Raw genomic sequence first — 72,089 nt, 5'->3', positions numbered from 1 at the left:
GCTCCTGTCATTGCCCAGTGGTTTCATGAACAAAGTGGCCATGGTGGCAGGGATGAAGGTTATGCACAGGCCCAGGGACATGGACTTCCCTTACCAAAGTCGGCTTGGCTAAAGCCACTGCTGAGTGCCTCATCTGTCAGCAGCAGAGACCCACACTCAGCTCCCGATATAGCACCACTCCCTGGCATGATCAGCCTGCTACCTGGTGGCAGTTGGTTACATCTGACCACTTCCAGCAAGAAAGGGGCAGCATTTTGTTATAACTGGAATAGAAGTATACTACAGATGTGGGTTTGCTTTCCTTTCATGCAATTCTTCTGACAAAACTACCATCTGTGGACTTACAGAATGCTGTATCCACTGTCATGGTATTTCACACAGCATTGCTTCTGATCAAGGAACCCACTTCACACTAAATGATGGGAATGGACACATGCTAAGGGAATTCCCTGATCTTACTATGTCCCCCATCATCCTGAAGCAGCTGGATTGATAGAACAGCGGAATGGTCCTTTGAAGACTCGATTGTAGCACCAACTAGATGATAATACCTCACAGGGCTGTAGCACTGTTCCCCAAAAAGCTGTGTAGCTCTACATCAGAGACCAGTCTGTGGTGCTGTTTATCCAAAAGCCAGGATTCCAGGGTCTAAGAATCAAGGGGCAGAAATGGAAGTGGCACCATTCACCATTACCCCTAGTTATCCACTAGAAAAAAATTTGCTTATCTACAGGTATTAGTTCCAAAGGTGGAGTGTTATTGTATGATTTTGCAGATTTTAAACAATTAGAATAAGCCAACTCAGATTCAGAATCTAAAATATAGGTTACCAGGAAATGAGGTGGGAATAGTGAATGGGAAGTTAAGGTTTAAAATGTACAGTCAGGGTTCCTATTTGGAACAATGGAAATGTTTTGGTAATGGATGGTAGTGATGATAGCACAACATCATCACCATAATTAGTAGCACTGAAATGTATATCTGAATGTGGTTAAAGGGGAAATGTAAGGTTGTATATATGGTAACACAATAAAAAATTTTTTTTTCATCCATGGAACTACATTACACAGACATGAACTATAGTTAATAGTCAAATTATAAAAATGTATTTTCATCAATTTTAACAAATATTCCACATCAATGCAAGCCATTAATGATAGAGTAGCATATGAGAATCCTGTGCTTCATGTATGATTGTTCTTTAAGCCCACAGTTGTGATTTAATGAAATAAATCACAATAAGAGACAACTACATATCTTATAAAGTGGCTACAATTAAAAAGACTGATCACACAAAGTGTTGATGAGATAATGGACCAGCTGTAAGTCTCATAGGTTGCTGGTGGGAATACAGAAATTATAGAGGCACTGGAAAATAATTAGCCTCTTTATAAACATAAATACATACTTATCATGTGACCCAGTCATTGTACCCTTAAGTATTTCCCCAAGAGCAATGAAGAAAACATATGTTTACATAAAAATTTGTTTGTTTATATTCATATCAACTTTATTCACAATGGTCCTAAATTGGAAACAACCTGAATGTCCATCAAGTGGTGAACCGATAAACTTTGTATATCCATATATCACTCAGCAATAGAAGGAATGAATTTCTGATCCACAAAGCAAAATGGTCATAATGAAAAGCTTTATGCTAAGCGAAAGAAGTCAAACATAAATGACAACACACTGTAGGATTCTAATTATATAAAATCCTATAAGAAGCAAAACTATAGTGATAGAAAACTAATGTGCTAGAAATCTATGGCTTCCAGGACAAGACATTTGGGGAGGAAATTAACTGCAAGGGGCACAAAGAAACTTTTGGAGCTGATGAAAAAATTCCTTATTTTGCTTGTGGTGGTAGTTATACAACATTAGGCATTTTTCAAAATTCATCAAATTATATACTTAAAATTGGCATATTTTATTGGATTTAAGTGACATCTCAAAAAAGTTGAATAAAAAAAGGAAGAAAGTGTTGGATTTAGGACTTCTAAGATCCCTTCAATCCATAAAGTATGAATCTCAGCAGCTTGCCTAACTTTTCCCCTGGAGGGAAACCTTATCTTTATTATACCAGACAGTAAAACATTTGTCCTGACAGTAAACACCTGAGTTCAAAACCCGGCTGACTAGCTGTCCATGGATAAAGTATTCATCTGAGCCTCAGTTTCTTTGTCTATAAAATTAGAATAGCAATCTATGCCTTAGTTATTGGGACTGTCAAGTAAGATAATGGAAAGTGTTTTTAAGCTGGGAGGGACTAGATACTTAGTCCACAATGCATTTTCTAATGATGTTCCATTCTCCTGTATTGTTAGATTTATTGATCTTAAATCCCCACAAGGCTGGCAGCTCCTTAAGAGCAGGCTCCATGTATATCTACTACTTCATATTCTCTACTGTACCTAACACAAAAGGGAGCAGACAGTAGGTATTCAGTTAACCCTTGATGACTGCTTAGTCCTTTGAATAAGTAGGTGCAATTGAACTCATTCCTCAATTTCCCCTTAAAGATTCCAATGCCTCTCTTTTTCTTTGTCTTTTATGATCATCCCTTCGCAAGCACCAAAATGGAAAAAAAAAATGTCCACATTATTATCCCTAGTCTATTTTCCTGAAGAAGGCACTTTGGTTTCTCTTCCAGCATCTAATGGGTGGTCACTTCTCTCTGTGATAGGCCCTTAGAATAGAGTGCTAAGATGGTGTGATACAGGTAAGAAATGTGTCCTATAAATGGTCAGCACCCAGCATGGTGTTCATGTTCAATGGATGATAAAAATGGGATATGAGAATGTAGAAGAAAAAATCGTCCCTTGTGTAATCACCTTATTTTTAATGCTCCAATAGATCAACCTCAGGAAAGAGTTTCTGTGGTTATTTCTAATATGAGTGACAGGGGCGCAGAGTCTAGAGAGATCAAGATTAAATCATCTGCTGTGGATGCAGTGATAATGAAGGTTATGGTGATGAAGATGATGGTTGAGAGTGATACAATCATATCTCACTCAAAAGGTAGTTCTAAAGTCAACATATAAAGTGAATAATGTAAAGGGTCGAAGCTACTCCTGGAAAACATTTTAGGAAAGTGTCGTTGCTGGGTTCCAAAATATTGTCTCAATAAAATTTAGCTAGATTTCCACAACTGAGCATCAAATGAGGTAGGTGGCTTGCAATTAGAGCTCATGGGTTTTTTTAAATTACATTTTTAAACGTTATATTCTTCATGAGATGTTCACATTGAGAGATGCATTTTGGCGCAGAAACCAGATTCCTGTCTCCCATCATCCGCTCCTCACTGAGATTAAAATGACCAGCAAAACTCTTCCCCTCATTTTCCCTCTCCCTCTCTATTTTCCACAATTACTAAGTCCAACTAAGTTAAATACAAATAGGGTGCACGTTGCTCTACCTTTAAAAGGTTCTAATTTCCTTTCTCCACATTCTTAACTTCCCTTTTCCGTTTCTTATTTGGATTGCCTTAATTCTCATGAAAAAATACAGGACACATCTGCAGACAGCTTTTTCACATATAGGATAGATCTAAGATTGATACAAAAGAAGGTCATAATAAGTCTTTTCTCAGTTACATGATTAATGTACTCTGAGGTTTAGGAAAAAGCCAGTAATTGAGAAGGTTTAAGAGGACATTGAGTGAATTCATTGCTGTCAGAGACAATTCACCGTTTTGCTGATGGAGCCAGCAACAACCCTTCTGAAAGCAAGAAATAGCCATAAATCTAAACAGGAAAATATCTGAGTTTTGCTACCGTGTCACATAAAATATCTCTTCTCAGAGCTAGAGATATTTTTCAAAACTAAGTTAGAGCCATGGCTGTGAATACAACCAAGCTTCTACAAGAATGAGTACTAGAGACAACATTTTATGACTCCAAATTTGACCTTTCTTGGAAATTCTAATACCCAGCAAGAACTTATCTTTGAGCTCATAGACATATAATTTGTTTGGTTTTCTTCCAAATTTCCACTAAGCTAAGAGTGTCTCATTGCAGTTAGAGGTAAAGTAGAACACTGTAAACAGGGAAGGAACACAGCAATTGCCCTTGAACAGATGGCCTAACTGGAGGCAGTGGACTAGATTTGTCTTCCAGGTGTGTTTGAGTTGGCCCACACTGAGGCGGCCTAAGCAGAGTATATAAATGTTTGAATTAATTACAATGTTAAAAAATGGTGTTCGCACATTTAAAAAGCCAGATTTCCAGCTTCTCCTTGAAGAAATGGATTATCTGGCAATCCTGGGTAATATCACTGCCAGGCAACAGGAGTAGAGGTTGCCCCCTTTAGACAGAGCAAACACTTTCCAGTGTTGCCACAGTCCCCAGATGCTGTTTCCCAGATGCTGAAGCCAAGTATCAGTTTCTACGTATCAGAGTGGTATTGTTTTCTATAACACTACAGTTGGAAAGAAATCAAAAGTTTTGTACCTATGAGTTTTCCAAAAGTATGGAGGAGGAAAGAGGCAGAGTAAGCCATGATCCACACATTTGGGTGGTTGGCACTTGTGAACATGTGAGTTTGCTTTCGTTGCCTTAAAAGTTCACCTTCTCTGGGAAGCCTACCTATTTTCCTGAGCTGGATCCATCATTTGAAACCCTCCCCACCAGCAGTTTCCTTGAGATGTCAGTGCAACTGAGATTTTAGATGCAATGTTTTAAAAAGTTTTGCACAATCATCCCATAACCAATCATTTTAAAAGAAAAACATTTCCACTGCCTTGGGTAAGTACATAGCCTCTCTTGCTAATGGACCACCCCCAATAACTCAACACAGATGTTGACAGACTACTAAGAGCTCTATACTGACTTCTTATTTGAAAACTCAGGGAAAAAGAAATAGGCACAATTACAACCTCTAATATGCAACCCTCTGAGTAAGGATAGGTTTTCCTGCAATAGAGTAACCATATAATTGGTACAGTAAAATATGATTTACCTTACCTGCCCACCAGAGAAAGTAATTTTTTCCTTATTGAAGGGATCTGACTTTTTCAAAAGAGTAAAGGTAATCACTGCAATATTTCTTGGCAAAAGGAAAAAAAATTAAGGAATCAACATTGCTTTTAGTAAAGCCACAGAGCTAAAATGATTTGATTGTTGCAAGGACATTGTTCAAAAATTAGATGACTCTAAAGCAGCAACAGACTTTCCATATTTAATATGAGTCTGTGGACAAAATTAAATTTTAGGAACAGGATAAGGTCAATACCAGTCAATATGCCAACTTTTTTACATTTATTTTAATCTCATCTCCAAGCATTGTCACCAGATCCCTACCTTCTCTCCATCTCCATAAATAAACTGTGTTGACTCTTGAACCTATGCTTGCTCTCTTGCCTTAATTACCTTCCCTGATAATGAATTCACTTCCTATTTCCATAAAGTAGCCCTTAGGGGCACCTTGCTTTGATCTTTCCCGGCTCTACTCACTCAAGTAGTACTTCTGAGGGACAGTGAAAGTCCTTCCTTCCTTCCTTCCTTCCTTCCTTCCTTCCTTCCTTCCTTCCTTCCTTCCTTCCTTCCTCCCTCCCTCCCTCCCTCCCTCCTTACCTCTTCCCTCCTTTCCTCCTTCCTTTTATACTCATATTTCCCCCACATACACACACCCTGACTAAACTGTTTGGAAAATATGTTTACTCTATTTGGGTTAAGAAGTGAAACATGCATCTATTATATCTTCCAGCCACTCAACTACTAAGTATTTATTCAAGAGAAGAGAAAGCCAAGATTCCTACAAAGACTTGTACATGAACACTTACTGCAGTTTTACTTGTAATCACGAACAACTTGAAACCACCCAAATGTTTATATCAGCAGGTGGATGGACAGTTAAAATGTGGTATAGCCACCCAACAGACTACTGTTCAGCAATAAAGAGTAATGAACTATTGATAAATGCAATAACATAGATGAATCTCGAAATAATTGTGCTGAGTGAAAGAAGCCAGAAAAAAATAGAGAATATACTGTATGATTCCATGTTTTAAAAATAAAATTCTAAAAAATATAAAGTAATCTATGGTGATAAAAGGCAGATCAGGGGTTTCCTGGCAAGGTGGTGATGGTGCATAGATGGAGAGAGGGTGTGATTTCAAATGGGCACAGGGAAACATATGCAGGAGATGGCTTTACAGCACATTTACATCACAACTTAGGTTCTACACTTTAAATGTGTCCAGTTTGTCAATAACACTGTAAACAAACAGAGGAGTACAATAACGATAACTTAAAAATACCATGCCAATACGGAAGGGGAAAAAAGAAAGAAAAAACCTCCAGGGGTTGGGAGTCCCAGGGCCTCGGCCCAGAGTGTGAGCTCTACTACCTACCAGTTCTCTATTGAGGCAGAACCCAACTTTTCTGACTTTTTTTTCTATTAAATGGGGATGATATTTCTTGTCCCACTTCTTTTATGGGATTCTGATGAGTAGCTAATACAGGAACAAATGAGAAACATTCAAAGTCATTACCCACTGAATGAATGGTGGTTGTCCTTGTTGGCACAGACTCGTTATTCCAGGGAGGCAGGAAATCTCCCTGAGGACTGGCTGAGGATGGCTGAAGGGCAGAGAGGAATAAGCACATCTGCAAGGACCAATGGAACCACAGCGAGGAGAGGTGCCTTTGACAGCAGGAGGAAAGATGAAGGGGAAGGAGCTTTCAGGGCAGAAACGAGAACGGAAGACCTGGCCCTCAAGACCTGGAGAGGAGGAAGAACCCAACCACCACAGAGGGCAAAGAATGAATCCAGTGGACAAGGAATCCAGAAGCAAAGGAGGACCGTGGGCTCGGGCTGAGGACAAAAGCACTCTTGGCAACACAACTCCGTTTTCCTCACCGCAGCCAGCCTGATCTTTTTGGAAGTTGGCCACCACCTGCTCTTGGGATGAAGACAAAATCCTTATAGCCATCACCATGTTCTGGCCCCTGCCTGAATCTCCAGCCTCAACACTTAGCACTTTCACCTGGCACTCTGCACCCTGGAGACTCTACAGTGCTATTCCCCCAGTTCAGGCTACTCTGTTCCCTCTAACCCATTAAACCTCTGCTCATCCATCGGATCTCAGATCAACTGTTGCTTCTTCAGAGAATCCTTCCCTGGCCTCCCAAACTAAATCAGAGTCTCCTGCCATGCCCTTTCACAGCATCCAGTCCCATTCCTCTGAAGCACTTATGCCTGCTGCATTTATTCTGTGATTACTTACCAGGGTTTGTCCCACCCACAAACTGGAACCTTCATGAGGGCAGAGAGCATACCTGTTTTCTCTCTGCTGTAGTCCTTGTACTTACCATGGTACATATCATAAACAGGTGCTTTTAAAAGTTGATGAAGGAAGGAATGCACGAAAGTCTTGGGAGAGGCTTTTTGTGAAACTTAAGAAGTAAAGAACCAATGATTTGTAAGTGTGTGAGGCCAATTTAGGAGGCATAATCGGTGATGTGGGCATTTTTATAATCCCCATTTTCTAGCCATGGACACCAAAGTTCAGAGAAGTAAATAACTCGCCTAATATCACACTGCTCTTTAGTGGCAGAACTAGCACATGAGCTCCAAGGCCTGAGCCCTTAGCTAGCCTTATCCTGCTGAACTCTGAGATCCAGGTTCCTTGCTTTTAAAAGGGACGCTGATCTCGAAGGCCTCATCTAGCTTTAAATTCCTCGGATCCCATAATCTCAAGAAAATTAGTTGGCAGTTCCCCCAAAAAGACAGTTCTCATGAGCAGCCTGCGTTAATTCCTCAGACCTCAGAGACCCTGCCGACTTGTTCCTTCAGGAACAACTTGCTATTCCACTTCTAGGCTAGGAACTGAGAAGAATTTCAATCCACTTGATGATGCGGGCTAAAAGGAATGCCCATTTAGCTTACATCAGCAATGCTGACTCTAAATTAATATTTTGACATCAATCTTCATCCACGGAGCTGCTGCTTAGAGCTGTGTCTTCCCTACGTGAGCCTCAGGCAGCCGGCACAACCTCCCTGAGTCTAATGAATTGTTTTGCCAGATGGGAAACTGCTGCTCAGAGAAAGCTTCTCCTTTCAAGAGTGCAACTGTCCTGGTCCCTGCCCCCTGAGTCTCCAGTGAGTATAAAGTCAAAGTGAATTTTTCCCCATAATCAGAAGTGCTTGGACACTGGTCACTCCGTCAATAGAAGCTGAGTTCTAATTTACAGGGGTCTGGATGCCAGTTGGGTCATGCACGCCAGTTGATTTGGCTCTTGTCATGGTGACTGCTGATCGTGATGATCATCTTGGTGTCTATGGGGTAAGGTGGGGGCGTCTAGGAACTACAAATTTTTATTGCCTCCTAAGCATCACACATACCTGTCTCATTGAATTCTCTCAATAATCCATCCAGATAAATATTATCCCCACTTTACTGATGAAAAAACTAAGGCTTAGAGAAGTTAAGTTACCCAAGGTCATACAGGTAAGACTGGAAGGATTGGATTCAAATTTCTTGTTTGTCTGGCCTCCAGTCTGCCTACTGTCTACAGGTTTAAAAACCAGACCCTGGAATAAAGGTCTGACAAACTTTTTGCAAAGAAATAAAATTATGGTTATATCTAGACATACATTTAGTGAACACTTTTACTGAAAGGAATACAATTAAACCAGGCTCTAAAAAGCACGGCCTGTAGACTCGTGCCAGTCCGTGCTCTGTTTGTTGCCAACCTGCTGGGGAAAGCCCAGAAATTGAGAGTAAGCACTTAGAAACTCGGAAAACACGATGACATTGGCATGACATCCAAGCAGGTGATCGTATAATTCACTGTCATTGTATTTTATACCAGTATTGATCCACAATAGATAGGAAATAAAAGCTTTTTAATGGTCCTTCACTTCAGATAGTTTTTGAGAAGCACTGAATTAGATGAAATTGGGCCTGGGGCTGTGGTATCATGAGGGATTGGCTTTCTGCTACTACAGTCAGTACTGTTTCAAACTCCAGGGCGAGGGCACTTGGGGGCTCACTGTGGCCAATAAAATTCCTCCTCCTCCCTGAGTTAGCTGTGTGAACTTCCGCAAACTGCTCAAGCTCCCATGCATGCAAAGAGAGAGAATAATGGCACCAACATCCTGGGATTACTGTGAGAATCAAATGGAATCATCCACATGGAGCACTTAAAATGCTAGGCATAAAGGAAGCGCTCAAACGCAGCTGCTGAATTTAATGTCGCCGTCGTCATTATTATTATTACTGATCTTTTATTGATGCTAGTTCTGACACAAGAATTTATTCCTTTGGGCTAAGCTAGAAACCCTATTTTGAAATGCAAATTACCCCTTAGTGACATAAGTTAGTTAATTTTGTCAGCACAACATATCATTATTAAAGGCATTTTCCAGAGAGAGAGATCATTAAATCAGTGATAACTGGGGAAAGAAAAGATGGAGGATGGGAAAGACCCAAGAGGTCATGGGAGACAGGGGCAGGTGGGAGAGAGAGCATGGGCATGGCCTGTAGAAAATAAATTTGGTAGAGGAGCATCTTGAAATGTAGAATTCTGGAGGCATGACAGCTGGAGATGGGGCTAGGTGGTAGGTTGGGAGAGTTGTCTTGAAGAAGGCAAAGAAGAGAAGACAAATTCAAATCAACAGCATGGAGAATCAGTTAAGAGCTGGACTGCCTGGACTTAAATCTTGTCTTTGCCATTTAATACCTGTGTGACCTTGGGCATGTATCATTATTGTCCTGTGCCTCAGTTTCTCCATTCATAAAATGGAAAATAACAGTATCAAACTCAAAAGGTGCTTGTGAGAGGTTAATGAGATTCATATATATTATAAAATACATGTATATTGTTTATAGCAGTGCCTGGCACATAGTAAAAGCTATAGAGGTATCTGCTAAAATAATTAATATTTATAATATTCATGTTCAAAGTCTGTCCAAATAGACAGGTAGCCAAGGGAGATAGGAAGAGGGAAAGAGGTGACTGCTTGGAGATTATAATTTAACAAGATTTGAGATTTGAAGACGGCAAAATGGCCATTTCATTTTTGCCACTGAGCTCTCCCCACCAAACAAACAAACAAAAATTGTCCATCAGTAACCAGGCATATAAACTGATATCTTACTTGACCTGTATTTAGTATTTGGCACAATTGATCATTCCCTCCTTAATTTGAACTGCAGGATACCACATTCTCTTTGTTTTCCTTCTATTTCACTGGGCTGTCCTTCTCACTCTCATTGCCTTATTCTTCCTCTTCTCGCCAATGTTTAATGTTAGTGTAAAATAGGGATTGAACTTTGGTCCTCTTCTCTTTCTACAGTTACTTCCTTGGTGATTTCATCCAGTCTCATGGGATCTATCTGCCAAAATACTCCAAAATGCATTTCTCCATCTCAGATGTCTCCCCGGAACACTACTCACATTCCAGTTGCCTACTAATCAGCTCTTTTTGGATTTCTACCAGACATCTCAAACCAGACATGTCCCAACTATACTACTCATCTTCCCCCCCAACCTCTTCTCCCCACTCCAGAAAAAACAAAACAATCCAGCTCCAATCACAGCCTTCTCCATCAGGGCAATGCAACTTTCCAGTTGTTCAAGCCAAAAACTGTGGAGTCACTTTCGACTCTTCTCACTCTCTCACAACTTACAGGAAAACCTGTTGGCTCTTCTTTCTAAATATCCAGAATCTAACACTTCTTGTAATTGTCACAGCTACCACCCTATTCTGAGCCACCATTATATCCTGCCTGGATGACTGCAATAACTTCTAACAGGTCTCCCTGTTTTATCCTTTACCTCCTTTAATTAACTGTCAGAATCAGTTCTTTGCTAAAATCGCTCGAGTGGTTGCCTTTAATTCAGAGTAAAAGCCCAAGTTCTTACAATGTCAAGTAAGTGCCTCTGTGATCTGATTCCTACTGCCTCTCTGTCCTCCTCACCTATGACTCTCTCTCTCACTCTATTCATACTGCCCTCCTAGAGGTTCTTCAAGCCTGCCTTAGGACTTTTGCAGGGGCTAGTCTCTCTGCCTATAACTTCCTTTACGCAGATATACACATGGATAATTTCTAGTCTTTGTTCAAACCATAGAGTTACCAGATCATGTACAGAATACCAAGTTAAATTTGAATTCCATATAACCAATTATATGGAACATACAATACATAGGACATGTAATATGTTATATATTCGATATTCAGTATATATTTAATATTCAAGTGTTGATAGCTGTATTAGTCAGGGTTCTCTAGGAAAATAGAATCAACAGGGGATATCTGTTGATAGTAAGAGATTTATCAAAGTCTCTCATGCAGCTGTGGGGATGCACAGGTCCAAGTTCTGCAGACAGGCTGCAACCAGGAGCTGCAGGGTAGAAGTCCAATGAAGATTCTCGACGAGTTCTGGGAGATGTTGGCTGTCCAAAGACGAGCTAGGAAATTCTCTCTCAATTCTGGAATTACTTTCCCCTTTAAGGGATTCAACTGATTGGGTTAAGCATCACTCACTGCTGATGGCAATCTCCCTGATTGATGTAATTATAAACAGTTGTCTATGATTTACCACTGCAGTAAAGTCAATGGTGACTAAAGTCCATAAACGCCCTTGTATTACAATTAGCGCAGTGCTTGCTTAACCAAAGAACTGGGCACAATTATCTAGCCAAGTTGACAATAGCTTAACCATCACAATGTATAAAACTAAAAATTGTCTGGTATTTTTCTAAAATTGAAATTTACCTGAGCATCTTGTATTTTATTTGCTGAAACTGGCAATCCTACTCAAGTATAGACTTTTCAATGAAGTCAACCTAGACATTCCTTTTTTAAAGTTGCAGATCACCCCTCCCACAAACTCTACTTTCTTTTTTTCCCCACGATACATAATAACTTGCTATATATACTTTACCTATCTGTCATATTCACTGTTTATCTTCTGTTTCTCTATCCTGGAATGTAAGCTCCAAGAAGAGAGGGATAGTTTACTGGTATATCCCAAGTACCTCAAACAGTGCTGGCACATAGTAGGTGCTCAGTTAATATTTGTTGAATAGACAACTATCTTAAAGGACTAAGATTTATTGAGTGCTTACATCACCATAGTTATTGTAGTAGGTGCTTAGGATACTCATGAAAACTTTGTATAGAAAATATTATTTCTTTCATAATCAAGGTTCAGAGAAGTTTGTAATGTTTCTAAGGTCACACAGTTTGTAGGTGACACTTCCGGTATATGAATCCAGATTTGCTAAACTTGGCAAGTCATTCTCTTCACATTGTGCCAGGTAAGAATCAGATGGATCTTGTCAAGAGGAAAACATTCATTCATTCATTCATTCATTTATGGGGAGAATATTTAGAAGAGCTATTTTTAGTGTCTGAAGCACATTTAATTAGAGAAAACAATCCTAAAGTGATTGTTCTAGGTTTGCATTAAATGCCATTTTGCAGATATACAGGAAAGAATGCAAGTGACTGCACTCCACAGCTGTGTTCTCTACCCTATATCAAAGCCACCTTGATTCACCTGCCTCTTCTCAGACTCAAAGAACACATTTGTTAAATTGTTCAAAGATGTCTCCAAGGTATAATTTTGTTTTATAGTCACTGTCAACCCAAACCATTTAATGTTAATTTCTTACATCCTACTCCACTGTCAGCTTTCCTAAATCGTCAATATTTATTTCTCAGCTAAATGTGCATTTATTTGCTGACATTTTTATTAAATTAGACTGTAATAAATCTGCCTGAGTTTATATCTTATTTTCCCTCTGTGCCTAAGAATTCAAAGTAAGTTGATGTGTCTATTAACTGGGTGACCAATTGTCCAGAGCAAGTGATGAAGGGTAAGTGCTGTAATGTCACACCATGGGAAGCCAGAGCCTATAAAGCCCTATGTGTTGTTTGGTCTGGGGTTGGTTCAAACAGCTAACAATTCTGATCTTTTGTTGAGGGAGCACCTTCAGACAGAGAAGAAATTTTTCTCCATCCCTGTTAATCATTTAGAACTTAGAAAGGGAAGTAGGATGCCAAAAGAAATTTTGATGAGTGAATGGGGAGCCTGGGAAAAGATTTTAATCCCCTGATCAAGTGTAATAGAATGATTGGCACTAGAGGTTATGAGAGGACGGAGAGGGAAAAAGAGGTAATCTGGGGGCATTTTTGGGACTTGGGAAGTGTCCTGAATAACATTGCAATGACAGATGTAGGCCATTGTATATCTTATCATAACTTACATAAATGTGTGGGAAAGAGTACAAACTACAATGTAAACTCTAATCCATACTTAGTGGCAATGCTCTAAAATGAAGGACACTTTTAATGTGGGAGGGATAGGGAGTGGCACATTAAATTTTTTTAATGTACTTAAAAAAATTTTTTTAAGTACATTAAAAAATATATTTTAAAAAATAGAAAGTAGAAGCCTCAAAAAAATGAACTCAGGCTTGGGTGACAGACAGATCAAGGCTTGAATCCCAGCCTGCTGCCTTTTTCTGTATATAACTTTGGGCCAGTTACTCTCTAAGCCTGAAATGTCTCATCCATAAAATGGGAATAATTGTAATACCAACCACATAGTGTGATTACAAAAATTTAATGACATAATGCACATAAATTCTTTAACATAGTTCTAGAATATTATAAATGTTCAAAATATACTGCATGACAATCATTATTATTTCCTTTCTTTGGTCCAGATTCAGTCACTTCTACATGGTGAAGTCTGGTCCCCACTGCCATTCTGCATAGGAATGTCTTGAGTTGTCTGCATAGGATCTATGATTTAAAATTGTGAGCAAGCCAAAATAAACTTTAAGTGAGTTCTTTCATATTTAGGCCCAAGATATTCTCGGTGCACTTGAGAGAATCCTGGGAAACTTCAGCTACACAGAGTAGCTGTGGACCCAAATTTTAAAGCCAAATGATCTCCCTCAGATACCCCATGATTTTTTCAAAGAGCTGCAACTGCATGGGCATGTTGATCTTGAGACTCAATATGCTAATATATAAAATGGGAACAATAGCATCTTATTGGCTTGCTACCTTTTTTGTAATTGCTTAGTATGTTGGAAAGTGTTGGGTAGATGTTCATGATTTTTTTTCTTCCTGCAATCTAGTTTTTAAGGAAAATGAGAGAAGGGAAGCTTTTATAGAATCCAAGTTGGGGAAAGAAGTGAAGAAGGTGATAATTATGTTTTATAACTACTAGGGGGATCTTGGCTGGCTATAATTCTTAGGGGCAGCAGAATAAATTGATAGTGTCTACCCTGGGAACTCACAGACTTATATTACATTTTTAGGGACATCTTCAAATCTGACCTAGAATGAAAACTAACATTTGCTCTGAGTAGCTTCCAAGGATCTGGACTTGCAATAATATTTTAAAAACTAAACAATGTAATGCACAACCGAAAGTTTTATAGAATTAATGCAGTTAAAGAATCATGTCTATTGTCCCATCAAATGGGCCATATTAATCTACTTAGTACCAACAATGAAGATATGATTAATGAAATTAAAAATTTGGCTTCCTTAGGTATAGCTAGGTTTTCAGCCATTGCCTGGCAAATTACTTGCTTAAAAATAAATGTGCAGGGGGAAGCAAATGGGGCTCAATCAGTCAGGCTCTCATCTATCATACGGGAGGCCCTGGGATGCAAACCCAGGGCCTCCTTGTGAAGGCAAGCTGGCCTGCACCCACAGAGAGCTGGGGCAGCAAGATGATGGAACAAAGGGAGACACACAGACACAGGGGAATGCACAGCGAGTGGACACAGCAAGCAAGCGGGGGGGGGGGATAAATAAATAAAATAAATCTTGGAATTAAATAAATAAATAAATGTGCAGGGAGCAGATGTGGCTCAAGCAGTTGAGTGCCTGCTTCCCATAGAGAGGTCCTCGGTTCAGTTCCTGACGCCTCCTGAAAGAAAACAAAAACAAACAATAACCAAAACAAATGATAAAATCAACTCAGGGAAGCCAATGTAGCTCAGCGGTTGAGTGCCAGCTTCCCACATACAAGGTCTTGGGTTCACTCCCCAGCCCCAGTGCCTCGGGAAAAAAAAAAAAAAGGTGCATGTATATGTTACTAGAATAAAAATTGTTCTAAAAATAGAAACTTACAACACAATGAATCCTTATGTAAACTTTAGACTATGGTTAATAGTGTAATTATAATAATGTTCTTCCATCAATTGTAACAAATCTATCACACCAAAGCAAAGGCTTAATAATAAAAGAAAACTGTGTGTGCAAGGTGGGGAGGTATATATATGAGAATACTGTATCTTCTGCATGATTTTTTCTGTAAACCTATACCTTCTCTAAAAAACAAAAAACAAAAATATGCCAGCATTTAATCCTGAAATCTAAACTGTATATAAGATTTCTGTAAAACAAATGGGAAGCAAAAGGAAACTCTAGAATAAAATGCTTTGAGAAACAGTGTAATCATTGGGAAGAACACTGGATTCAGTTTCAGCTTTGGAGCATGGGTTCCCCTGTTTCCCATCCATTAAAAGGCACTATCCCCTTCCAGGGCTGTTGTGAGAATCAAACAGATGTGAAGTAAGAAAATCCGAAGCACTACACAAATGTAAGAAATTGTTGGAAACAAATGAAATAAATCTTGATTTCACAAGTCCTCTGATAGCCTGGCCAGTTTCTCTTAGGGGACTAGAGTCAATTCATATTTCCCAAAGTAGCCAAGGTGATTTCTTCCCATGAGCCCAAATTGGCAAATGTGGCCTTTAACAATTCACAGGGTTAGAACAGCAGAAGTCAGCTATCTCCTGACTGGAAATAGGACTGGGGATAAGGTCAGAAAACCAGACACCAATTAATGGGTGTGTGACTTTGCCTCTATCCATGTGTGCAGAAGTACCTCCTATGGATAATGGAGGCAACCCTTGCCTTCTTCACAAGGGTTGAGCAAGCTACACTGAGATAAAGTATGCAAAACTGTTCTATAAAGTGTGAAGCACTCTGTGATTAAAGAAAACATCATTATGGTCATGGCCGATGGGGTTAACTACCAGGGCAGATGGCCCCTCTTTGGAAATGGTGTTTATGTGTGATGAATCTGGACTCAGATGGGATCTCCCTTCATAAGACTTTCATGCTAATGTGCTGGAGGTGCAGTTAATGTTGGGGTTTAAGATATATTTAGGGGATTTGAATCTCTGGACTGACAATGTGATAGCCAGATCCTGAGCCTCAACAGACTCCAGCACCTACAATCTGATTTATTGGACTTACCACACTCAGCTAAGATGGAGGTGAAGAAGGACAACCACCACACCATGGAGCCTAGAGTGATTACAACTGAAAATGGGAGGATTGCATCCAGCATCCAGGTGGAATCTGAGCCTCCTCTTGACATAAAGGTGCAATGGACACAACCAATCCAGTGTCCACATAGAAGAGGTGGCATTGGATTGGGAAAAGTGGACATAATGGACAAAGGGTATGGGGAAAGGCAGGAAGAGATGAGAGGTGGAGGCGTCTTCGGGACATGGAGCTGCCCTGGATGGTGCTTCAGAGGTAATCACCGGACATTGTAAATCCTCACAGGGCCTACATGATGGAATAGAGGAGAGTATAGGCCATGATGTGAACCAATGTATATGAGGTGCAGAGGTGCCCAAAGATGTACTTACCAAATCCAATGGATGTGTCATGATGATGGGAACGAGTGTTGTTGGGGGGGGGGAGAGGGGGGGTGGGGGGGTGGGGTTGAATGGGACCTCACATATATATTTTTAATGTAATATTATTACAAAGTCAATAAAAAATAAAAAAATTAAAAAAAAAAAAAAAAAAAAGAAATACAAAAAAAAAAAAAAAAAAAAAAAAAAGAAAACATCATCACCAGCATCAGGACCTTTACACAGGGCGATACTGACATTTTCTTGCATCTACAACATCCATCCCCAGGTTTTTACAGGCCTGTTTCCTTCCCATCATTCAGGCTCAACTCAGGTTTCACCTCCTTGGAGGGGCCCTCCCTGAGCATCAATCTGCAGCAGCCCCAGGACTCAAGTCTTCCTGTACCACATCACCCTGTTTCAGTGACTTCACGTCACTTTACACAAAATCTAAAGCATTTATTTGTATCAGTGGTTCCCAACCAGGAGCAATATTGCCACCCAAGGGGGTGCTGAGAAAAATGTGGGGGGCATTTTTCATTGACTCAATAGTGAAAGGCCTCTCCCGGCATCTAGCGGCTGGAGCCAAGGATGATAAAGGTCCTGCAAAGTCTTGAGAGTCTGCACAAAGAGGACGGTCCCCCCACAGTGCCAATATTACCCCTGTTGAGAAATACTGATGTGCTGTCTTATTTGCTATCTGTTGCCCCGATTTGAAATGCAAGCTCCTGTGCTAGTTATATATTGCTGCTACAGTAAATGACCACAAACACAGTGACTTAAAAACTTAAGTTTAAAAACTAAACTTTTGGAGATCAGAAATCTGAAATCAGGGTATTGACAGGGCTGCATGCCTTTTGGAGGCTCTAGGGGAGGAACCGTTTCCTTGCCTTTTTCAGTTTCTAGAAGCCACGTGCATTCCTTGGCTTATGGTTCCTTCCTCATATCAGTCCAATCTCTTGTTTCTGTCATATCTCCTGCTAATGACTCTGACACTCTTGGCTCCTTCTTATAAGGTCCCTAATGGTTACACTGGGCCCACCCCAATCATTCAGGGGTAATTTCCCCATCTAAAGATCCTTTTCCCATGCAAGGAAACATATTCACAGGTTTTAAGGATTAAGATGTAGACACTTTTATCCAGCCTCCCACAGCTACAGATGAGTAAGGACCTTGTCAATCTTGTTCAGTATTATAGCCCAGAGTCTAGCCCAGGCCCTGGCACACAGCAGGTACCCAGAAAATATTTGACCCGAAATGAATGAATGCCAAGCCTGTTGTTACTGCAGCCTGGTAAACGTGTGTGGGTACACTCTCATGTGGATGCTGCTATGTAGAATAAAACTGCAGTTTAGAACAAAGCTGTTGCCCTTCGTGGAAAATGGATTTATTCTTGCTGAAAACTCCTTCACAACAGGCAGCATTCTTACTCAAAATCAGTATTGTCACTTTGTCAGGGTCTGCCCCAATCCTGAACTTTCAGAGTAAATCTTCCCAGGAGATACCCTTAACCATAAATCTTTCCACTAGCTATTTTCACAAGGAATTAGCTCTAAATGAGGTAATGTTCATCCTAAATGCTCAAATTTACAGCTACTTAATGTCTTATTTTCAAACAATATACCTAATACTAGGGTTTGTGGCAGTTAATATTATAAAGGTTTCCCCTTGGGGGTTGAGTCTAGAGAATTATAACAATATAATCCAGATTATTCAGAAATGCTAGCATGGAATCCAAATTGTAAACCAAAATCCTTGCAATTTTTTTCCTTTGGAATTCTTTTCTTGACCAAAACTGAGAAAGGCATGACATGCCATAAATTCCCTAGAGCTAGTCTGACAAATACAATTTACAAATCCACCCTCTCGCTTGCAGTGCCTTGATATTTGTATCTATGTCCTTTGTGTTCAAAAGGGTCAGGGTCTCCATTTCATAGAAGAATATCAGAGAATAGGAATTATGAGAAAATAGAGGCAGAACCAGAACTCCTGCTTCTCAGCCAGGCCTCTTTCTTTTCACTTTAATGCAGAAAGGTATGCTGTGCTCCTTCCAGAACAGGATTCTTCGAGTCAAGGGGAATGTCAGAGAAGGACTCTTTGCGGATAGGGAGTTTGCAGGCTCAACTGTAGAACTCAATTATGAGGGAATTTCTGTTTCTCAGGATTTCTAGTCCCATCACAGAAAAGGGCACTAGAACCTTCTGCAACTAACTGATGTCATTCTAACCCAAGTAACAGGGTTTCCTTATAGTTGGTAAAGCGAACACGGTGTGGAAGGAGGTATATGATGTGGAGAGGAGAGGTCTGGGGAGACCAGGACTAAATCACTGTCTTTAACAACTACCATGTGTATCAAAGGGAGATTCTCATTTATAGAGAAGATTGCATTTGCTGTTAACTTCAGGCAGGGATTCTGACAAGACAGGGAAGAATTGCTCTTCTTTATGGAAATTCAATCTCGTTTGAAGGCAGGAAGTACAGGCCCATCAAATATGGTAAGTGACAGGCTCAGTAATGCAGTCAGATACCTGCTCAAGCAAACAGTGCCTGAGCCACATGCTGGTCTGTGCTAGAGCCCTTGATGGCCAGCCCTCTCTTGCTGTTACCGTGGAAGCAGGGGAAATTGTTAATGCCTTTACAGACTCTTCAGGTTAGGAGCCAGAAATCAGCTTCTTCAAATTGTGCATTGTATACCCTACACTGTTAGTTGATCCCAGCATACTCAGCCAGGGACTGAGGGTGCTGTGCAGAGAGAAAAGGGGTTGAGGTTTGGGGTAGGAGGAGTCTCTCTTACAGCCTTGGGAACACAAGGCTATACTCTTTCTCAAGGCAGCTGGGTTTCAGGGGAGAAGGCAACATAAAGAATTAGGGTGCCCATCTTTATGTCTTGACTGTAACATCTCCATGACTCTTACTGTTTGTTTTTTTTGTTTGTCAGAGAAGTTATGAGCTTAAAAAACAATCATACATAATGTGCAGAATTCCCATACATCCCCCTTCACCAACACCTTGAATTTTTGTGGAACATTTTTTACAGATTATGAAGGAACATCAGCAGACTATTACCACTAACCATAGTCCATCATGTACAATTGGTATATTTTTTCCATATACCCCCTATTATTAACACTATGTATTAGTATTGTACATTTGTTATAGTTCATGAGAGAACACACTACATTTCCCTTTCAGAATCCATTTCCTTGTCTGTCAAATGAGGGATATAGTGGGCTATGGTAGTTGTTATTATTTTGTCCTTCCAAAATGCATTCTTATTTCCTATGGTTTTAGTAATTCCTCCCTTTTCATTTTCTTCCCTTCTCCATGTGTCTAATGGCCTTCCACACACCCTTGACCTCAGAGAGACAAATGAGGCAAAGACTGGGTCAGTCTCAGTACCGCAACCCTGGGCCAATGAGGAATTAAGAGAATATGACCCCACCAGAGTCAGTGAGAGAGCCTGGTTTTAAACCTGGCTACTCCACTTGCTAGCTGCTTGATCTTTGGACAACTTACATAACTTCCCTAAATGCCCATTTTCTCTTCCATGAAGGAGAGATAATAATAGTGCCTCTCATAGAATTCTGTAACAATTTTTAATGAGCATAAAACCAATTGCTCAAAGTACGTATTCGATGTTAGTTCAACTACTATTATTATTTGCTGGTATTATGAAAATGTTGAGAGAGAAATTTCCTGTCTTCCAGGGGTACAAAACTGGTGGCTTTGAATATCTTGTGATATTCTCACAATGAGAATGTGAGCTCACAACGAGTTCAGTATAGCTACTTACAGCCAGGCAGGTGAATCTTTCTTTAAAAAAAACTAAAATTTATTTTTAAAGAGGTTTTAGATTACAGAAATGTTAATCAAAAGTGTAAGAGATTCTCATATCCCCTAACTCTGACTCTTCTTACCTATCCCCTATTAATAACATCTTACAATTTTGTAGTATATTTGTTACAATTGATGAATAAATATTGAAACATTTATTGACTAACCAAGGTCTATAGTTTACATTGTGATTCACATGTAATTCCAATGCCCTAAAAATGCCCTTTGTTCCAACAATTCTACCCTCCCACTCCCTTCAGAACTTCTGGTAACCACTATCTTTGTATCAATGTACATGTTCTTCCATTACTACAATAATAATAAGTTCACTTTGTCCATGGTTGCATTCCCCCCTTATGTTTGTTCATTGCTCAATCTAGAGGATTTCGGGATGGTGATGCCTGCTCTGCCTCAGATTAAGAGGGGCCTTAGATCTTATGGGGCAGATTGAAGGAGCTGTTTTGCTTGCAGTGTAGATATTCTCTGTTATTTGGGATGGGGGTTGTCCATCATCATCATTTTCTTTGTTGTCCTGGGAGAGTCCGATAAAGGCTGCAACTCTGTTAAGGTTCAGGGCACAACTGGCATATGAATAGACAAAAGATATAAGTTTCTGAGACATATATTTAATGGATATAGTGCTAATCTGAGGCTCAGATAAAAGAGGTAGGCAAATTGTGTGTTGGTAAATTATAAAAGAGTCTGGGTAAGGCCCACCAACAGGGTGCAGATTTCAAGGGATTATGTGTCTTACCTATAGTGTGTGGATGGCTCTAGAGCCCTCAGGAGTACCCTTATTTGAGACTTTATTCACAGTGGTGGTTAGTGAGTTTTGCCTGAGACATGCATAAGTGTAACCTCTGGAATGACCTCCCAACTCATTTTGAAATTTTGTAACCATTAAAACTCTTCTGTATTTGATGTTTCCCCTTTTTGGCCAAGGTATTTTTCCAAATGCATTGCTGGTTGGTACTTGGTATTAATCCCTCAGTGCCAGGGAGGCTCATCCCAGGGAGTCATGTTCCATGCCAGGGAGAAGGTAGTACATTTATTTGCTCAGTTTGGTTTAGAGAGAGGCCACATCTGTGTAACAAGGAGGTTCTCAGGAGGTAACTCTTAGGCAATAGTTGTTATTAGGTTAAGTTTCAATTTTATAAGAATAAGGTTCATAGTTACATGCATTAATATTAAGGGCTTGACATATTGGTCTATTTTCTTTTATTAGGCACTACCTATGCACTCTAGAGATTCTTGCCCCTCTCTTTGAGAGCAAAGCAGAACTCCCCAGGATGGGAGCTTAATATTTTGTTGTTTATAGTGTGCATCTCTACCAACTGAGATAACACCCTATGGCAAGATGAACACATTCATATTATATAGAGGCATGCTCCAGTTATACCGATGGGTGAATCTTAGCAATATAATATTGAATGGAAAGAGTATGTTACAGCAGACATCCTTTTTACTAGTAAAATAAACTATGATTAAATAATATATATTTTAGGAATACATAGATACATAGGTAGGTAGGGAGGGAGGGAGGGAGATGGATTGATAAGATATAGAAATAGGAAGATCAGCTCAAGATTTCCATATAGTTTCTTTTGGATAGAGGGAAGCAGGAATTCAGAATATAGAGGTAATTCATAGGTAGATGTAAGTCATTGCCAATATTCTCATTTCCAATCTATTAGCAATGTAAAGAGTATTTTATAAACCAAGGATTATAATTTATCTAGTTATTTTTTAGGGTCATTCTTTTGTTTTATTATTATTTTTCCAAACAAACATGGCTTGATCTCATCCGTGCACCTGAGGTTCAAGAAAAAAAAATAGCAGGAAGAGTATTGGAAACTGAGGGAAGAGAATTTTTGAAAGTTTCATGTCTCCTCTTTCCTCTCTAAAATTTATTTGTAACCCCCAAATCACCCCATCACATGGCTGGATATACAGTGTGTGCACATATATTTTTGGTAGGAAAGGGAGGGAAGTATAAAGTCAGAGAAGTAGCAAGGAACATATCATTTAGGACCTTTTAGGTCATATGGACCTTAGCTCTTATCTTAAATATTAAGTAGAGTCACAGAAGGCATTCAAGAAGAGAGATATGATCAAATTTTTATTTTAAAGGGTCACCTTGGCAACCAAATGAAGAATGGATTGGAAGAAGAGGAAAGAAAGCAGCAGGAAGAGAAGCAGAGGAGGAGGTGAGAAGTTCCTGCTCAAGCTGACAAGAGAGATAGTGGCACCTAGTACAGGGTACAGCAGCAGGCAGTGAAGAGAAGCGAAAGAGTTTTTTTTAAATGTTGGGAAGCAGAATCTATGTCTTCCCAAGTTTTCCATTTTCCTCAAGACAGAAAGAATCAAAAGTATTCATTGATAGTTCTCCATTCATCATGGCAACTGACAAATTTACTTACTTGCCATTAGACAACAAATCAATTCAATTAGTAGCAGCTGCATTTCACAGGAAGCTCTCAAGGAAAATGTGAACTTTGAAAAACAGGCTAACAATGCTAGTGGTTGTAGGCCAGTATGCTACAATTTAATTGAGGGGATAAATGTTCCACATTCTTACAGAAAAGAAAAAAAAGAATGTCATGTCCACAATTCTACCTTCAAGTTGATGACTTGGAAACCTAGATGATAGTACATTTGATTCTCATTATTTGTGGTAGTTTCCATGAATACTGAATTAGCAAATACTAAAGCATTGCTTCTAGGGGAAATATAGGGCGAGATTCTGGTGAGACTCTAGTCACAACATTTTCACCAACCAAGGAATTTATAACCTTGCTTTATATGTGTTTCTGTTTAAAATCACCTTATTTAATAGATATTGTTGATTCATTAACACTGACCTCAGTGCTAACAACACTATAAGTCATGCGTGAACAAAGATTTTCTAACATTCGTATATTTCCTAGAAGGTACATCGCAGCCATCTTGTGCTTAGCAACACAAGACAGAACTTCAACACTATACTTGGGGGACATTTTCAATGGCAAAATCACAAAGTGCACAAAAGTGGGGAAAACATGGCACTAAGTAATCCATGAAAAGGACACTTATTTAGAGTAAGAACTAAAACAAGAAGGCAGAGTGTCACCTTGTTCAATCTCAACTGGGAACACACACATTGGGTGCCTCCAATTTTTTGTCTCTCTGCACTTATCTGTGAATGACCACAAATGTGCCATGAGTATTGATTTGGAGGCTACCAATAAATTTCAGAGAATAGGCAAACTCACAAATATGGAACTCAAGAATAATGAAGAATAATGAAGATTAATCAATAAAATCATCCAAAAAAGATTCAGAAAACTTGAAGACCTCCCATGAGTAGGAAGACACACAGAATGCTTGGAATGCCTAACATTTTAAATTTTCTATTCAGGTTTTTGTGACAATTAAATCAGACCTTGATGAATTTGGAGGAAGAAACACCCAGCACAGTGATTATGAGTACTAATTAGGAAGCAAAATAGTGGCTTTGATGAATCTGTGCTTGGTTTGTCCCTTAATTAATTGGCTAGCTGCTATTATACTTGTGGTTGATTGGTTGAAATATTCCATTAAAATCCGATACAGTCTGGGTCCTTTACAGAAAAGCCTTTCAAGGATGAGGCGTGAGTAGGAAAGAGGGGATGTGAAAGGCAGAAATTTCTTTGTTAGGATGTGAAAGGAATTCCTTGAGCAAGGTTCTGAGCATATGTCTTTATCCAAGTACAAGGCAACCCATGCAACTCTAGGGAAATTTGTTTTAAAGGCAGCTAACAGCCTGTTCACTTTACTAAATGAAAAGGGCCCATGGTAGTCTTCAAGACCTGTTTTAAACATTTAGTGTACCACACACGTATGTGAGCTTGGCATTGCCATGCTAAGTGCTGGGCAGGCACATCCACCCCGCCTCTGTGTTTAGGGAAATGACTCTTGTTGTCAGTCTAAAACAGTACCAAGCAAATGTCTCTGCAAACGACAGAGTGCAGGGATGTGTTTTCCCTTAATTCCCTGTAATTTTTGGCAACCTTAAAACTCTTCTCCCCCTGAAAATTCTTGTGACATTGATCAAAACAGAAAATAGTAGCAGCCAAACTCAGTTTTTCCCCTGCTGCCCAAGGACCATATCTCTTTCTTTGGTTGTGGAGAAGCAATGGTAGAACATGCTTAGACTGATCAATGAGTAAATTTCCAAGGGCAATATGAAGAAACCATAAATCTGACTAAAACCTAGAAACTGTTGGAATCATCATGTCAGAGATCCTACATCTGTATCAGTTCACCATCAGAGCTCCAGCCTCTCCAAATAGGAGAGCTTTTGTTAACTATGCAACAAGTAGTAAGAAGAAAGAAAAAGACTGCCCAAAGCCAAGCTCTTCCCTATTGTTGCTGATGCATATAGAATTCCTTTTAATAATTATCATTTTGAGAGTAATAAAGATCTGCTTCAGTGACAATGGAATTATGATTATTACTATTTTTTTTTGTTGTTGTTGTTGTTTTTTTTTTTTTTTTTTTAAGATTTATTTATTTATTTAATTCCCCCCCCCTCCCCTGGTTGTCTGTTCTTAGTGTCTATTTGCTGCGTCTTGTTTCTTTGTCCTCTTCTGTTGTCGTCAGCGGCACGGGAAGTGTGGGCGGCGCCATTCCTGGGCAGGCTGCTCTTTCTTTTCACGCTGGGCGGCTTTCCTCACGGGCGCACTCCTTGCGCGTGGGGCTCCCCCACGCGGGGGACACCCTTGCGTGGCACGGCACTCCTTGCGCGCATCAGCACTGCGCATGGCCAGCTCCACACGGGTCAAGGAGGCCCGGGGTTTGAACCGCGGACCTCCCATATGGTAGACGGACGCCCTAACCACTGGGCCAAAGTCCATTTCCCATGATTATTACTATTAATTTTTCAACCCATCCCCATTGTCAAGGGGGGTGGGTTTAGAAAGCTAGGCAATTATAAGACCACATTCTTAATTCCTTATGGAATATACATGGAAATTTATCCAAAGGCTACAACTGTTTTGAATTTCAAATTAAGAAAGATGAATTATTAGTGATTTATGCATATTGGGGTACAAGAGTTTGCTGGTCACCTTGATCTCAAGTTTGGAAATGTCCTAAATTTATATCAGAGATTGAAAAGCCTACTGACTAAAAATGGACTTACTAGATGGGAAAATACCAATTCCTACTTAATTTCATTGTAGCTCCCCATTAGAGGATTTGCCTTAAATTGGCTTGATGAACTGAATGATATAATTCAGTTTGTACCTGTTCTTGTTCTTGGTCCACATTCCTGTGGGTGTGAATCCATTGTAAATAGGATCTCTTGAAGATGTTATTTTTGTTGAGCTATGGCCCAATAGAATAAGGTCAGGCCTTCATCCAGATTACTAGAGGCCTTTATAAGCAGAATAAATTCCGACATTGTGAGAGAAAGCCACACAGAGGAGTCAGAAGCTGGAAGTCAGTGAACACACAAGAAAAATGTGAGGACATCATCCTATGATGGAAAAGCCAAGGAATTCAAAGATTACCAGCCAGCCAGAGCACTACTAACTCTGGGAATAAGCAGGCTTTCTAGTTGTCTGAAACTGAGGAAGTAAATTCCTGTTTTTAAGCTAACCCATTGTCTGGTATTTGTCATAGCAACCAGGAAACTAAGACAGTTGGATTGGTGGGGTCATCCTTAGGAGTAAAGAAAAAAATAAAATAAAAATCCTTCTGCTAAAAACAAGGTGAAAGCTAAAGGGAATGGCTTCTTTGCTACACTGTCATTGCACTGGAACATACATTCCCTGTGCAGTGTTCGTCTTGCTCTGCTCCTCCAGGTTCTAACCACAACAGCGTACTATATGACTATGACCCTGGTAAATGGGGAGAGAGGGTGGGGTATATTTAATAACCTGACTTGCTTTAAAATGATTTCTAGGTAGAATCTGACTCTTTTATATTGCCAAATACCCATTCTGTTTGAACAACCACCCCCACCATTCTGGACCACAGATGTCATTTCTTAAGCAGATGTAACCTTTCCTTTCTTTGAAGACCCATACCTCATTCACTTACACAATTGTATGACACCAAGTTTTCCTCTGTGCTACAGCTATTTTCATTTTTATCCTCTCAACTGAAACATAAACATCTAGAGGATAGCAACCATCTTTTATTAATATAAACAACCAAATCCAGTTTCACATATCCAATAGAAGACTTTGCGCTGGATTAAAGCTCAGGCTCCACAACATACCAGCTGTATGCCCTAGGACAAGAGACTTCTCTTCTCAGGGCCTCAGTCTCCTAAGCTGGAAAATGGAAATAATGGTAGCATGTTTTATCACAGGACTTTTGGCAACTTTAATTGAGATGATGCACACAAATCATTTAGCACCGTCCCTGTCACATGAGGAGTGCTCAAAAAGTAGGAGTTATTCAAATTACTATTAACTTCAGCCCAGATCTACGCCCTGTCAGCCTTTGTCCCTGGTAGCTGCCTTCTAGTCAGAGATAAAACTCATTTCTGATTCTAACCCCAGCAGTTAGCATTGTGCCTGGTTCTTGGCAGGTGCTCGATAAATGCCTCTGGAAAAAGTACTTATTTCATATGCTTGGTTTGTAATCTTATGTCCTTCTGTTGATTGTACAGCCAGAGAATCTTTATTTTAATTTTTATATCAATGTTATGGGTTACTCTGTCAACACAAGGTAATAACTGCAATAATAATAAACCCGTGATTATACTCCCCACTTACTTTTGTTCATTTCTGTCTTGAGGGATTTGGGATAATGTCCACTCTGACTGCTTCAGGCTGAGAAAGGATTTAGATATTATGGGGCAGAGGAAAGGAATTGTTTGCTTGTAGTTGAAGACACTTCTTCTTTTGGGGATGGAACTTGTCCTTCATCATCTTTTGTTCGTTGCCCAGGGCAAGCCCGAAGAACTGGAGAGAAGGAGTTTGCTGCAACTCTGCTGGGTTTCAGGGCTCAACTGGCATATGAATAATCAAACATTTAAGTCTCTGAGACATATGCTTAATAGGTGCCTTGAAAATGGTAGGTTCAAATGAAAGGAGTAGAAGAACCATGATTAGGGGAATTATAAATGAGTTTAACTATGTTATATTGAGGAAATAGAGTTTCACACATTCCCAGACAGGGCTCACCAAGGGGTGTTGATTTCACTAGCTGTGCGTCAGTGCCTCTGGTGTCCAGACGGCCCTAGAAACCTCCGCAGCACTTTTGTTTGAGGCTTTGTTTACTGTGGCAGTTTCTGAAAAATCTGCCTGAGACCTGCATAAGCATAACCTCTGGAATGACCTCCCAACTCACTTTGAAATCTCTTAGCCATAAAAACTCTGTTTTATTTAATACTTCCCTCTTTAGGTCAAGGTCTTTTTCCAAATGCATCACTGAGCAGCGCGTATAGCCAGAGGATCTTCGACTCCGTTGGTAAGAGCAGAAAGAGAAAGTTAAGTGTCTGTGTAGTCAGCAGGCCTTATTTGCAAGAATGAGGTAATACTTCCCTTCATTCAATAACATGAGGTTACTGTTTAAGTTTTCTATTTTCTGCACCTCCCTCACCCCGTTTTGTTCTTTAAAAAATAGAGAAGTGTGAGAAGGGAAAAAAAAAGCATTATATTGAAATGTTAATCTCATTTCATTAAATGAATTGTGGAGGCTGAGATACTGATCTACATCCTCAAAGAATAATTTCTTTAAATACCTTGAGCTCAATATTCTCTTCTGGACAGCTTTTTCTCTTTCTTCTCTAAAAAAAAATAAGCATTAAATTATGTTAAAGTGTCCCAATTAAGACTGAGTATCAGGGCATCCAAGCTTAGGAGGATATACTAGGTGGTGAGGGTGAGGCAAAGATGTACCCTAAAATCTCCCTTTGAAACAGCTGTCCTGCCCTCTCCAGCTGGTTTACATTGCCTGAAGTAGCTCTCTGAAGCTGAGCAGTGCTTATTGCAAGAAAGAGCAAATAAACATACCGTTACATATCAAGTCCATTCCAAAGTTGGTCAGGGCACATGCAAGCTTCCTCAGAGGCTTTGGCCCCAAACCTTCCGTATTTACTGTGAGCAAAACTCTAACCAAAAGAACGACCATTTTAATTCTCCAGGGAGGTCAGCCACTGAACCAAGGCACACCCCTTTTAATGAGCTTGGAGTAGAGTTCATGGTGGTTTTCAAGGCCAGGTTTGTTCTTGCTGTGCCTCTGTGTTTGTACTTGAACTTGTAGAAGTCAGATTCAAAGTTATTTTTAATTAAAATTTTTAAAAGATGCTTTAAACTAGAAGAAAGTATTGGAGCATGGCAGAGAATAGGTACTCCCAAAAGAGTAGGAAGTCAGTTAAGAAATTAAACAAAGCAGGTGATTTCATAAGAAATGGAAGAAACTAGGACAGATGGGAAGGAAACTGAAGTGCCTCTGAATATAGCAAAGGTTTCTTAAAAAAATGTTGAGAGAGCAAAAGAGGAAGAAGGAGAGATCACTAAAACAATATAAACTATTAGATATATTCAGAAAGAGTCTAGTCCTTTACCACCAAGGGAAAGAATAACAAGCCAAGTCATTCTCCCTGGATGTATATCTGACAGGGTTCTGAGTTGCTGGCAAAAGAAATCAACTCTAGTTGATTTAAGCAGAAAAGTATACATTAGAAGGATACTGAGAAGCTGGAAAGCCAATTCAGCAGCTCCTTGGTCAGAAACAATAACCAAAATCACACACTGAACTGTTAAATTAATACCCTGCTTTGCTGCAACTGGCAGGTCCCAGAAGCTCTGGCTTATACCAAAATACCCCAGGTACTGAACAGTCAATCCATTACTAACTATTATTCTTGGAACCCTGAGAATATAACCTTGCTACAACCACCAACACTGCCAGAGAAGAGTCCTGGGAGTCCTGCTTCATTATGTGATTAGTTCCTATTCAAAGTCTTGGTGAATGTATCTTAGAGTTTAGTTCATGTCCTCATGTCCTAGCCATAACAGGAGCTGGAAAATCAAGTTTCTATCGTTTTAAGTTTTTTCAGGGGGAGACAAGCTCTGTGGCAAATTCCCCAAACACAGGAAAAGAGTTCACACAAGAAAGCAAAAATGAATGACTAAAGTCTACTACGTGGTAGCATCTTCTTTGAGTTCCTGAAAAATTAAGGGTTACAATAGTCCTGAGAAATAAGCGCAGTTTCCATAATCACGGCGTGCATAGTGGTTAGAAGCACAGGTTCTAGAGACAAAGAGATGGAGGTTAGTTCCATTACTTCTTAACCTGAGTGATCTTGTACAAGGCCTTTTAACTTCTTCAAACCTCAGTTTGCCCAAATTACTAGTATTATCTCATATCATCCTTTCAATAGTTGGACTATTCAGAACTCTAGGTTGTTAGTCAGTCGCAGTCATTCGACACTAACTATGGTAAGGAATATATTGACTCTCATAACTGAGAGACTCAGGGGAGCAGCAGACTTTGTGTCACACTGAATGGAGGGGCCACACCATGTCGTGAATACTCGGTCTTTTTTCTCACCTCAGGCAATTTTCTTTGTGAGATAGTAAAGATGGCCTTTGGAAGATCCAAACTCACCTCCTAACAATGTAGCAGCTCCAGTAGAAAGAAATGGCCTTTATAGGCATCTCCAGTAGAAAGACACCATGAAAAATATTGATTGGTCCAACTTGAGTCACATGTTATCCCTGAGCCAATTATTGAGGCCAGAGATGTGGATACACTGATTCATTAGGTCTAAGTCATATGCCATCTTTGTGACTGAGGACAGTTTGGATTGGCTGACCCACTTGTACCACTTAGGAGAGGTTCTCCATAAAAAAGGGACACTGTTAGCAGAGAACAAGAGACACGCCCATGGTAACAAGAGCACTGGCAGACTGGAGACTAGAACGTTGGTCTCCTAATTTCCATTTGGATGCTCTTTCATTGCTATACTAAATGAATTTAGCTACTTTGAGGGTGCACCAACAGCAAAGTTATCGCTGTTTAATATTTCCTTAGCACTTTCGATGTACTATGAGGAAATTTTATTATGGCTCTTTCCTTTTTTCAGTTGAGAAAACTAAGACTTAGAGAAGATAAGGGAATGGACCAAAGTTACGTAGATACTGTTGGGGGATTGAATCACGTCCCTGACAAAAGACATGTTCAAGTCCTGTTCCCCAGTCCTGTTGATGTGAATCTATTTGTGAAATAACTCTTGAAAATGTTATTATTAGTTAAGGTGTGGACTCATGTGTGAATAGGATCTTCGAAGATACAAATTAGATGAGGCCAAATTAAAGCAGGTTGGGCCTTAATACAATGATGTGAGTCTTTATAAGCAGAGTGTATCTGGACACAGTCAGTCAGTAGAAGCCAGAAGTCAGAAGAGCCAGAGAATAACGCAGATCTCCATATGATGGAGACAGAGGGATCAGCCAAGTACCCCAAGGATTGTAGCAAGCCTGAACCATAAGGCTATAGACACTGAGATAACATGGCCTGTTGGGGCCTTGATTTTGGACCTCTAGACTCCAAAACCATGATATAATAAATTCCTACTGTTTAAACCAACCAATGTTTGGAATTGGTAATAGCAGCACTAACCAAGTAAGAGAACCAGTAAGTGTCAGAACTGGAATATATTAGCCCAGGACTCTCTGACTAAAGGACTTTTCCCTTAGTCATTAAGGTATTATGTGCCCTCAATAAGCAAATGGTTTGTGTCCTTGCAACCTCTTAAAAGTCAGTTGAATCCTAGGACCTCAATAACTTTGACACAACACCTTGATGTTCTCAGGAAGCCAGAGCTTCAATACTGAGCATACGCCATTTCCACCCTCCAGATGATGCAAGCTCTATATAGCTGTATCCCACATTTTGCTCATTTTAAATGAACAGCTATGCCTTCCACATCAGGACTTTCCCCATAGTGGTTTCAAAACATCAAGGGTCAGTATAAGAAAATAAACAAGAATTTGGGGGGAGTTTTGTGTAAACCACAGAGGATACACAAAGGCTAGGAGACAACACAGGAAAAGATGAGCGACTCAGAAATGCATAAAAATATATGTATACCATTGTATAATATCAGCATTTTTAATATTTTAAAACCATAAATACACACAATTTCAGTTTTGAGGTTGAAATAAGTAAAAAGTTAAAGTTTGTAAAAAGAACATGAAAACCAGTTACAACACACAAAAACTGGAAATGGAGACATATCTTAAAAAGTTTAGTAACTCACAAATGCATAAAATGTATGTACTGTTAAGTATAATATCACCTGACAGTATGTATTTTATTGTTTAATAACATAAGTGAACATCTACACATTTTTTTCTTAAAATTAAATTTGTAGTATAAGAACTGTGGTTCTATGCAATAGTTTGGGGCTGCCAAGCCTGCTCACGGAAAGCTCTCATGTGACATCTTGCAGTGAGTGATCTTGTAGTGATCTTTGCAACTCCAGTTTCTTGTATCTTGTGCCATTTAAATGCCTTATACTCTATTAAAACCATGGGTCCCAAGCGCAGCATTCCTAGTGGTTTGGAAAATGCCCCCCAGAAACAGAAGTAAGTGATGAACTTGAAGGAAAAAGTAGAACTGTTAGATATGCTTCATTCAGGCAAAACGGCTGTTGGGGTTGGCCACCACTATGGCATTAATGCATCAACCATAGCGCATAGCAAGGAAAAAGAGAAGGAAGTCCGTAAAGCCCTTGCTGCAGCTACACCAATAAGTGCAAAACATTTGCATAAACCACAAGATCCTCTTCTCTCATTCCTAGAAAATGCAACATCTTTTTGGGTGCAGGATTGTTTTACAAACGGCATTCCAGGAATAAGAGAAGCTAAGTCCTTAGTGATTCCCTAAAAGAAAATGAAGGTGAAGGGTCCTCCCCTACAGATTTTCAGGCCAGCAAAGGCTGACTTGAATTTTTTTTAAAAAGGTTTAGCCTACTCAATGTAAAAGTAACCAGAGAGGCAGCAACTGCCAATCAAGAGGCAGCTTGGGAGTTTCCTGAAGCCCTGAACAGACTGATTCAAGAGAAAGGCTGCAAACCAGAACAGATATCCAATGCCAATGAAACAGCACTATATTGGAAAAAAAATACCTCAGAGAACATGTATCAGCCAAGAAGAGCAGCAAGTCCCAGGTTTTTAAGCTGGTATGAAGGAAAAAAAAAATTTTAGGGTATTTTCCAGATTGCCGGGGTGCCACACCCACTCAGTAGCATGTCTTGAGAGCCTGCAGTAGGAGTAGGCAGTAGGCCCTAGAAATAGTGTGGTGAACAAGACAAGACAAAGGCCCTGCTCTCTTGGCTCTAAGTAGAAAATGACAGACAAACAAGTAAACAAATGCACAGATTGATATGCTTATTTTAAATAGTGGTAAGTGATAAAACAGGTGCTAGGATAGGAAGAGACCTGGAGTAATAAGGCCAGAGATGGCAGTACACAAGTACTGAGGAAAGGCCACTGCAAGGAGTACATTGATGAGCTGAGACCTGACAGATGAGGAATTAACTATGGCAAGATGGGAGGGAGAGCATTCCAGGAGTAAAGCATAGTGTGTGCAAAGGAAATAACACCAGTGTGGCTTGGAAGCAGATAGCAGAGGGAGAGAGACGTATACCTGTCAGGTCATTATAAGAAACTTGGATTTTATTTTATGTGTAGACTATAACCATTAGAAGGATTTAACCTGGAGCATGCTGTGATCTGATTTATAGGCTTTCTGCCCCTCCAGTCTAATTGCATGTCCTTATTGCAAATTTAAAGTTCTGAAAGGAAAATTAACTCCAAGTAAGAACAGCCTGTGTATAAACTGTATTAAAACCTACAAAATTTTTAGGAAAGAATAGGGAACATTCTTTCCCAATATCCACATTCTTACAAGGCATGTACTTTGTGAAAGGGCTTTTCAGTATCCACATAGCCAAAAGACTTGTGGAAAATTTGCCTTTGATATTCTGGGTGAGTCGTGAATTTTCTGAATGATGGCTTAGCTTCAATGAAAAGCAACAGTGAGGAAAGGCAGATAACCTTTCCCTGTGAATGAAGATACAGATTTTGTCCTGAACCATCCCAATAATGTGCCTGCTAAGGATGGTAAATTGTGCGTCCTGAAGCAGTTAATGGTCACACTGAGTCTCCATCCACACTCTAGCACTTTAAGAAAGAGCAAGGGCTCTGGTCACTGAGAGACCAGATTCAAATTCCAGCCCTGCATCTGCCTAGCTGGGTAGCATTAGTCAAGTTACTGAATATCAGTGAGCCTCAGTTTTATCTGAAAATGTGGATTAATAATAGTACAATAGCAGGTATTTCCTTGGGTTGTGGTGCAAATAAAACAAGGCAATCCAGTAATGCATGAAGCTCAGTACAAAGCATAAACAACTGCCTTCAAGGTTCCACATTTGAAAGACGGTCACCTATGCTAAGTATAAACCTGGCACAAAATATTCTACAGGGAAAGGCAAACAGAATCGTATGGACAATTGGGCCTTCTTATGAAAATGATGCTCTAACACAAGTGTTGGCAAACAAAGGCCCACGGCCAAATCTAGCCCACCATCTGTAAAAAGCTAAGAATGCTTTTTACATTTTTAAATGATAAAAAAAATCACGAGGAGAATTTTAGGACACATGAAAATGATATGAAATTCAAATTTCAGGATCCATAAATAAAAATTTATTGGAACCCAGACACACTGATTCATTTATGTAGTGTTTTGTGCTAGAACAGCAGAGTTGAGTAGTTGCAAAAGAGACCATATAGTCCAGAAATCCAAAATATTTACTGCCTGGACCTTTTCAGAAAAAGTTTCTTGGCCCATGTTCTAACCAGCTGAGCTGGCTATATGGTAACTAACAAACTGACATTCTATTCATATTTGCTCCCCATTTACATTCAGGTTTATATTGACAAGGCTGAAAACCCCGAATGGTAGTCTATTTTTCCCCTGGAACATTAGGTTGCAGTTACCACAATAGGCTCCTTGTGACCTCGTGGTTCATCCCACAAGCCACCCTAAGATGGATTTAACAAACAGAATATTGTATGTTTTCCTACTCAGATAAATTTGTAGTGGAAAAACTCTTGACTGAAAGCGCTAGCTACAAATATCAACTAATATCACATTACTGTATTTAAATAGCTGATATAAGTCATGATTTACAGGAACCCAATTATAAGTCCTTTCAGACAACTCCTTTACCAGGCATTAGGATTTTCTATCTGTAATTAATATAATCCTGATTATATCTCCACACTTGAGAAGAATACTTTCATTTTAAACACATAGAAATCTTAAGTTTAGAGAAAAACAAAAGTCCTGTAAGATCTTTGGGCCATTATCAATCAAAGGCTTTGGCAGGCAGTTTCCTTTTAGCCTTTGATCTCCCTGTCAAAAGACATCTGTCAGTTAGCAAATTATCAGCAAATGCCCTTCCAGCTGCCTGCTCGCAGTCTCTCTCCTCTCAGTCGGGATAGATCTTTGTTTCAAAAAGGGGAAATTTAAATGAAAATGTTGTGCAGTTGTTCTATTTGAAACCTAATGAACCTTTCCCTAATCAGAAAAAAAAAAAAAAAAAAAAGCATTATCTCTACCTGCCTTTCCTCTCCATTTTCACCTTTGTTAATAAATTCTCATTGTTTCTAAATCCCTTAAAGTACCAAAAAAAAAAAAAAAAGGACCTCTTGGCTACATGTCAAACACTATATCGCATGTTTCATATGTATTCTCCCTTTTACTCCTTATTCAATTCTGTGAGGTATGTGCTTTGTCTCATTTTGCAAATGAGTAAACTGAAACTTGCAGAAATTAAGTTACTTGCCTCAAGTAGCCCAGCTAGTACTGACAGACCTGGGATTTGGACCAGACCTTTTAAATTCCAAAATTGCTCTTAATACTGCAATCAATTACAGAGTTAATTATTTGCTTTGTCTAAGTTTAATTTTCCATTTATTTTTCAAGATCCCCTTCCCTGATTTAACAAAAGATGAATAATTTAAATCATATATATAAAGACACATGGTGATTCTAATAAGAACAAAAATGGTTTATTAAAAACAAAATGTTCTTTCCATGAGGCTTGTTTTGGGCAGTGTATCACAAATTCTCTGAACCAGTAACATATGCTTCATCTAGGATAAGACTGATAGATTTGGGACACTGAGAGGGTGTTTCTTACTCCTTAAGGATTTGGAAACTAACCATACTCTTTCATTTAAGAGTCAGTGTTGTTGGAGCAAATGAAAAGAGAAGGCATGGATCACCTGCCATAGTCATACCTTAGCGTTTCTATCAATCTACTGCTGGAATCTATACCCCATATTCCTACCATTTACTCAAGATGTTATCGTCTAAGAAATACTGACTAGTAGTACCATTAATATACAAAAACTAGTTCTGCTGTGATTAACTATTGATTGTTTGTGACTTTGCTTTTTAAATAAGCAAACTATTGTTCACATGCAATAAAATTTTTGTGTCATTTTAAGTGTAACTTTGATGCATTTTGATACATATATACACCTTATAAACACCACCTCAATCAAGATAAAGAACATTTCCATCACCCTACAAAGGTCCTTCATGGTCCTTTGCAGGCAGTCCCCTCACCAAACCCGACCCCGGGTAACCATTTACTTGCTGTCATCATTAACAATGTTAGCTCTTCTGTAGTATCAAATACATGGTATCAGATAGTATGCACTCTTTATTTCAGACTTATTTCACTTAGCCACAGTGCCTTTGAGATTAGTCTATGTTGCTTCAGGTGTTAATAATGTATTCCTTTTTATTGTTAAGTAATAATCTGTTTTATGGATATGCCATAATTTGTTTATACAGTCATCTATGATGCATACTTTAGTTCCTTCCAGTTTTGAGCTGTTATGAATAAAACTGCTATGTACATTTGTGAATATCTCTTTGGATGGACATATATTCTATATTTCTCTTATGTAAATCCCTAGGTATGAATAGCTAGGTTATATGGTAAAAACATATATATATGTATATATTTTTTTCAGGCAGGTAAGTAAAGAGTTTATTGAAATTTCAGTCATTTGCTCTTTTGATTGGTTGTATTTCTGTCTTCCTATTTGTTTACTGCTATGTTCCATAAAAGAATTTAAGGACACACCATAGGGTAGGCAAATAAGTAGAGATTATTGAAAAATAAGAGAAAGGGAAAGTACATACTCAAGACATGGGTGTGGGTTGCTCAAGGGAGAGGCACAGTGCATTAATTTTATAAGAAAGCAAAACAGTTCCCCAAAGTAGTTGTAACATTTTACACTCCCACCAGCAATGTATGAGTGTCTTGATCCTATCAGGTAGTTAATGAATTTTAATTTCATGATAATCTAAATCTTCCTCATCAGAACAATGACCCTTAAACCAGTAAGAAATTGGCTCCAGTGAACCCTTCCTATTACTCTGTCAGGAAAATCAGCATTTCCTTGAGTGTTCAAAACCTGATTTCATTGTTAAAAGTAAAAAAAAAACAAAAAACAGAATATTCATAGGTTTTAAATGAATATAATGCAAATTCTAGTCTGTGGCAGGGAGGTCATCAAAATGGTAGAGGGAGACTCTGGAGGGCTCTGAACCCCCTCAGAATTTTTAAACAGCAAGCAAAAATAGGCAGAACCATCTTTCTCAGAGCTCCAGAAAACAGTTAAAGGGTTGCAGTAATGGGCAAGTGCCAAATCAAGAAAAAGGAAACTTAAAAAATGATAAGATAAACATGCGGCACCCATGCTGGCCCTTCCCGCATACCATCCCCAGCTTGGTGTGGAGATGGTCTGTATTCCCAGTGTGGGTCCCTGGCCCAAATTCCAGAGTGCAGAGTAACTTTTATGCACATATTAGCTTTGCAGGTATTTCTGTACCAATTTGCCTGGTCACAGCATGAAAGAACGAACCAGGACACTTGTCACAGGCTCACTGACCCAGAACTTGCCAAACACATAGCAGCCTACAGGGCAGCTAATATACTTTAAGAAAGTAATCAAATAACAGCTGCCTGGGTTAAAGGACTATTGACTTTAAGACATACAATACAGCACCCAGGAATGGAAAGAAAAACTATTTCTTAAGGGAAAAGGGGATATATGATATATTCTCAGAAAAAATCATATGCCCAGAAAAGACCTGGAGGATCCTACACTTTCACTTAGGCTGGTCTTTAGACCTATTGCTAGGAAGGCAAAGCATTGAGGGAGAAGATACACATAAGCCAATCTGCAAAGGCTAGGAATTTTTCTTTCCTTTTTTTTTTTTTTTTTTTTTTTTGTTATCTCCTAGCATTCAAGGAAATCTCAGTCACAGCAATAGCTGGATACAAACTTAAGGAAGAGATACCTAAGTGTCTAAATTCCAGAGATACATCAAAATATTAAAATATCCAGTGTGCGATAAGAGATTAGAAGGCATGTGAAGAAATAAAAATGACGTCTCATAAAAAAGACCAAAAAAAAGCATTAGAAACCATCAGTGAGGAAGGCTATAATTTGAGCATCAAAAAGACTTTAAAAAAGTATCTTACATCTTTCCAAAGATCTAAATGAAAATAAAAATAAATAAAGGAAATCAGGAAAACAAAAGAAGAACAAAAATAAAGTGCAATAAAGAGAAGTCATGAAGAGGAACCAAATAAAAACAGTAAGCTGGAGACCACATTACATGAATTTTTTTTAAAATGCCCTAGAGAGGTTCAACAACAGATTGGAGCCAAGAGAAGAAAGAATCAGTGAACAGTGAACTTTAAGTTGAGATAATTGTAAGTATCCATTCTGAGGAGCAGATAGGAAACAGAATTAAGAAAAGTAAACATAGTTTGAGACAACTGTGGGAAAAATCAAGTACATCAATATATTCATCATGGAAGTGCCAGAGAAAAAATTAAAGGGGAAGAAAAAATATTCAAATAAATAATAACTGAAAACTTCCCAAATCTAAAAAAAGACATGAGTATACATATCCAACAACCTCAATGAGAACTCAAGAAGACTCATACCAAGATACATTAATAAGAGAGGGAGCAATGGAAAATTCACAAATAAGTGGAAATTAAACAACATACTCATGAACAATCATGGGTTAAAAAGAGATCAGAAGCAAAATTAGGAAATACTGTGAGGTGAATGAAAATGAAAATACAACATACCAAAACTTACAGGATGCAGCAAAGGCAGTATAAAGAGGCAAATTTATAGCTCTAAAATGCTTACATTAAATATAAAGAAAGACTTCATGTCAGAGACCAAACTTCAAAACTGGAAGAACTAGAGAAAAAAGACCAAATTAAACCCAAAGTGAGCAGGCAGAAGGAAATAACAAAGATTAGAGCAGAGAAAAATGAAATAGAAAGCAAAAAAACAATAGAGAGATAAAATAAATCCAAATGTTGATTCATTGAAAATTTTTAAAAAATTGACAAAACTTTAACTAGACTAACAAAGAATAAAAGAGAGATGATACAAATAATAAATTCAGAAGTGAGAAGGGGGACATTACTACCAATGCCACTGAAATTAAAAAGACTACAAAAGGATACTATGAACAACTGCATACCAATAAATTAGGTAACCTAGATGAAATGGACATATTCTTAGAAACACACTGATTCAAGAAGAAATAGGAGATCTTAACAAACCCATTACTAGTAAAGAGACTGAATCATTACCCAAAAAACTGCCATCAAAAAAGGCCATGACAAGATGGCTTCACAGGGAAAATTTACCAAATATCCCAAGAAGACTTAATTTCAATTCTGTTCAAACTCTTCCAAATAATGTAGAGTAGGAAACACTCTATAATTTATTCTATGAGACCAACATCACCCTCATACCAAAGCTAGATAAGGATACCATGAGAAAAAAATTTATAGACCAATATCTCTGAAGAATATAGATGTAAAAATCCTCAATGAAATACTAGAAAACTGAATACAACAGCACATTAAAATAATTATACACAATAATCAAGTGGGATTTATCCCTGTTTTGCAAGGGTGGTTCAGCATTAAAAAAATCAATTAAAGTAATAAATCACATTAACACAATGAAGGAGAAAATCCACATAATCATTTTGATTGATGCAGTAAAGGCATTTGACAAAATCCAGCAACTCTGCTTGATAAGAAAAAACAAACACTTAGAACACAAAGAATAAAAGGAAACCTCAAAATGATAATGGGAATATATGTAAAACCCATAGCTAACATCCTAATTATTGATTAAAGACTAAAAGTTTTCCCTCTAAGATCAAGAATAAGACAAGGATGCCCACTGTCACTACTGTTATAAAATATTGCACTGGAAGTTCTTGCCAGGGAAATTTTACAATAAAAAGAAATAAAAGGCATCCAAATTGGAAAGAAAGAAGTAGAAATTATCAAGAAAGTACAAAGACAACCTACAAATGGAAACCGCATATCTATTAATAGTTTAATATCCATAATATATAAGAAACTTCCTATAACTCAAAAACAAAAAGACAAACTACCCAATTTTTAAAAGGACAAAAGATTTGAATAGATACATACCCAAAGAAGTTATACAAATGGCCAAACAGCACAAGAAAAGATGTTCAAAATCATTAGCCATTAGGGAAATGCTAGTCTAAACCATAATAAGATGCCATTTCATGCCCACAAGAATGTCTACTACTAAATAAATGGAAAATTACAAGTGTTGGAGAAGATATAGAGAAATAGGAACACTCCTTTATAATTGATAGGTATGTAAAATAGTGCAGCTGCTGTAGAAACAGTTTGGCATTTCCTCAATAAATTTAGAATTACCATATGAACTGGTAATCCCATTTCTATTTATATACCCAAAGAATTGGGCAGAGAATCAAACAAATAATTGCATGTAAATGTTCATAGTGGCATTATTATCAATAGCCAAAAGTTGGGAGTAACCCAAGTGTTCATCAATAAATGAATGGATAAACAACTTGTAGTATATGCATATAATGTGTTCAGCCATATAAATTAATGGAGTTCTGATACACGCAACTACATGGATGAACCTTAAAGATATTATGTTCAGTAAAATAAGCCAGGAACAGAAGGACAGATATTGTGTGATTCCACTTACATAAAATAAATAAAATATGCAATTTTACTGAAAAAGAAAGTAGAACGTCAGTTACTAGGGCAATGGGGAGAGAGAATGGGGAGGTAATGCATAATTAGTACAGGTTCTGTTTGGGGTGATGAAAAAGTTTCAGTAATGGATGGTGCTAATGGTGACACAACATGATGAATGAGTTCAATGTCACTGAATTTTATGCTTGGGAGCACTTGAGATGGGAAAATTTAATTGTTACTAATTTATACTAATACTAATACAGGGTGTTAATAATGGGATGAGTTGGGGGAGACTACACCAAATGTTAAGATATGGGCTATAGTTAGTAGTAATGTTTATGATGCTCTTTCATAGTTTGTAACAATTGTTTCACAACAGTGCCAGTTGTGGGTGATGGGGTAATATATGAGAGCCCTGTACGATGAGATGCATGTTTGTTTTATAAGTTCACAACCTTTACTATATACTTCTTGTTTATGGATGTTCATATATGAATGATAAACTTCGATAAAAACATAAAAAAGCAAAAACAAATAGAAATGAAAGAGATAATGATAATTAAATGCTCTACATGATCCTAGATGTAATCTAATAATGGAGGAACTAATGCCCGAAAGGACATTATTTGGACTTTTGAAAAAATATTGGAATATAGACTGTGTGCTTTCTATCAGTATTAAATTTATTGAACTTGAACTCTTAATGTGTTTATATGACTAAATAGCTACATTCTTAGGGAATGTACATAGAAGTATTAAATGGTAAAGGAGTATGATATATGCAACCTACTTTTAGACAGATAGATAGATACATACATACATACATAGATACATAGATAAACAGCCAAATAGACTGATAGCCAGGAAAACACAAATGTGGTAAAATGTTAAAAGTTGATAAATCTTGTTATCTGGGTAGATGTTATAATGGGGTGCTCTGCATTCTCTTTGTATTTATGTTTGCATCTCTCCTGAAAGTTTGAAATTATTTCAAAATTAAATATTTAAAAAATCCAAACTCTCAAAACTAAATTGATTTGGGTTTTCTGTTGCTTAGAGATAGAACTTTAAAGAGCAACTACTGTTTGGGCATTAACCATGGAATTATAGCAAAGCAAGATTATCAATGATTTAATATGTGGCCTAATTCATGGCTTCATATGATGCCTCAGTCTCCCCACTGGAGGACGTGAAGTTGGGCTTGAATGCTCCTGGGGAGTGTTGGTAAATGGAACTACTACATGAGAGAAGGAACAGAGGGAAAATGGAGGACCAGGCTCAGGACACCCAGTCTCTTCTCCATGAAGCCACCTCATGTTCTGTACTCACCAAGGGAGAAAGGGGATAACAGTCATGAGGCTAAATGGAATCCCATTGACCCAGTGAAGTCAGTGAGAGGAATCCAGGAACTGAAAAGAGATCAGAAGCTTCTCAATTTACACTGCGACAGAGAAAGGGCTTTGATTGAATAGTAGAATCATCAATTAGCCCAACTGAACTGGCAGCTAAATGATAATGAGCTTGTGGCACCAGGGAAAGAACTATAAATTAAGTAGCCAGCAGTCAATCTCAGACAGAGGATATCAAACAATGTAAATGAAGAAATAATGATATATCTTAAATCTAAGATATAAGAACACTGCCTAACTGTTCATACAAGTCTATCTTTGTCCGTTACCTGCTAAAGGACAGTTTTTTCCCTCAAAATGTAATATCAATTTTGATATATGTAGTCTGGCCTTGATATAAAGCATATGGTTTTTTGTTAAACAGTAGAAGAGTAGTTTCTGATTTAGAGAGAGCAGATGAGAGTTCTCTGAGAAGAACACCATTTATTTGTGTCCTGCTCAAATTATAATTATAGATTCCTGAAACTTAAAAATGAAGCAAGCAATCCTTAAGTTGTAAAGAGTCCTACTATAGTGCTATAAGAAATAGATGAAAACACACAAAATACTTTAATAGCTGATAATATTATACGTATTACCTGTCATTCACTGTGCTAAATGCTTTAAGATTACCTTATTCAATTTGTACAACTCCATGAAATAAGTGCTTTTTCAGCCTACTTCACAGCTAAAGAAACTGAGTCACAGAGTGGCAAAGTTCATCTACCTAAAGAAGAACAGAATTTTCCAAATCACTGGATTTGCAAAACAAACATAACCACTCATCTGATCTCATCTAAGCTTGGACCTGGCAAATAGCAGCCCTGTCTCTTGGGATATAAGAGCCCATTTCTGAAAAGAGGAAAGAACACTTTAATGGAGGAGCTTAGGTTGGAAAAGTCTCCTGTGAAAAATGGCCAGCTTCACAGGAGGTGGTGTACCTTACATGTCTATAGCAATTCCTGACTCTTAAAGCATTTTCAGATATATTATCTTACTGAATCTTCACAGCATCTTGGGGGAAGGACCAGTGCATCACTATTGATATTTGACAGCAATGAGAATGAGTTCTAAGTATTTAAGTTCCTTGTTCTAATTCCTGTAGCCAGATTGGGAAACTAGAGCTAGACCTCTTAAGTCATGACTCTTCCTCCTTCTTACAGTGGGGGAACTGGGTACAGAAATATATAACTTCATGAGCCTCGACCAAGTTCCCAGGAATAGATATTTAATTTAATATTAACAGTAAAAATATTAGTAACAAAATCAGCACTATTTATTGAAGACTATCTGCCAGGTACTGTGTTAAATATATTATGTAAGTCCCCTCATTCAATCCTCATAACATAAGCCTGTGAAGTAGGGGTTATTACACTGGCCCCATTTTACAACTCGGGAAACTGAGTGAAAGTGGTGGTGAGTACACAGGAGCCCACGCTTGATTTCCTCCAGAGCCCCTGCTTTTAGTCATTAGGATACCCTGCCTCCAGCTTTAAATTCAACTTCTTAAATTAAGGTGGAAACTCTCCACTCCATGAGATTTGAAATTGCAGCAAAGAGGGTGTAACATTGTGAACATTGTGAATGTACAGATCAAATTTTTACATCACCGACTAATGAGAAACCATTGTCATAGCAACAGACATATCAGATATTCCTGCTCCAGCACACGGAAGCAACATTCTCAAATGATCCACAAGAGATCTTGCTTCCATCCAGGGCCATCATTCCAGATTTCATTTGAATTTTTTAAAATCCGTTTTTTCATCTTTTCATTTAGACAGAAACCCCAAGAAGTAGAGAGGAGATTCATGAGAGAAGGAGGACACAAATTCATTTGATATAAGATATACAGCACAGGAAAGTTTCATAACATATGGGACTATTTTCCTAAAATCTTTTTCCTTTTAATACCTTTTTACCACTTAGTACTAAATTCTACCCTTATTTATAGTCTTATCATATAGAATGCCAAGTATGCTGCAAGAAATAAGAGTTCAGTTTCAGTTTAGCTTTCTCCAAGTGAACCTAATTTAACCTGCTGAATCCATAAACCAGTGAGAGAAAATTTAACAACCATGTTATGGATGACAGCGAAGGACAGTAGGATGGCATGGACATATTTATAATAAAATAATCATTTGTTGTTTCCTGAAATTCAAATTTAATTGGGCACCCTGTATTTTTATTTGCCAAATACAGAGCTAGACTAAAGAGGGTTAGACTTCTAATTCTACCATCTACTAGCTGTGGTCCTTCAGGTGAGTTATTTAATATTTATTGTTATTTAACATTTTAATTTTCTCATCTCTAAAATGGCTTAATGCTTGAATCTATCTCATAAGGGTATGATGAATACTACACTTAAAAATACCTACTACATGCCTGGTACATAATACATACAAAATATATGTGCATCATCATCATCATCATCATCATCACCATTATTACTATTATTATCAGTCATCCTGAGAATCACTAAATATAAGGGCTCACAGCCACGTTTCTTCTCTGAATAATAAAAATTAACAAACATCTTTCCAGAAATCTAAATGATTTGATGAATTAATGACACTTGGCTAATACATAGCAATTAACTAAATTAAACTCAATAAACATTTATTAATTCTCTAGTATATGCAAGACACAGAGCTAAGCACTAGAAGTATAAAAAAGCATATACTGTCAGAGCTAAAAGGAAACTTAGAAATTATCTCATTCAGTGAGGGGCACTTTACAGAAGGGAAATGGGTTGGCATGGGTGACAGTGTGAGTTAGCCTCACAGGACAAAATGGTGGAAGAACCAGGGCTGCTCTGCAGTCGCTTACTGAACCTGAGTGCCTCTTACTAGCCGCTTCTGCGGGCTTGTACAAAGATGGAGCCCTTGCCCTCCAGAAATGTGTAAGCTGGTCAGGAAACGCCAAACACATGTAGCTACTGATTTTACCTTTTTGCTGTGAGTCTACTAGAGTCAATCTATCTTAATAATTTGACCATCATAAGAAACTAATGAAAAATCAGAAAGGAATAAAAGCAGGATTATTATCCTCAATATTCTTAGGAAAACAAAACCCAGAGAAGTCAATTGGTTGGCACAAGAATGCAAGGTGAGACAGAACCCATACCAGGAGGCAGAGCTCCTTGCCTTTCCCCTGGAGCTGCCTGCCCCGCCCATGAAACACAGTGTGGGAAAGTAAAGCCAAGCAGGAGTTTTTAAATGAATACATCTTTACACAAAACCACAAAGAAAATTGGAATGAGCCTAGAGACTAAGCAGAGGGAAGTAACAAGTTTAGCTAAAAATCAGGGGGGGGAAAACCCACATACAAGCAAATAAATAAAATATACTTGCCCAGGTGACCAGGACAAAAACACAGATTAAAGCCAAAGACCAGGAAAATAGAGAAATCAGAGTTTGCAGACAAAAAAAAAATTTCCTAGATGAGGGCCAAGGATTTGTCTGAGGTCACTGAGTTGAACTTGAACCCAAGTTTTCTGAATAACAGTTTGCATTCCACAAAGCCACACTGACTCTTCAATTTCCTCTTCTGCAGAATAGGAGGTGGGAGGGGTGTGTATCTGTGTTAAAGCAGCTGATCTATGGGGCCTTTTCCTATAATTACTTTGCATTGCATTGCATTGCATTGCATTGCATTGCATTCCATTCCATCCCATTCCATTCCAGCCTATTCTCTTCCTATGTCTGATCTGTGCATATCTATTTTTTCTACTGATAAGCCCAGTTTCAGCAATGAGACATTACCTGTAGAAGTCCAAAAATGATGGTTAATTATTCATGGATTCATAAAATAATTACTAAGCATTGCTATGAGCCAGGACTGTATTAGGTACTGGGACTCTAGTGATGAGCAAACATGACATGGCTCTTAATTGTATGGAGCTTTTGGTTTGGTGGGAGACCAGACATTAAACAAATATATGTGCAATGAATTAATCACAAGAGGGATAAGTGGTGTAAAGATTGCTGTTAGAACATAGAAGAGGTGGCATTGGATTGGGAAAAGTGGACATAATGGACAAAGGGTATGGGGAAAGGCAGGAAGAGATGAGAGGTGGAGGCGTCTTCGGGACATGGAGCTGCCCTGGATGGTGCTTCAGAGGTAATCACCGGACATTGTAAATCCTCACAGGGCCTACTTGATGGAATAGAGGAGAGTATGGGCCATGATGTGAACCAATGTATATGAGGTGCAGAGGTGCCCAAAGATGTACTTACCAAATCCAATGGATGTGTCATGATGATGGGAACGAGTGTTGTTGGGGGGGGGAGAGGGGGGGTGGGGGGGTGGGGTTGAATGGGACCTCACATATATATTTTTAATGTAATATTATTACAAAGTCAATAAAAAATAAAAAAATTAAAAAAAAAAAAAAAAAAAAAAAAAAGATTGCTGTTAGAGTCCTTATCTAAAAAGCCAGAGGAAGGTTCCTGAGGAAATGATGTTTAAGATGAGATCTGGAGAATAACCAAGATCAGGGATCAGCAATTTCCAGCCTGCTGGTGAATCCAGCCCACTATCTGTTTTATAAATAAAGTTTGATTAGAACAGAGCCATGCCAATTTTTTTTTTTTGCATATTAGCTATGGCTGCTTTCATGACACAACAGCATACTTGAGTAGTTTTGTGACATAGGCCATATAGCTCACAAAACCTAAAATATTTACTATCTGGTCCTTCAGAGAAAATTTGTAGAACTCAAAAAAGAAAAAATATCAGTGAAGAAGTGATGAAAAGGTGGAGGGCATGACAGGAGGGGAGATGGCATGGGCATTGGCCCTGAGAAGGAAGACTATGCAAAAGTCAAAGAACTTTGAGCAGTTATCTTAGTTCCTAGGGCTGCCATAACAAACTTCCACAAACTTGGTGACTTAAAACAATAGAAATTTACTCTTTCATAATTCTGGAGGCAAAAGTCCAAAATCAGGAGTTAGCAGTGTTACTTCCTCTTGAAGGCTCTGAGAGAGAATCTGTTCCATGCCTCTCCCCTAGCTTCTGGTGGCTGCCAGCAATTTCTGGCATTCCTTGGCTTGTAGATGCATCATTTCCAATTTCTGCCTCTATCTTCACCTCATCTTCCCCTCTCCATGCCTCTGCATGTTTTCTTTTTCAATCTCTGATAAGGATGCCCAGATTTAAGGCCCACCCTCATCCAGAATGACCTAATCTTGAGATCTTTACTTAATTATATCTGAAAGACCCTTCCTTCAAATAAGGCCACATTCTGAGTTTCCAGAAGGACATATAATTTGGGGACCATTATTCAATCCACTAGGGTAGTCAAGAAGTTATGAAGGCCAGTGTGATAGGGAGTATGATGACAGGCTTGAGAGATGAAGAGCGACCAACTCTTATGGGGCCTTGAAGGACACCCCAGTGATAAAGGGGGTTCCTCTAAATCTCAGTGGGCCCAAGGAAATTTCCATGCAATCTGACAAAATCTACAAAATATTATTAGGAAAGGATGGTATCCAAAAGGGACTCCAGAAATACTTTTTCAGTCATGTTTTCTTCCAAAGGATGCCCTAAAAGAGTCAGATTGGCAAGTAGAAAAATTAATATTTGGACAATAATGCTTTTAGATTTAAAACGTCAAAATTTTTGAAATGCAATTTGAATTCTGTGGACATTATTTTTTTATCTTGTAGTTCATGTTGTCTTTTTTTTTAACTTCATTTAAAACTGAACCATTTAGAGAACTACTCCCTATCCCCCAGGGCTGAGACCATTGGACCCTATCTGTAAATTTTGCCCACCTCATTCTTTATAACCAAGGCTGACCTTGGACAAATAAATTTAAGCAGTTTCCATCCAATGCTCTAAGCACAATGTCAGTTTTCAGCCATTACTGATTCAACCTGAACTTGTCCCTAATTTTCAGCAACTGAACATTCATTTCGAAGACTCATCCTGCTCCTTTCAATATAGTTCTAGTAGTCAGAATTTCTTGGTCCCAGGGCCTGAAGTTCTAAACTGATCATTTTATTTTATACCACTCCACTGAGTCATGATTCGCTCTTGTCAGTAACTCATTCATAGATGCAAGGCCTGCCCCTAAATTTACTAGGATACTGTATAACCCGATAAACTTCTGTGACCAAGGACATATGGTAGACCACAGATCAGGTGTGCAAGAAATGAAATGAAATTTTTTCTTAAATTTAATTTATATTCTGAGCTTTTGTTCTTTGTGGCAGAAACTGAACTCATTCAACACAAAATGTTCCCCTACCCTTCCTTTTCCCCAGGGTTCCATGTTGTCATGGAGTAAGTGGGAAGGACCCAGGAAGGGTCATTATTATCTACCCAGTTGGCATCTGCTGAGATAACTTTATTCCAAGGTCCACACTGTATCCTCCTGTCCCCAATCCCAGACGATCGTAGAGCCAGTTCTGGTAAGTGTGACCACACCCTCTTCTAACACATGGTAACAACTCAACCATACCTGTACCACTCTGAGGGCAGGAAGCTTGACAGCTATGCCTGGGTTAGATTTCTGTGATTGCTGTAACAAATTACCTGATGCTTTGTGACTTAAAACAGCATGGATTCATTTTTTTAAAAAGAGTTCTGGAGGCCAGGAGCCCAAAATCCACTTGGGCTGAAATCAAGGTGTTGACATGGCTGTGCTCTCTCAGAAAAGGGAGAATTCATTCCTTACCTCCTCCAGCTTCTGGTGGCTGCTGGCATTCCTTGGCTTGTGGCTATATCACTCTAATCTCAGCCCATGTCCCTTCTTCTGTCTCAAGTCTCCCTCTGATGTAATCCAGAACAATCTCATCATCTCAAAATGCTTAATTTAAGGATGTCTGCAATGTTCTTTTTTACCACATAAGGTAATATTCACAGGTTTCAAGGATTAGACATGGATATCTTTTGGACAGTCATTATTCAGCCTATTGCAATACTCAATGCAGTCGTTCATTTCTGTTCCATTACTCCTGTAACAATCCAGGCACAAGGGGATTCTGGGACTTCATGTGCTCCCTGGGGTCTAAGCAGCATTAGAGAAGGTACACCCCATCTACCTCCAGGCCCAGACTCAGTCTGGGGAAAATAGGAGGGGGGAATAATGGAATAATGTGAGGCCTCTTTTCAGGGGACCCCTTCCTTCTCGGGACAAAGTCTCTTTCTTCCTCTGATTCTTCCCTCTTCTCTCTAGTCAAAAAATTTTTATATTGTCTCAAATATAGGGAATCTGGACATAACTGACTGTGTCATTTTATCTTCTATTTGAACCCTGGCTTTTGAAACTCCAAAGCCAGAAATGTAATTCTTTTATTTTCTGATTATGCTAGGTGTTCACATCCTTGAGGACAGTGGTTACAGATTCTAGCTGCTATCTAAATGGAAGATGGGCAAGAAGATAAGAGAAAATAAAGGGGAAAATAGAGTAATATACAAAATAATATCCTACATCTTCCCCTTTGCCAAATGCCTGTGGGTTACATCTGAATTCATCATCTCCAAAATCTCCTAACCTGGTAGAGTCCTATGTTAACCCACAATGGCTGTTCCAGGAGCTGGGCTATTACCCAGCCTTCCAAAAATGGAATCCTGTTGCTGAACTGCACTTGCTATTCAATCATCCATTCATTTATTCATTCACTCTCCACTCATTTGAGGCCCAGCTATCTGTCAAATATTGTTTGTGGCACTTACCACACAGAGACAATCCTAAACACAGGCTTCTTTGACGAAGTAGCTGTATTTTTGACAGTGCTTCTCCACCTCGTGACTATTGCTTTTTGGATTAGGAAATAGTTGTAGAGCACTGCCCTGTGCATTATAGGATGTTGAGCCTCTCTGGCCTCTCTCCTCTAGATGACAGTAGCAACTGCATCCCAGTTGTGAAAACCAAAAATGTCTCCAGACACTGCCACATATGCCGTAGGGGCAAAATTGTTCATAATTGAGAATCACACTAGACCAGCAGGAGAAACAGGCACACAAATAGCTTATTATAATACAGCGAGGTCAGTACATGCATAGAGACATACACAGTTAATTATGGGATCCTAAAGAAGCCGTCTAGCCCACCCTGGGTTGGGGTGGAATGGGAGGCATGGGAGGCCCAGTGATGCCTGAGCACATAATATTTACATAATGTTCTGAACCACAGCTAGGCTGTCTGGTCTGTCATTCATTATTCATCATTTGCATATTCATTCAATAAATATTTCTGAGAACTGAACGTAGGAGCTAGACACTGGACATGCAGACATTAATAAGATATGGTCCCTGCTTAACTACAGTTAAGATCTTGGGTTCTACAGTCAGGCTGCTTGATTTCAAGTTCCAGTTCTACCATTCATGAGCTATTAATATTGGGAAGGTAACTTAACCTCTCTGATCCTCAGCTTCTGATTCTGTAAAACGGGGATAATAATGGCAAATATCTCTTGGAGTTAATGAGATTACATGAGAATTCTCACAAATGTCTTACATCTGGTCTATCAAATGGAAATCACAGAATAAGTGTTTGTTTTTATCAGTCATTGTCCAAGTTACATATTATTTCGGGAAGGTCTTCCTCCAAGCTGTGTCATCTCATCAGTGCTAACACAGTTAATTAAATTATGTCTGGTCATGTCCTGAGATGTAATAAGCAGAGACTTGGTATCTTGTCCATCATTGGCTATCCATTAAAATACCATTAAAATCTTAATTAGTATATTAATTTCCACAATAATAAATTAAAGCTTCCAGATCATCTACAATAACCAGAACAAAAAAAAAAAAAACAAAGAAAAATTAAAGAACTACTCATAAAACTTGACCTCACAGTTGCAGATTTTATCCTTCCTTCCCAGTTGATGTTTTACAGTAAAAAATTATTTTTCTTTCATTTTAATACACAAACATTAGTTTGGAGACTATATCTTCTCCCAGGCTTTGTGCAATTTCATGTGCATGTTTGAGCATAACAATTACCCAGAGCAAAGAGAAGCTTGGAGATGGTTTAATAACAGTCTTCAAATATATGAAAAGTTATTACACAGAACATGATGACCAGCTGTTCCCTACTTCCACAGAGGACCAAGAAAAATAAATAGGCTGAAAATTACAGGGGCTGACAATTTGAGGTAGATTCACTGAAGGAGCTTTGCATAGTATAAAGTCACTGTGGAAAATCTAAAGGAAAGTTTAGGAAATATGGGATAGCAAAAGGAGTACTTGATAGTGATTCAGGGGATATAGTTTCTTGTGCCAACTCTAAACCCATAACTTTCTGTAAGCCGCAGACCCTCTGAGATAAACTCATAAAATGTAAAATCTTCTACACATTCCTCATTTATAGATTGGGGCCACAATATAATCAGAATTTCCCTGGAACTCAAGAACTTCTAGGTGTAAATGAAGGTACTTTAGGGCAGTGAGTCTCAATTGAGGGTGTTTTTAACCCCCCCTCCCCCAGGGGACATTTGGCAAGGGCAGGAAGCAATTTTGTTTGCCACACTGAGGTGTGGTGTTTCTGGCTTCTATTGGGGAGAGACCAGGGGTGCTGTTAAATATCCTACTATGCCCAGGGCAGAGCTCCACACCCAAGAATCATCCACCCAAAAGGTTAGTAGTGCCTAGGGAAGAATCTGAACTTCCCTAGTTTCTGTACCTACCCATGTATCCCTAGATACATGTGATAACCATTGCTACACACGGAGTATGTGTAGCCCTCTGCCCTGTAAGTCTTGTTAGGACTGCACTTTCCAACCCCCTTTCAAGTCAGGTGCAGCCCTATGACTTCTTTTGGGGGGAAAAAAAAAAAAGTGAAAGAAGTGAGGTACATACAGTAGGGGTAAAAGCCTGACAGGCCAGTGAATGACTCACTGCTTTCCTTTCCCAGGACTCCTCATCAGAGGTCCTGATGAAAGCCCCATCTGCATAGCTTCCAGACTTACTGTGCTGAGCAGCGCCGCCTGCTGACCATATTGGATGCACAATGTGAGAAAAACAAGTTTTTTCCCACAGTTGGGCAGATCTATGAGTAGAAACATTTTAAAAATGCAAAAATATTATTTCAGAAGAGCCTTAAGTTCAACTCAGACCTCCTCGTTTCAAGCCTATCTCTGCCACCTACTAACCAAATGACCATGAGTAAGTTATTTAACTTCCCTGCACTTGAGTTTTCTCAAATATAAAATAGGGATAATGATAGCATCTTCCAAATTAGAATATTCCTGTAGAGCACTTAGTACAATGCCTTGCTTACTTGCTACCTGTTCTAAGCTTTGTATACATGTTGACTCATTTAATCTACATAACAGCTCTGTAAGATAAGTACTATTATTATCCCCATTTTAAGAATGAGGAAACTGAGACAACAAAAAGCTAGGTAATTTTCCCAAGCCCACAGAGCTGGTAAATGGCAGAGGCAGTATTCAAAATCTGGTCAGTAGGCTACAGAGATCGTTTTAACTTCAACATGATAATGGTGATGATTATACCTTTGTATTAAAAATACCATCTGTTAGGCTACATTGTTTCAAAGATAAGTATAGGGCTCAGATTCTACCCTCAGAGAGTTCACAATCTACGAGAGAAGATAAAACACATGCTTTAAAAGTTCCCAGGCAAGGTAAATGTGATAAGTGCTACAACAGATAAAGGTAAGTGCCTTGGCAATTTTATTAAATCTCCTATTTAACCCTCAGTTAACCTGAAAAGTCTATTAACCAGAAGCATTACCCATATGTTCCCATTAATCAGTGTTTTATAGTATCAGTTGAACTCATTTAACCTTAATAAGCAGATGATTGCATATGGATTGCAAGAGGATTTAGGAGCACAATAACTCAGAAATCTGCTCCACACCTAAGTGTTTTCCTAAAAGCCAAGAGAAATTGCTGAGCAGAAAAGGAGAAGGGAAGAAAACGATGAGTACACAGCACAACGCAGTAAGGAAGGGTCGAAAATCTTGGTTTGTGGAAGACTAAGTAGGTCAGAGGAGAAAGAAAAAGCCCTTGGCATTAGTGACGTTATCTGGGTAACATCTGTCAGAACAAATGGTCCTGCTTTTCTAAAAGACAGTCCGAAGAACAGTAAGTACCTACCAGTGTCACACACTGGTTAAGACAAGGTGTGCCCATTTATGTAAAAACAAATTGCGAGGATGGACCAGCAAACACTTTTTGAGCCCCCAAGCATGACATTAAGGAATGGAGAAGAAATAAAAAAGCGTTGAGATTTAGGACATATGCAGAGGAACTATGGAGATTATGCTGTTTGCCTTATATAAAATGACCTTTCCTTCCAACCAGAAAAATCCAATTCATCTTTCAAGTGCCCTGGAAACTGTTTCCCAAATGCTACAGAAAGAATTAGATTGTCCTCTTTTCTATATTCACATCGTTTTTTATTAATGTCTTCTCTATACTAGTTTCACATTGCAATTTATAAGATTGGCCTTTCTAGAAAGGAGAGAGCAATGTGTGCTGAATAGATACAGGTTTAGTGAAGATCAATATACACTACCAAATGCAAAGTTCTAGAGCATATATTTCTTGAGACGATTGTGTCCCTTTTCTAGTCTCTGAGCCACATGTCCATGCTTGTGACTCAATGTCATTCTATAAGCATGCATCTAATTGTGAAATTTCATGGTGTTTCCTACTTAGCATTCTTCAATATGAAATAAGAAGATTGTGCTCCAAGAAAGGAACACCAGAATCCAAGGAGCTAAATGGAGCTTTGAGTAGGAATGGGAGTGGAAGGAGTGGGATGCAAGAATTCAGATTTTACTTATAGATTACACCAATTCTATGACATTTGACCATAATATACCAAAAGTTCATCAAATCGAACCTATTTCTCACTATTTGAGTGTGCTAAGTCATGCTAAAAATGGAGCTGAAATATACTCCATGAACATTTTTTCTAAATTCCACTCAGCTGGAGTTTGACTGCCCTCTTACCAATTTCTCATAACATTTTGGACTTCCATTTTAGCACTTTCAATTGCTATGACCGTGTTCTGCCTCCTTAGTAAGATTGTGAACCTTGTTTGGTGAAGAATTAAACTTTACTTGTGTTGGTTGAATTGAGTTGAAACATAAGATGACCTCATCAATTGATTTTTCTAATGACAACCCTAAGAGCTGAGTCAGACCTGGGCTCCCTTTCTTTGGAGCAATGAAGGATCTCGTTCTGATACAGGGGAGCAGATGGGAGTTTGTCCCTTCATTAGATTCAAGGGTTATTGTTTTCTGTGGCCATCTCATTGAACTCTGCAGCCTCTGAAAACATTGCATTTAGTAATATTTGGAGAAGTGAAAGTCCCAAAATTAATATTAGCAAATCTGGGGACAAGCTTCCATTTGTGGATTAGAATCATTCTCATTTTCCAGCCACTCACCCAAACCAAGTTCAGGCTAGTAATGCTGTGAATATGTGGTCTTAGAGGACAACTATATAAATGAATTCCTGGTTTGGCATTTCCTGAGATTTTTAACAAGCTTATAGTGAATGTTGCAGATGAGATAGGGCAGTGTGTGTCTGTGAGAGCATATGTATGTGTACAACTTGAGCCACCCTAATTAGAATTGCTTCTGCTTCCTATAGTACTATCTGCACCTTTTCATTAAAAGTCTTTTTATTACCAAAGGTCTACTTGAGTCTTTTAAGACCAAATATTTTAATTGATACTTAAGTTTAGGCACACTGAATCTCGCATTATATTTCTAGTAGGTGAAAACAAAATTGAGCTGCAGAATGACTCAAACAAATATTTGCAAACCAGGGTTCTTAGTGGAAATATTCACAATTGCCAAAAAATGGAAGCAACCTAAGTATCCATCAACCAATGAATGGATGAACCAATACATACAATGGAATATACATACAATGGAATATTATTCAACCATAAGCAAAAATGAATTTCTGATACATGTGTCATGGGTAACACTGTGATGAGTGAAATAAGTCAGATAAAAATGACAAATATTGCATGATTCCACTGATATGAAATAATTATATTAGGCAAATTTATTGAGTCATAAATAGAATACAATGTACAAGGGGCTGGGATGGAAGTACGGAACTGATAGTTAATGCTTGATTAATACAGAATTTCTAAGCGACAGAAGAGATTCTTGTGAGGGGGGATTTTGGGTTTCTGACACAGAGGTCAGAATTTGCAGATGTGACCCCCCCCCCCAAAGGGCTGTTAACCAGCTGCAGGGATCCCTGAAGGCTGTGATGCATTGCGGTGCTCCCAGGCTCCCTGTTAACTGGATTCATGGTTCCCAGGTCTGTGTCCCCTAAACCCTAGTGGCCCACACCCCAGAGACTCACACCTCTTGAGTCTGCAATATCACAGACTTCCCGTCCCTGAATCCACCACGCCCTGAGGGCCATCTGAAGTCCTTGATTGTCCTAGCCCTCAGCATTTGTGGGGTTTTTTTTTTCCTTTTTCTCTTTTCTCTCTCTCTTTTTTTTTATTTTATTGTCTTCATTGCTAATATTGCATTATCTCCTGGTCTTTTCTCCCATTGTATCCCCCAAGGTCCTTTTTCATTTATTTAGGTTGTTTTTTCTTTCTTCTTTTCTTTTTCTTGCTTGTTTCCCTCCCTTTACTTTTCCCACCCCCTTTCTTTCTTCTCTCTCTTTTTTTTTTTTCTCTCTTTTCCTTCTTATTTTATTTTATCTTATTTATACAATAAATGCTGCAGGGAACATCTCACATTTGCTGTGTTTCCTCATCCTCCATTTCCTAGTTTCTGTGTGAATTGATTTTGGCCACCTACACTATCCCCTTTCCCCCACATCTCGCTATCCTCCATCATCTACTGTCTCTCTTACATTCCACCTCCCTTTCTTTGGTCCCCAAATTGTCTAACTTTTAATTTTTAATACCTTTGTTCTATTCTCTGTCTTTTATCCACTCTTGATACTATTGTCTTTTTTTTCTCTTTCCCTCTCTCATGAAAACACTGGCTTTTTAATTCATACTATATTCCTCCCCACATTCAGTTGACTATGTCATTATAGGTACTCTACTTACTGCTATAAATCTACACAACTTAAATGAATCTAATATCCATTCTCCCAGATCTTATATTGTTGCTCTGTTAACATTTATTACCAATACTACTTTACACATTTTCTTTTCTTATGCAATTGCCTTTCCCTGGCCCTAATATTTTCCTTCAAAGTGAACTCAGCCAGCAACAAGAAATTAGAAGAAGAAGAACAAAGAGAAGATATAACACTTATGCAAGAACAACAACTAATTAATCCCCAAGAATAGACAAAGAAGCTAAGGAACTGATTAAACCCATCAAGATAAAATGATGACCAGACAGCAACAAAAAACTACAAACCAAACCAATAATCAGGAAAACATGGCTGAATCCAATGGACAAACTAAAAACCAGGAAGGAGGGCTGAACATCGGACAAGTAATTAAAGATCTCAGAACATATATTAGAGAACAACTTAATGAAATAAAGGAAGAGTTTAACAATATGAAGAAAACACTTGGAGAGGAAATTACAGAAATACGCAAAAAGATAACAGATATGATGGGAATGAACACCACAGTTCAAGAAATCAAAAATACTCTACAGCAAATAGCAGCAGATTAGAAGAGGCAGAGGAGAGAATGAGCGATGTGGAAGACAGTACATCGGAAACCAAACAGATAGTAGAATTGATCGATAAAAAGATAGAAAAAATCCAACTAGGACTTAGGAACATGAATGACAATGCAAAACGCACAAACATACATATTATAGGCATCCCAGAAGGAGAAGAGAAGGGAAAGGGGACAGAAGGAGTGTTGTAGGAAATAATGGCTGAAAACTTCCCAAATCTACTGAGAGAGATGGATGTACATATCCAGGAAGCACAACGCACCCCAAATGTCATAAACCCCAACAGGCCCACCCCAAGACATATACTTGTCAAATTATCCAATGCTCAAGACAAAGAGAAAATTCTAAAAGCAGCAAGAAAGAAGAAAATAATCACATACAAGGGAGGCTCCATAAGATTAAATGCTGATTTCTTATCTGAAACCATGGAGGCAAGAAGGCAGTGGTATGATATAGTCAAGGTACTAAAAGAAAAAAAATTCCAACCAAGAATACTCTACCCAGCTAAACTAGCATTCAAAAATGATGGAGAGTTCAAAATATTCACAGATAAACAGAAATTGAAAGAGTATGCCAACAAGAAACCTCCCCTTCAAGAAATACTAAAGGGAGTTCTTCAGGAAGAAAGGAAAAAACAGGAGAGGCAGAGTTGGAGGAGAGTGTAAGAGCAACAAAAAAGACAAAAAGAGAAGGAAAAAAACAAACAAAATATGACAAACACAAGTCCAATCAAAATATGGCTAACATAAACAATTCCATGAAAGTAGTAACACTGAATGTCAATGGATTAAACTCACCTATCAAAGATTCAGATTGGGACATTGGATAAGGAAATATAACCCATCTATATGCTGTGTACAAGAAACACATCTTAGACCCAGAGATTCATGGAGGCTGAAAGTGAATGGTTGGAAAACAATCTTACAAGCAAACAATAACCAAAAAAAGGCAGGAGTAGCTATATTAATATCAGACAAAATAGACTTTAAATGTGAAATGATTGTGAGAGATAAAGGATACTACATATTAGTGAAAGGGACAATCTCTCAAGAAGAAAGAAAAATCATAAATATTTATGCTTCTAACAAGGGTGCCTCCAAATACGTGAGGCAAACACTGGAAAAACTAAGTGAAAGAATAAATGCCTCTACTTCCACTATAATAGTGGAAGATATATACATACAATGGAATACTACTTGGCTTTAAGAACAAATACACTACAAACACATGTGATAACATGGATGAATCTTGAGAACCTTATGTTGAGTGAAGCAACTCAGGCATTGAAGGGCAAATACTACATGACCTCAATGATATGAAATAAGTAAACCAAGCTGTCTCAGAGAGCAAGAGACTGCTTGATAGGCTTACAGGAAATTGGGGGATAGAGGAAGGATGTAAGCTGAAATCTACATGGGTGAAATCTATGATAAGCTGGAGGTAAGTATGTGTACAAGGAAGGGATAAAATGGGGGCATAGGGTTACATTTGGGTGGGGCTTTGCAGGCTTGAGGGGGGCTAGGGATGAGCATATGAATAATATTGCCCAAGAAATTGGGGGGAGGGTGGGGCAACATACGAACATAGGAGATTGTCAGGTGTTCATTGAGAGTATAATGCTGAGAAAACCTTTTCAAAATATAATAAGGAAAGTTACCTGTTTAAGATACTTAAAGAGGATAATCTGATGTAGGACAGACTCCTAGGGAATATGTGAATGCTCATTTTGCCAGAGTGGGTTATATCATTGGGTAGAGACCCATATAATGAGAGAGAAGGTATACCCACATCCTGGGAAGGACTGATGCCATCAAATAGAGGGAACTGTATCTCTCAAGAGAAATGGTGGCTCCCAGGGCATTAGGGCAGTTGAGCATGTCAAGCCCTCAACACTATTGCAAGTATCTCTGAACATGGCTCTTCAAGAAATGAAGATTGACTGTCACTGTGGGCCCTAAGGGGAGGGGGAAATAGATATTGAATAGATGGAATCAACGTAACTGTAAGGGCAATATAAGTGTTTCACAAGCATACGCAAGGATGGATATAAAACATGTAATATTACACCAAAAACATATAAGGGCCAATAGAAATGGAAAGGACAAATGAGTTTATATGGCTATGAGTCTCTAAAAGAGAGTCTGGAGGTTATCAGAGGGGTTGCCCTTATGCACACTTGAGCAGAGTCTCAGAGATAGATAAAGTAGATACAACCCAGGTATTAGTTCTTCTGAGGGCTAAAGAGACCCACAAGTTTTATGGTCATGGCAGATGGAGTTCACTGCCATGTCAGTTGGCCCTTCTTTGGAGTTGTTGTTTCTGTGTGATGGATCTGGACTCAGATGTGATCTCTTTTTACAAGCCTTTCCTGCTACTTTACCAGAATTGTAGTTGGTGCTGGGGTTTAAGATATATCTAGGGGATCTGAATCTCTGGACTGACCATATGATAGCCAGGCCCTGAGCCTCAACAGACTTCAGCTCCTACACTCTGATTTATTGGACTTACCCCACTCAGCTAACATGGAGTTGAAGAATGTCAACCACCATACCATGGAGCCAAGAGTGCCTTCAACTGAAAGCAGGAGGACTGCCTCCAGCATCCATGTGGAATCTAAGCTCCCTCTTGACATAGATGTGGGATGGACACAACCAACCCAAGGTCCACAGGATGGAGGAATAGAGTAAGGATTAGAGTGGACTTACTGATATTCTATTCATGAACTATTGCGGTTAGTAATCAAAGAAAATGTGGCATTGGTATGGAAAAAGTGACCATGGTGGCTGCTGGGTGCAGGGAATGGGAGGAAGAGATGAGATGTGGAGGCATTTTCAGGACTTGGAGTTGTTCTGGGTGGTGCTGCAGGGACAATTACCAGACATTGTAGATCCTCCCATGGCCCACTGGACGGAACATGGAAGAGTGTGGGCTATGATGTGGACCATTGACCATGAGGTGCAGCAATGCCCAGAGATGTATTCACCAAATGCAATGGATGTGTCATGATGATGGGGGAGAGTGTTGCTGTGGGAGGAGTGGTGGGGTGGGGGTGGGGTGGGTAGTGAATGGGAACCTCATATTTTTTTAATGTAATATTTTTAAAAAATGAATTAAATAAAAGAAAAAAAGAAAAAAAATACAGAATTTCTGTTTGGGGTGATGGAAAGATTTGGTAATGGATGGTAGTGATGGTAGCAGAACATTTTGAATATAATTTATACCACTCAATTACATATTGAGCATGGTTAAATAGGTAAATTTTAGGTTGTATATACATTACTAGAATAAAACTTTTTTAAAAAACAGGACTTTAAAACACAGTGAAACCTAATGTAAACATGGACTATAGTTGATAGAACAATTATAAAAGACAGGATTGAATATTTTAGTGGAAAGCTATAAAAGCTGACTAACATTTTTGAAAAATAATCAAACGGAAACTCTAGAACCTAACAGCCTCACAATAACTACATTAATAACTCAATGGAAGAGTTTAATAGCATATTAGAGATAGCTGAATAGAAAATTGGTAAATTAGAAGACAAATCTATAGAAACTCTCTAGAAGTAAACAAGAGAAACAGTGGGTGAAAAGGATAGAGAGTATAGGCTATGACATCTTATTCATTTAATTAGAGTCTCCAGAGGAAAGGGGAAATATTGATTAGAAGAAATATTTGAAGAGGTAAGAACTGAGAGTTTTCTAAAACTGATGAAAAATATAAAGAATCCCCAAAAACTCAAATCAAAATTTTAAAAATCCCTGTATAGTAAAAGTAAAATAATTAAAATCTGAGGAAAAAGAAAAAACCTTAAAAATCAATCAAACAAAAGATATGAGATACCTTTAAAAAATTAGAAAGACAGCTGACTTTGAAAGCAATCATAGAAGCCATAATACAATGAAATGATACAATGTGCTGAAAGGAAAACAGAAATTATTTGGCAACAAGAATTTATACCTAGTGGATATATGCTTGCAAATGAAGATAAAGAAAACTTCAGAACATAAAGAACACCGAAAGAATTTTTGTCTTCAGGAGATCCCTGTTGAAATTGCTAAAAGGTGTTCTTCAGGAGGAAGGAAAACAAGGTTAAAGATTCAAAAACAAGGCAATTAAAATGACAAATATGTATAAATCTAAATAAAATTGGCTGAATAAATATATAAGTAGAATAAAAATAAACAATAATAGCATATAACTCTATAGGGATTTAAATGGTGATAAAGTGTTCTAAAGTGCTTGTTTTGTCTATGTACCAATTAACATTAGAGCAGTCAAGTAAAGAATAAACAACCCCAGGTATTGGTTCTTTTGAGGGATAAAGAGACCCACGGGTTCTATGGTCATGGCAGATGGGGTTCACTGCCATGGCAGATGGCCCTTCTTTGGAGCTGGTGTTTCTACATGATGGAATTGGACTTGGAGGGGATCTCTTCCCACAAGACTTGCATGCTACTTTATTGGAATTGTAGTTGGTGCTGGGGTTTAAGATATATTTAGGGGATTTGAATCTCTGGACTGGTAATAAGATACCCAGGCCCAGAGCCTCAACAGACTTCAGCTCCTACACTTTGATTTATTGGACTGACCCCACTCAGCTAACATGGAGTTGAAGAAGGTCAACCACCACACCATGGAGCCTAGAGTGTCTACAACTGAAAGCAGGAGGAGTGCATCCAGTATCCATGTGGAATCTAAGCCCCCACTTGACAGAGATGTGCAATGGACACACCCAATCCAATGTACACAGAGAAAATGTGGAATGGGTGTGGGAAGGGTAGCCATGGTGGCTGCTAGGTTTGGGGAATGGGAGGAAGAGATGAGATGTGGAGGCGTTTTCAGGACGTGGAGTTGTCCTGGGTGGTGCTTCACGGACAATTACGGGACATTGTCGATCCCCCCAGGGCCCACTGGATGGAACGTGGGAGAGTGTGGGCTATGATGTGGACCATTGACTACGGGGTGCAGTGATGTTCAGAGATGTACTTACTGGGTGCAATGGATGTCTCACGATGATGGGAGAGAGTGTTGCTGTGGGGGGAGTGGGGGTGGGGGCGGTGGGGTTGATTGGGACCTCATATTTTTTTAATGTAATTTGTAAAAATAAATAATTTTAATTAAAAAAAAAAAGAATAAATGTTGTAATGTTGTAGCAGTCAGCAAGTACCATAGTAATGCTGCATAAAAAATAACCATAAAATCTCAGTAGCCTAAAAAGTAAACCTTCACTGTAACTGATCTGTAAGTCAACACGGGAAGTCTGGCTGTAGATTGTAGTTCTGTGGGTATAGGTCTGCTCTATGTTTCTCTCATCTTCCTTGGATCATCAGCCTAGCTGCTGTATGTCCTTCCCATGGAATAGAGATAAGAAACCAAATTCTACTGTTTATATCATGTTTTCTAACATTTTATTTGCTGGAAATAATCATAGTGATACATTGAAAGGCAAGAAAAAAGGAAGGACATTAAACCACGTACAGAAAAGCAACAGTTTAAAACTTAAATTTATTAAAGGATAAAAGCAGAATAATAAAAAAATAATAATCCATAATAAGGAAAAAAGAGAAAAAAACAACACAGAAGAGACAAAAAGAAACAACACAGCCAGGTGGACAATTTAAACCCAAATATACAGCAAATAAACTTACATTAAATAAATTACACCAATAAGAATGTATGCTCTAATTAAAAGATAAAGAATATCAGACCAGATTTTAAAGACCCATTATATATTCTTTAGAGATGCATCTAACATATAATGTTGAATGTAAAAGGAAAGAAAAATATCGGTCACGCAAAATTTAACCAAAAGAATAAATCTGTGATTACATACTTTCTTACAAAGAAGGTATCAGATGGCCACACCAGAGAGTCCCACCAAATATTTAAGGAATAAGTAACACCAGAGAGTAGGAAAACAGTAAAGACTTCAGCTAATTTTTTGAGGCCAGCATAGGTTTTATACAAGACATGACCAGGACATTCTAAGACGTTACAGGCCAATTGCATTTATGGTAAAAGAAGCAAACATTCTAAACACTATATTAGAAAACAACCAAGCAATATATAAAAAGGATAAAACATCACTGTCAAGTAGGGTTCACTTTAGGAATGCAAGTTTAGCATTAAAAAACCAATCAATATAACCACCACATTACAAAAATATAGGAGAAAAACATTATGATCATCTTGAAGGATGCAGAACAAGCATTTAATAAAAGTCAGGACTAATTAATATTGAAAAATTTTTAGCAAATTAGGATTAAAAGGCAGTATCTTTGTTCAGACAAATGGAGTTATTAAAAAAGTTTGTAATATTCTATTTCCTAGTGAAATTTTTAAAAATTAACAATGCCTCAAAAACTGCCAAATACTTTGGAATTAATCTAATAAAATATATACATGACCATTTTGCTGAAAAGCATAAATTAGTGGTTTTCACAGTGTGGTCCTGGGACTAACAGCATCAGCATCATCTGGGAACTTGTGAGAAATACAAATACTCAGGTCTTGTCTCACATACACTGGCACTCTGGGAATGGGGCCCAGGAAATGGAATTTAATGAGTGCCCTAAGTGATTCTGAGGCATGCTTAAGTTTGAGAAGCACTGCTCTCATTGTTAAGAGAAATTGTTAAGAGAAAGTAAAGACATATCAATCAGGAGATATACCGTGTTTGGGGATTAAAAGTTTCATAATATAACAAAGTTAATTTTCTAATTGAACGAAAGGTTCAATGTAATCCCAGCTGAGTATATGTGTGTCTGTGTTTGTAACTTGATTAGCTTATTCAAACCTTCAGGTGGAAATGTAAAGGTCAGAGAACAACCAAGATGCTTTTGAAGAAGATCAAGTTGGGAGGGACATCTCTACTGGATATCAAGAATTATTATAAAGGCTCAGTAATAAAGGTAGCATGGTAGTGGTGAATCGACAGACAAATAGAGAAGAGAGCCTGGAGAGAGATCCATACTTAAAAGGACATCTGATTTATTATAAAGTTCATGTTGTAGAGCATGTTCAATAAATAGTCCTGAATCAACAAGATATCTACATGGAAAGATATTAAACTTGAACCTACCTCACACCAGAAACAACTATGTCATCTAAATATGAAAGGCCAAACAATAAAGCTTCCAGAAGTTAATATAGGAGGACATGTTTTACTGCCTCAGGGTAGGGACATATATTTTAAACAGAATGCAAGAGCTATAATTACAAAGAAAAAGATTGATAAAGTAGAAAGCATTGAAATAGGGATTTTCTGCTTAGGAAACACATTATCAAGAGAACAAAAATGCAAGCAATAAATTGAAGAAAACATTTTCTACCCTTAAACTGACAAGGGACTCCTATCCTATATACATTGTTAAAAGGTCAAATCAATAAAACAATGAGAACTAATAGAGGAAAAGTGGTGGTGACTTGAATAGGCGTCTGTCAAGACACAGATAAAATGTCAATATACATATGAAAATATGCTCAGCCTTATTAGGAATCAGGGAAAAACAAATTAAAACCACAATGAGAAACCACTACACACTTTCCAGAATGGCTAAAAATAGACAATAATACCAAGGGGTGGAGAGAATATGGAGCAATGGAAACTGTCATGTACTGATAGAGTGGGAGGGTAAATTGCTAAAACCTCTTTGGAAAACATTGCCAGTTATCTACTAAAGCTAGGTATCTCCCTACCCTGTGATCCAGCCTTTTCACTCCTATGAATTATCCATACCAAATGCTTACACATGTGCACTAAAAGACATAGAGAAGAATGATCACAGCAGCACTGCCAGTAAGAGCCAAACTCAAAAAAACTCAAGTGTGCATAAATAGAATGAATAAGTATATTGTGGTGTATCTAAACAACAGAACGCCACACAGCAAGAAGACAAATGTACCACGTGCACATCATGGAGGAATCTCATAGGCATAATGATGAACAAAGGAAGGCACATGGAAGCCCCATAGGAAGGAGCATGGGCTGGTAGGAATGTTCTCCTTCTTGATATGGGGAGTGATACTATACATGGCTGCTCTATAATAATTAATTAAGCTGTAGTTGTGTGTTTTATGACTTTACTTGATTTATTTCACAATAAAAGAGTTAAAATCATTGTCTTTAAAATAAATTGGAGGTCACAGTTACTGACTGCATACAATGCCAAATATAAAGTACAATATTTGACTATGCAATGACTTTTACATCAATTAACTTACCTGATCCTCACCACCCCCTGGGTGATACACACTATTATTATCCTTATTTTAGAGGTAAGATGATAGAGCCGTTGTTCTCAACATTGGCTGCCCATTAGACCACTTGAGGAGCTCTTAAAATTCCTGAGTCTTCAGGAGTAAAGTCATGCCTAAATACAGTTTTAAACATCATCAACACAGAGGTGGCATACAGGACCCTGAAAGTGAGTGAGATTGTCCTGGCTACCGCCACCCACTTAAGTGTATATTCTCATGTCCATTTCTCAAAAATTGGTTATTATTTCTGAGCTTCATTACCTCCTACCTTTGAAGTAAGCAAATGAGAAAAAAGCATGAAAGACTCAGTTCTACACCTTACAAACTGGGTAATTATTGAAAAAGCCATTTAGTCTCTCTGAATCTCAGCTTTCTTGTCTGTAAAATTGAACTAATTATCTTGCACTCTCTCACAATATTGCTATGAGAATTGCTTTACAAATATTTAAGGTTATGAGTAATAATATATTCCTCATTTTTATAGCAAGAGAGACCAAAGTAAAGGTTCAAAAAATGCTTTTTGTCATACAGATAAAAGTGGAATTTAGGAATTGGATTTCTAATCCTGTGTTCCTTCCTGGGATAACATATTTCTGATCCTTTTCTTCTCCCTCCCCTGGGGAAAATACTGTCAAGAAATATTTATTTGAAGGAATATATCAGGATGGTCATCATCATTGTTAGCACATATTGAGTGTTTACTACATGTTTGGGCACTGTGAATTAACTCATTTTATTCTCACAACACCACTATGACATGGGTACTACTTTAATCTCCTTTTTGTAGTAAATGGAGGCATTGAGATGTCAACCAACTTTCCCAAAGTTATACAACTAAAAAAGTAGCACAATGAAGATACAAAACTCGGGAGTTTGAATTCAGAGCCCTCACTCTCAACCACATCTCACACAGCAGGACTTTAGACAACAGACTTGTAGGGAACAGGGGCTTTTTGGGGAGGTCTTTCAGCATCTCTCAAGTGACTCCCCAAAGGCAACCATGTCTAGCTGTCTTCTGCAGCTATGGAAGCCTTGTTGCATTTGTAGGAAAATGATCCTTCAAAATTTGAAGGTTTCCTCAATTTTGTTTCAGAGATGACTTTGTGCATAAAAGAGCCTAGAAATGATCAAGGAAAAAGATATGTGGCTCAGAGGGACAATAGAAACTATCCTAGAGGGATTGCACTGAATGTGTTAAACATCCTTGCTTGTGGCGGAGAATTAAAATAACAGAGCCGGGGAAAGGAAGGAAGCCCCAGGAAACAAAGAAGGGAAAAGCTCATGGCTCTTAGAAGGAGAAACAATCTGAGTCTGAAAAGAAGAAATTATTTCTTTAGACAGATGAGAGGAAATACAGTGATAGAAATACACAGGTTCTGTGTTTTCCAGAGTGCAGGACACATACCCTTGGCTACTCATGGCAAGATATTGGGCAGAATGCAAGACCACACTGAGTGGCAGGAGTGATGTTTTTAGGTGTGTGGGGATATCTTTAAATAACATTGAAACATATATAGAGAGAAGTATTCTTCTATTGTTTTCCCATCTCTTGATTTTCATAAAGTCTTAATTTGGCACTGGTATGCACTTAACAAGTCTCTGACACCAGTAACCTTCCCTTTGGAAAAAAAAGAGGCTTTGACAGGTAACATGGTATTTAACTTGAAGTGAATAACATTATTTTATTTCTGTTGTGTTCATTTTAAGGCTGCCTTCTATTTATGGCAAATGTTTTGTTTGTTTTTTTATTTGTGGTAATAAAAAGTTCCTTTCAAGTGAATTTATGTAAGAAAAATGTAAACATTTTAAAGAATTGTTATAAAAAATAATAAAGGTCATCTGCATGTTTGGGAAAAAAAAATATATGGTGTGTAAATGACCAAAGTGTGTGGAATCCCTTCCTAAACCCTCAAATATTCCATATTCTAGCTTGGATTAGTGATTTATCATGCAGCTATTTGTCCACACTAAGAATATTGTACCCATTCATGGAGGTCACTCTAAGACAGTTTCAGACATACTTATAGCTTCCTAGAGAGACCAGAGAATGACCACAACAAAAGAACAGACTAAAAGCCATAGCATAAGAGGAACGAGAGCATAAATTGAGGACTCAGCACTGGGCTGCTCTGAAGGTCATAAAGGGCAATCCTATGGATGGGGTCCTATTTTTTGTCCACAGAATACAGGTATGGGCCAATGTTAGATATTCCCAAGAAACAGATTTCCATCCAATATCCATAACTTTCCTGCAGTCCAAAACATCCATGGGTATAAAGGCTCAGTATCACAGTGTCTTGTGACAAGAGGACAGGCCAAGGACCAGAAAGTGTGCCTGGGTTCCGATCTTCATTTAGGTAAATGAGATTGCAGACAGTGGCTTAAATCTGGGAGCCTTGTGTTCTTCATACATAAGGTGAGAGAACTGGAAGAGATGAGGGAAGGCAAATGGATTTGCCTTAATAACGCTGATTACTTGGTATTTGCTGCCTGGAAATTCTCATTAGAAGAATTTTGAGGCCATGTTCAGTCTCTGTGGGAAGAATGACTGCTGAGCAACATCTGCCATGGATAAGGAGGATGAGTCATGACGTTTCTGATTGCCATGGGCAAGATGATTGTTAAGATTCCTCCCAGTTTATAACATAACATCAAATTCATATCACTTTATCACATGGCAAATAGGTGCATTCTGAACACGTTTACTGAGCAAGAAGAAATACCACTGTAGCAGTTTGATATGGTTATGAGTTCCAAAAATAGATATTGGACTATGTTTGTAATCTGAGCTGTACCTGGTCATGATTGAATTATGATTAGGGCATTGAGTCCCTGCCCTACATGAAAGGCATGGCAAGGAACAGAGTTAGGGTTTCTGATGTTGGAATTTTGATGTTGGAGTTTGATGCTGAAGTCCTAAGCTGAAGCCCCAGGGAAAAAGACAGAGTCATTTGCCTGATAGTCTACAGCTGACCTTGTGGAGAGAGGCAAAGCCTAGAGAGCCTCATAGTCTACAGCTGACTTTATGGAGGAAACAGAGTTGCTGAGCCCAGAGGAACCCAGGAACCCTCGTAGATATCGGCAGCCATCTTGCTCCAACATGTGGAAATGGACTTTGGTAAGGGAAGTAACTTATGCTTTATGGCCTGGTAACTGTAAGCTCCTACCCCAAATAAATACCCTTTATAACACCCAGCAGATTTCTGGTGCTTTGCATCAGCACCCCTTTGGCTGACTAATACAACCATACTACCTATCTTAGAAAAAAATCATTGCCTTTATAAGTATTGATTTTGTTTATGGATATTAATAATGTCTTTATTATGTTTAGGAATTATCCTTAGCATCAGAAGTCATGGACCCAATTGTACTGTTTAACGTTCTGAAAAGCAGACTGGTAGATTTCTAGGGCTTCTATCAATTGAAATGAAAGAATTATTCAAAATATACCTTTTACTTTAGATTGTGTTTAGAAATATGTTGGTTTATTTGACCTGCTTGACTAAGGAAAGGGAAATTCTCTTCTCCCTCCATTCTTGGCCTGCACTTCTGAATTGTGAATAATCCCCTCAATCACCATAAAGTTGTATAATAAGCACACCTTCTTGCAAGGAGATTCCCTCCCCAGACAAACTCTGATGGCATCTAGTAAATCTGATTATGTGAGTTCCATTTCATTTTATTTTTCTTCATATATAATATGCAGGATAATACATGACATAGCACTTGAATACCATGGAAAGACCTAAAAGCAAATGCATTTTTCAAGGGCCACTGTAGACCCTGCCAACAGCTAGTACTGCTAGATCGTGACCACTCTTCATTTTTCATCAACATTCTGCTTAATTTACCACAAGTGTCATCTCCCAGAGCTGTCAGCCTGGAAAGATGATGCCCTTGTTGTGTGGGCTTCACGGTACTGACTGCTGAGGGACTGGGGCTGTGGGGAGAGGACCATCATTCATAATTTCCTACTCTACTAAGTTGAGGTAGGCAGATGCCTTTGAGCCCATAAAAGGAGGACTTGAAGCTAAGCAGATGGGCAGGAAAAAATTCTAACAGAATCTGCTTCTAGCTGTGATGCTTCCAGCTACCTGCCTTTGGGGAAGAACCTCCATGCTACTTACTGCTTAAGGCATAGATCTGCAATGTCCAATGCTGTCGCCTCTAGCTACCTGTGGCTACTGAACAAATGAAATGTCGCTATTCTGACTTGAGATGTGCTGAAACTATAAAATACATATCAGATTTCAAAGACTTTAGTAAAACATAAAAAAGGGGATGATTTTTATATTGATTCTACATTGACATGACAATGTGTTGAACAAATTGGGTTATTACCTAGTGGTATTTTACTTTTTAATATGGCTAAAAGAAAAGTTAAAGTTTCATTTGGGCTTGCAGTGTATTTATACTACAACTTGCTGCACTAGAGTCTGAGTATCATCAAACTCCACCAGCTCATTTTGGAGAGGAAAACTAAGCAGGATTAGGTGAGGGACTTGACTGTGGTCACATAGGTGGTGAGTGACAGAGGTGGGAATGAGTCTCCACATCTAATTTCCAGCTTGGTCCCCCTTTATAATACTCATATCCACGAGAGAATATAATAAGAGAAAGAAAACTGGGAGCCCATGCATGATCAATTATGTCTCACCTCTTCTGGATCTCCTTCACATATACCCATGAGCTACTAATGACCTTTCCAATAGTGAATCTCCACGCTGTTCCTGTTGGATAATGTACCCCAAGACTCCCCTCCCCACTAGCCTGGAGCCCTGCCTGTTTCACAGGGCTACCAAATGCAAATAAACACTCCCTAATCATATAGCTGGCTGACCCACCACTAAAACCCCATCCTATAGTGGTCTAAAAGGCATAGTCCCCAGGTCCACATGCTCTTCTTCCGCTCCCCACCCTCTTGGTTGAACTTCTCCCACCTGATGTGTTCCCTGTGTGGCCTGAGAGCCATGCTGAACCTCTCCTTCTAAAACCTGCAAATTTAACAAAATGCCCCTCCACACATCAATCATATCTACAATAATATCCTCACAAAACACAGAAGCATTCAATTCTATCAGTGAAGAGACCTGGATACCATTTCCTGTTCAATCTCTAATTTTCCTATGCCTCAGTTTCCACTCTGATAGAAAGTGTCAGCTTACCCTACATGGTTGGTGATGAAATTAAAGAAATAAAAGGTGCTTTGCAAACTTTAAAGGACTACACGATATGAAGGAGATCTGGTGTGGAGTTTAAGGACACGAGCATTGGAGCAAGACCACGTACTTGGATTTAGACCTGTGGGAAAAAGACTTTCGCCTGTTCTATTGTAGATGTTGCCTTATTGTACATGTTGCAGTTGTTCCTTATTATTGTACATTATGTTACAGTTCTAATAGCAAACAACTGCTCAGTAGTTTCCAATAAATATGAGGTGGAAACTAGGGTCGAGCCTCTCAGTTCCAGAAGCTGTGAGTCCCCTCGTCCCACCTTTACCTCCTCTCTTGTGTCTTTCTCTCTATCCTTTTATTTCATAAAGTTCTGCATTGCCTTCCCTTCAAACACACCTATTGCTGAGCTGGTTCCCAGCATAGACCACTTACTGCGACTTCAGTTCTGACACCACTGCCACCAGCACTCTGTGTTAGCTATATGAGTTCTCTGGGTCTCAGTTTCCTCATCTGTAATAGTTCTTACCTTATAGGGTGGCTGGGAGGATTACATGTGTTTATATATACAAAAACATGCAGTGCCGGGCACAGAATAAGTGTGTAAGAAGTGTTAGCTATCATTAGAAATGAAACCTCCTCTTTTTTTTTTTTTTTTTTTTTTTTTTTTTTATTAATTTTTTTATTTTTTATTGACTTTGTAATAATATTACATTAAAAATATATATGTGAGGTCCCATTCAACCCCACCCCCCCACCCCCCCTCTCCCCCCCCCCAACAACACTCGTTCCCATCATCATGACACATCCATTGGATTTGGTAAGTACATCTTTGGGCACCTCTGCACCTCATATACATTGGTTCACATCATGGCCCATACTCTCCTCTATTCCATCATGTAGGCCCTGTGAGGATTTACAATGTCCGGTGATTACCTCTGAAGCACCATCCAGGGCAGCTCCATGTCCCGAAGACGCCTCCACCTCTCATCTCTTCCTGCCTTTCCCCATACCCTTTGTCCATTATGTCCACTTTTCCCAATCCAATGCCACCTCTTCTATGTGGACACTGGATTGGTTGTGTCCATTGCACCTTTATGTCAAGAGGAGGCTCAGATTCCACCTGGATGCTGGATGCAATCCTCCCATTTTCAGTTGTAATCACTCTAGGCTCCATGGTGTGGTGGTTGTCCTTCTTCACCTCCATCTTAGCTGAGTGTGGTAAGTCCAATAAATCAGATTGTAGGTGCTGGAGTCTGTTGAGGCTCAGGATCTGGCTATCACATTGTCAGTCCAGAGATTCAAATCTCCTAAATATATCTTAAACCCCAACATTAACTGCACCTCCAGCACATTAGCATGAAAGTCTTATGAAGGGAGATCCCATCTGAGTCCAGATTCATCACACATAAACACCATTTCCAAAGAGGGGCCATCTGCCCTGGTAGTTAACCCCATCGGCCATGACCATAACTCCCATGGGTCTCTTTAGCCCTCAAAGGAACCAATATCTGGGGGTTGTATCTGCTTTATCTGTCTCTCTGACTCTGCTCAGTTGTGCATGAGGGCAAACCTTCTGCCAGCCTCCAGACTCTTTTTTAGAAACTCGTAGCCATATAAACTCATTTCTCCTTTCCATTTCCCCCTTACTTTAGGTCAAACAGCATTTTAAAGTCATGGTATTTTATGTAGACATGGATATTCTGCTGATCCGCATTGAACCTTCCGTATAAGGTCATTTTCCAGTTGCATCATCAGTTGGTAGTTGATAGTGGTCCCTCGTTGCCAGGGAGGCTCATCCCCGGGTGTCATGTCCCACGCTGGGGGGAAGGCATTGCATTTACATGCTGAGTTTGGCTTCGAGACTGGCCACATTTGAGTAACATGAAGGCTGACAGAAGGAAATTCCCAGGCACAAAGTTGCTCTAGGCCTTGTTATTGAAACCTCCTCTTAAATGCAAGCTTAAGAACTGGCCATGTACTTGGTGTGATTTTATGATATGAGAAGGAACCAATACCCCCAAAAGAAAGTTCAGTTTTACTGTCTCTAAAATAGTAATAACGTTTACTTTGCCAAG

Source organism: Dasypus novemcinctus, chromosome 2 (assembly GCF_030445035.2).
Source record: "Dasypus novemcinctus isolate mDasNov1 chromosome 2, mDasNov1.1.hap2, whole genome shotgun sequence".
Lineage (NCBI taxonomy): Eukaryota > Metazoa > Chordata > Mammalia > Cingulata > Dasypodidae > Dasypus > Dasypus novemcinctus.
The sequence above is the reverse complement of the archived record's forward strand: the minus strand, read 5'-3'. Positions refer to the sequence as shown.